This window comes from Fundulus heteroclitus, chromosome 10, assembly GCF_011125445.2.
Source record: "Fundulus heteroclitus isolate FHET01 chromosome 10, MU-UCD_Fhet_4.1, whole genome shotgun sequence".
Taxonomy (NCBI): Eukaryota; Metazoa; Chordata; class Actinopteri; order Cyprinodontiformes; family Fundulidae; genus Fundulus; species Fundulus heteroclitus.
This window is the reverse complement of record NC_046370.1, coordinates 2,469,745-2,541,833: the sequence shown is the minus strand read 5'-3', so window position 1 is coordinate 2,541,833 and position 72,089 is coordinate 2,469,745. Positions and strand designations below refer to the sequence as shown.

At 40.0% G+C, this 72,089-nt stretch overlaps 1 protein-coding gene and 1 long non-coding RNA gene across 2 annotated transcripts; one reads left to right on the top strand and one right to left on the bottom strand.

Moving 5' to 3' along the window:
* Positions 1–11,259: 11,259 nt before the first annotated feature.
* On the top strand, positions 11,260–13,452 carry LOC118564331. The gene is made up of 3 exons (XR_004931769.1): positions 11,260–11,452; positions 12,447–12,696; positions 13,347–13,452. It is a non-coding gene; the product is annotated as an uncharacterized LOC118564331 (long non-coding RNA).
* Positions 13,453–22,449: 8,997 nt separating this feature from the next.
* LOC105923179 (pancreatic secretory granule membrane major glycoprotein GP2) lies at positions 22,450–46,973 on the bottom strand. The gene is made up of 12 exons (XM_036142571.1): positions 46,844–46,973; positions 27,737–28,189; positions 27,583–27,600; positions 27,456–27,479; positions 27,152–27,175; positions 26,831–26,941; positions 24,374–24,558; positions 24,126–24,286; positions 23,484–23,735; positions 23,235–23,391; positions 23,034–23,139; positions 22,450–22,947 (listed from the first exon to the last, which is right to left on the bottom strand). The coding sequence occupies exons 1-12, from the start codon at positions 46,971–46,973 to the stop codon at positions 22,853–22,855; spliced, it is 1,716 nt and encodes a 571-aa protein (XP_035998464.1). The 3' UTR covers positions 22,450–22,852.
* Between the last annotated feature and the right edge of the window lie 25,116 nt (positions 46,974–72,089).

Below are 72,089 nucleotides of genomic sequence, written 5' to 3'. Positions count from 1 at the left end.
GAGCGTCAGAAGTCCCATCTGGTTCTCCAAGCAGCCCCGCACGCGTTTAACCTCCTCTATCCGTTTCTTGGGAGGGCTGAGCAGTGGAAAGGCCCTCAAACTTTCCTGGAGCTGAATCCAAAAACGCTCCACCGCGTCTCGTAAGGCGAGCTCACCATGAGAGCTCTGTGTGGGCGTCGGGTTCAACTTTGGCTGGGTCATGCTGTCAGGATTTGTTCTGATGAACCCGAACACCACCACACACAGAGCTGTGTTTTAAGGAGTTTTATTGAAGGCTTTGAGTAATGGAGATGGAGACCACAGACTGTACCAGACAGGAGCAGACGAGTGATGGAGGAGATGGCTGACGGTAGAGACACGGTGAAGCTGGAGCAGGCAGTTGGCTGAGCAAGGCGTCAGAGGTAGGGCTCTCAGGCTAGAAGGCGTGAGACTCAGGCAGGCAACAAGGAGTGAATGCAGATGACCCAGCGACGAGGAGCAGACTGAAGAGGGCTTATATAGGAGAGCTGGCAGGTGTATTGAGTCCGGACTTGATTATTGCAGCAGGTGAAACTGATCCAGCATGGAGTGAAGCAGGGCAGAGTGGATGGTGGAAGGATCTGGAACTGTCCATGGTGCAGAAGGGAGACCTGCACCCTGACACCAAGCTTTATACTACTGCCAACAAAAGGCCTTGCAATGGCTTAGATAACATGCAAATTCAACCGAAACAGGCCCACCCCTTTAGTAATGGGCGGTCGTGGAAGCCATTAAGCCAGCAGATTGAACCGAAACTGGTCCACTCCTCTGTAACAAGGAGTCGTTAGGGTTGTTATTGGCCTGGTTTAAAGGAACAACGTTTTGATCCCCCGTATGGGGGTGAGAATTGAGGTGATGATTGGCCGGAATTAATCCTATAGCTGGATTGTAAATTTTGAGTTGGAACCTAAGGCCTCCTCCTCTGTTTAAGGTTGTTTTTTTATCTCTTAACGTAGATTACTTCCTTCACACCCCTTTCAAACCATCTGTCTTCTTTGTCCAAAATGTGAACATTTTGGACAAAGAAGACACTCAAAAGAGTGTCCTTTGTCCTTTAGGTGTAGATGGACAGCAGAGTCTTGTCCTGAGGAGGTGGCTCTCCTGTGTTGAGCCATGCATCTGTGGAGAGGTTGTTTGGTTTCTCCAATATAAAGATCAGAACATTCCTCACTGCACTGAACTGCATACACCACTCCGCTCATCTTAGGTTTGTTTTCCAAAAACAGCCATTTAACCTTGAAAGGTGCCGTATTTAATTACACAATAGCGCCCGCAACAACAGGTGTCTGGTATCTTAACGTAACCTTTTAATCCACTACACAATAACATGAACAACATAGGAGGCTGAATAGGCTAAATTAACTTAACAAATCAGTTACTCCAACAAGTAACCAATCAGTAAGCAAGTTCACTAAGCTCCCGATCTCATTCCATATCTGTGAATCCATTGAATTCTTCATTGTCTGTGTGGCTTCTGAACAACTCCGCCAATTCCTGAGGAAGACAAAGAGCTGTGCCATCCTTTGCCCGGCTGTCATCAAACTGAAGTCCTTGCTTTGTCAGTCCATTCAAGGACTAGCTGGAAAGTTGCATGGCACATTCTTCCTGTTGCTGTGAAGCTGTGCTCTCCATCCACCATCCAATCTTCCCAGGCGGCGCAAGACTGCCTTAAAGCTCTGGTTCACTGAGACGTCAAGTGGCTTGAGTAATTTGGTTAAGCCTCCAGGGATGAAGGGTGGTATGGAGTTGCAGGATTTAATTTTATCTTTCAACTGTGGCGTAATGTCCACTCGCATACTGTCTATCACAAGTAGAGCTTTGCATGTTTAAAAAAGCCATCGGGGCGCTTAGTGTAATTCAATTCAATTAAATTTTATTTATATAGCGCCAATTCATGAAACATGTCATCTTAAGACACTTTACAAAGTCAAATTCAATCATATTATACAGACTAGGTCAGATTATAAAGATTGGTCAAAAATGTCCTATATAAGGGAACCAGTTGATTGCTTCAAAGTCCCGACAAGCAGCATTCACTTCTGGGGAAGCGTAGGGCCACAGGGAGAGTCGTCTGCATTGTCCATGGTTTTGCAGAAATCCCTCATACTGACCAAGCATGAAGCGACAGCGGAAAGAAAAACTCCCCATTAACAGAAAGGAAAACCTCCAGCAGAACCGGGCTCAGTGTGAAGAGTCATCTGCCTCGACCGACTGGGGGTTACAGAAGACAGAGCAGAGACACATCAAGACAGACAAAAAGCACAGAAGCACACATTGATCCAGTAATCTGTTCTACATTAGATGGTAATAGCGGGTGATAGGTCCCAATGTATGGAACCTATGGCATAATTGCTCCCTTCTGAACTGATTTTGACAAATGGTTGACGGGTTTGGTCTACTACAAACAATACACAAATGGAGCTTAAGCGGAATTTTAGTCTGAAGAAACTCTATTGCCTACCTCCATCCAATCAGAGACTTATCCGCCTTTGTCGCAAGCCTATCAGCTGCTGTTCATTCTGATGACACATGACTGCGTCCCCAGGTTCACTAACCAATCACATCATGAAGTTTGCAGACGACACAACGGTGGTGGTCCTGATCAGAGACGATAACGACCAGGACTACAGAGAGGAGGTGGAGCAGCTGGTGGCAGAGACAACAGCCTGATCCTGAACGTGGAGAAGAAGAAGGAGATCATCATCAACTTGAGGAAGAACCAGCCGCACCACGCTCCACTGCTCATCAGCAGCTCAGCTGTTGAGGTGGTCAGCAGCATCAAGTTCCTGGGGGTGCACATCACGGACAACCTCACCTGGTCTGTGAACACCACGTCACTGGTGAAGAAGGCACAGAAGTGATTGTACTTCCTGAGGAAGATGAGGACAGCCCACCTGGGTTGTCACACAACCCAGGGTTACAAAGTGTAGCACTTTGTAAGCCAGACATTCAACATTTCTTGATCCATCCACCCTTTCTCATTCACTGCCACAACAACTGTGGGGGGAGTTTGTCTTTTCAATTCAATTTTAATACAATTTCCACAACATGCCAGGACCACTGTAAAGTGTGATTTGTCATGACCAGTTGTCACTATATTCACAATTCTTTGTCTTTTCTCACTAACTCCAAACTTTCTTTGTGCTGCTCGATTACTGTTTTCAGCTGCATATTTTACTACCTGCAGTTTGTAATCTGCAGAATAGAATTTTCTTTTCTGGGGCATTTTGATTATGGTCAGACTTTCTTAGTTGTCAGTTAACAGTTAATGTGTCAGTTAAATTTTAAATGGTATAGACCAGGAACATAGTCACCAACATAGTCACCCTGCGCTCGGTAGCCCCCAAGGACAATATTTGGTGCCCTCAAAAAAAATAGCACAACCCTCAGGTGAGCTGCAATGAAAATGCTATTTTATGCAACTGTTCTTCCTTTTTCAATCATACTTGTGTTCAGATAGATTTAAAATGACAAAATCATTAAAAACACATTTATATTACATAAAGTTAAGGTGAGCTCTAATTCTTCTAGTTCAAAGATCAGTACAGGTAGCCTGTCGTATCACACAGTACCAGTGAAGTAGTTCTCAGTTTGAAAAAGGTTGGTGACCCCTTGTATAGACGCAGGGTACAGTTGTCACATGTCTAGAGTGCCTTTTTACGGCTATAGACAGTAATGTTTACTCCTGGGTTCATGTTGGTCTGTATGATTTACCATTTAAATTTGATATATATGTCACTACGGACTGTACTAAGTCGCAGGATCGGCCAAACTATGAAAAAATGTATGACTTATAGTCTGAAAAATACAGTAGTTCCAAATTAACTGCTGTTTTGTGTAAGCAACAGCAGTGGTCCATCTGCTGGGTTTGGAGTCAGAGTTATTAGGTGATCCCAACATGAGCCCCTTTTCCGTTAAAAGGCCCAGGATTTAAAGCCTGTGCTGTTGGGTTTTCATGTACCTGTTTGGGGTCATTTATGTAAAACAACCCAATGACATATGGGACATTGTGATGAAAAACAGCAGTACCACTCCAGTCCAGCGGGTGGCAGCAACAAGACAAATTATTCTCTAGTTATCCCACTTGATTCACTGCCTATGTATACCTGCCTCACTCATTCACTCCCTGCTAGAACGCCTCTTCCTGTCTCGCTGCCTGCATTTGTTTTCCCCAATCTTTTTGTCGCTCAGCAGGCTGGTCTTGTGTTCTCGCCCTGCCCATGCTTGTAGGTTTCTCTAGTGCTTGTTTGCACCGCCTGGTTCAGGTTTTTCCTGGTGAATCTGTCTCTCAATCTGCCCACAGTGGGGACACAGCGGCTGCTTCTGGGGAAGTTTGTCTCTGTCTGCATCACCTGGGCTCTGTTTCAGAAAGAATGGTCTATCTACCCTGAGTAGAAAGCTGCTACTCTGAGTAGTTCTGCCTCATGCTGTCATAGTAAGCATTTTCGGTTTCAGAACAGATGATATCAATCAAGTAACTAAACAATGTCCAAACAACCCTGAGTTGAGCACGAACATGAAAGAAGGCCTCATTAATGGCGCGCAGATAACACAATTCACCATGGCAACCGCAGGAAATAAGAAGCCTTGAAGTGCACATTTCCTGTGGGTGGAATTAGAAATCTTTAATAAAGGCATATGGATATGCTGGTGAAGACTATCAGTTATCCAGGTCATGATCATTCCAAAAAACAAAAAAAAGAGCAACTGGACTTTTTTCCAAAGTTTGAAGACGTTTCGTTCCCTTCCAGAAAGCTTTCTTATTTCAAATGTCTGGAATAGTGAGGAGTTCCAAGCTTTATATTATTGCCCAAAAGGATGTTGTTATGGCTTAGATAAAATACAAATTAAACCAAAACTGGTCCACCCCTTATCAATGGGGAATTTGCAGGCCAACAATGACCCTAACGATCCCCATTGTGTCTCACCTCGCCCTGTTGAACACCTGGACTTTTTTTGAATAAGTACGTCACCTAGCCTATCAGATCTATCCGTCCCATTGTGTATGAACTCTGCCTTTTTCACTAACCAGATTCCAGTCTCAGCCCATCTGTCACTTCCGGCGTGGCAGTCAGCTGTTAGCTGATAAATAATGCATGTGAGGTAATGTTAGCAACACCCTAATTTCTATTACGAAGGTAAAATAAGTAATAGTAATATCTGTCATGGTTTAAGTTGTCTGGCTTCTTTCTTGCTTTCTAGTTCACCCAGCTCTCCCTCCCACAGCCATTAGTCACACCTGTTGGTAATCAGTCAGATGCATTTCACCTCCTAGTCTCCCTATTTAAGCCTCCCTCTGTCTCACTCTTGTGCCGGTCCGACTTCAGTCACCACCTCCCATGCCAATCCACGTTTGCCTTTGAAGATTTGTTCCTCTCGAGTTAAGGTTAGTCTAGCCAGTCATTCTAAGGACTGTTACCCTCTGTGTTTCCCTGGAGAAATTTCTGCTCTGTGTCTTGGTGTCTCTTCAGAACTGCTAACCTGACTAGCCGCCCAGGAGATGCGCTGCTCTGAACCACACTGTCTCCTGAGAACTGCTACTCGCACCTCTGTGCTTCCTGGCCACTTTGGTCGTTATGGACTCTAGCTCTGGGCCGTCAGCTCCTATCGTCACCTACACCTCTGATCCTCTGCAACCCTGACCCTCCGGACTTCATCATCCACCATCCAGTACCTCTTGTTAATAAACTCTTTAAAAACCTTCAGTCCCGTGTGCGCATCCTGAGTACACCGGTAAACAAACATGACAATATCATCATTATTGTCATTGAAACATACATTACAACAAAATTTGTTCTCTGCTTTTAACCCATCACCCTTGGGGAGCAGTGGGCTGCCATGTGCAGCGCCTGGGGAGCAATCGGGGGTTAAGGGTCTTGCTCAGGGACCCAGAGTGCAGGTGCTGGGGATTGAACCAGGTACTTGCATCCTTCTCTCAGTGCAAGCATGCTGCTCTAACCACTAGGCCAACACTCCCTATACACTGAGACGCAGCTTGGTAGGCAATTTGGGGTTAAATGCCTTGCCCAGGGGGCACATCAACATGTGGTAAGGGGCAGCTGGAATCAAACCCACAACCTTCTGATTGCCAGACGACTACTCAAGCCACAGTTGCCCCTACTGTATACACAGTATATTGTATATTGTGTATAGTCCTTCTGAAAATGCTGTTTTACAATTTTCTCTGAAAATACTGAACAGCTTTCAGCAAATCACACACACAGTTGTACTTTCCTTGTAATCTCAAATTGAGGTCATTAAGATGTGCTGTGATGTCAACCAGAAAAGCTATTTTATCCATCTTCTTTTTATCTTCCAGAAACTACAAGAATGCCTAGGCCTTTTGACTTTGTTGTTGTGACAGAAACGTTTTTGATTTCATGTCCTAAGCTGCCAAACATGTACCAGCACTCGTCCTTTGCTTAGCCATGTAACATTGCAGTACATAAGTAATTCATTGGCCTCTGCATTCACGTCTGTTAAAAATTCATGAAGAGAAGGTGCTGATGAGATGAAGAAGCATTGAGAAAGTTTTACATTTTTTAGTTAATTGTATTGATTACTGCTCCATATTCCTCTGAGAGGGATGATAACAAGTCTGGATTTTCCCCTTTTAGTCGAGTAATTGCGCCTGTTTCTCGTCCTATAATTGATGGTGGTGATCAGTGGTTATAGATGCAACATTTTTCAGATTGATCCCTCTTTCAGTTAACATTTGTTTAATTGCTGAATAAAAGTCCTCTCCTCTGGCGTGTGTTTTTAGAGGCACTATCCCCAAAACGCCTTCCAAAAAGGACCAGGAGTGCCTTCTTCTTTGTCTTTGTCTGGCATTTAAGATGTAATAAGGTGCATTACTGCCACCAGCTGGCTTGAAGTGTGGATCAAGTCTCACTCACATAGTTACCCAGGACGCCTGTTCAATAGTCAGACATGGCAGTTGGCAGGAATAAAATCTATGTATCTCACTACTAGTACATGAGAAAATGCTTTGTGATCCAGAAAAAAATCATACTGGGGTCCGGATCTGGACCGGAGCAGGGGATCGGGGACTCCTGGTCTAGTTACTGGCAGCGTGTAGTCATTCCAGGTGAAGAGTACAGGTGTCCCCCCTCCTTCAAGCACAGTTGTCCACCTTGGATGACATCTGAGGGCAAAAGATGTCCACTGCAGGCGGTAGTGGTCCTCTTGATAAGATTTTTATGTCACAGGGCGTGCTAGGGTGGCGCAGTGATTAGGAGGAACTATGGTGTTCAACTTCACCATTGTTTGGAAGGATTCCTCCAAACAACGGCCTTTAGCTCTGCAGTACACTGCACTGTATGTGTTTGGCATGTTTAAAACAGTGCTCACTGGTGTATTTGTGCAGGTTTGTGTAGATAAATACTTTTTTTGAGAACGATCTTATGTGTGTGATAATATTTAAAAAAAACAGATATGGGAGAAATATTAATTTTCATAAAGAACTGGCTATAAGTTTAAAAGGCAGGACAGTGAGGAGCAGGCAAATAGCCAGACCAGAACATGACGTACAATAATATGTTCTTCCATGAGGTTTTGGGAGGGTTTAACAAAGCCTGAATGTTTTCTTTGAAACAAAGCTCTGGCTATGCTACTTTGATCATTTTTTCCCTTCCGGTCCTAAGATACTGCCAAATGCTCACAGTTTTTTTCTAAACAGGAAACCTACAGGTAAGAGACAGCCACACCTAACTCACCTGAGATCAATTTCCTGTGACTAAGGGCTAAATTTATTTGAAGGAGGTGTGTTGATTTCCTTTAAAGTGAAACTCTGTGTCAACTAGATTAACTAGCCCTGAAGTTTAAAACATGCATTTGTCCATAAACACTAGTAATAACAAAGCAAGTTTGCAATAAAGCTTGCCTAACCAGATGAGTGAGCGGTGCTTTATTGTGACAGCATATCATATCTTCATCTTTCTGGTTTGACTTTACACTTTCACACTGGCTGTGAAGCTACATTTTGTTTTGTGGAAAAAATGTCATGTTGAGACAATTCAATTAAATTGAGATTAACTGGTTTGCTTGTGCATTTAAGGATAGAATAATGTTGATTAGCTGGAATATTTGTCTTAGAATTTGAAGAATACAGAACTTTTCTAAGCAGTTTTGACCTTTTTGTTTGCATGCTGTACTTCATAGGTGTGCCAGTGTGGTTCCTTGGAAACTGTGCTGTTGCTGGGATCTTAGCTGGTTTGAGACATTTAACTCTCATCCTTCTGAATTAATCTCTGAGTTAGTCTCTGATTCACAACAGCTGACAGTAGATTTATTTTTAGAGGATTTTGTAATTCAGGTCAAATCTTATCTGTACCAATTTAAAAATTCTTAAAGTTTTTAAAAGTCAAAGTATAAAGTATTATAATGTCTAGCCATTCATATCCAATACAAATGTTTCAGAATCAACATTTCCAAATATATGAACGAAGGCTGCAGTATAAGTATTTAATTTCCCTTTTGGATTATCAAAGTATTTTTGAATTAAACTAAAGTGTTTCCTTACAAATAAAAATAAACCAATGTTGAGGAATGTGAGTTTCTTATCATCTATGTGCAGGAGTCAAGTCTGTAGCAACTGTTTTAATATGAACTAAAGTCTCTTGGGAATATTTCAGATACTTTTTTAAATATATGTTAAAAATTAAGGCAAATATGAAAGCAAAAGCAGTAATTTTGGAAACTTTGTCTCATACGATTGTAGGAAAAAGCATCAATCATTTTCAACAAAATGAAAGATTGCTCTTAACTTTTGAAAGTAAGCCATGTCTCCTTCTGTTTTTCTGTCTTTCTCAAGCTTTTTCTTCCAAGATGAAGGTTAATCAGCTGGGAGAAGCTTTTAAAGGTAAAATCCAGGAGCAAAGGTTCAGCTGACCAAGGAATGGATTCATATTGCAGTTAATCCTCAAAACAACAAAGCCTGCTTGGATTTTCTTTCTAATGCAAAACAATATTTAATCACAAGTGTTGGTAAAGCGAATCTCTTGTTTTTTCTTTCACTAACTTGAAGTGATTTGCACTAAGAGTGAACCAGGAAGTGTCTGTATTGTGCTTAGATTTTAGGATGGAGGACATTCTATGAAGGTAATCTTGTTCCAATAAGATTTGTGCATTGTAAGCATGAATTTGAAGTTGTAGAGGGAGTTAAATTCTAAGTTTTGTATTTGTAGATAAAAAAAAAAAAATTACAAGTACAAATTTTTTTTACACCTGTTCAAATAATTTCTTTTCCTCTACACAAATACAAATCAATAATTTACAACTGCACAAATCTGCTGCTGTGAGTCACAAATTCAATGTTACAAGTTACGCCTTCATTTTCACTTTTGACACAAATGTGGCGCTGGTAAAAATAATCTGTAACTTGTGGGTAGTACCCAGGACTTTAAAGCTGTCTGAAGTTATATTTGGTAAGTGCATGATGGATAATAACTGTAAAATAGTAACTTTTGTCGAGAGAAATTTATACTCATTTATTGTGACCATAGTAACCATAACATATATATATATATATATATATATATATATATATATATATATATATACCGACTGCCAAAAAATAAATAAATTAATCAATAAATAAATACACTAAACAGCCCAAGCAGCATATACATGTACATCTAATAAATACTGTTTTTCGAAAAGTAACTATAAAGAGTGCAGGAGCTAGGTTTAAAGTGTCTGCTGCAGACATAGTTTAGAGAATGCTACGGGTTTGAGAGTAATAACAGCAGCAACAAAAAAAAGGTACAGTTTTAGGTGACCACGACCGCAGCTGCTACCGCCGTCGGCTCGGAGCTTCGGCTCTGCGGCACATTCTATCGTCTTAAGGGAATCAGAGCTGGACTTACACTATTAGACCTTAGCTGCTTGGGCTGTTTAGTGTATTTATTTATTTATTTATTTTTGGCAGTCAGTATTTGACTGAAAGTTAAAAGGGACGCGAGTAGACCACAACGCCGACTGTTTTTAACGTGCGTTAATGGCGCTGATGTTTTTTTCCCTCGCTGCGGTAGTTCCAGTGACCCGCGCTCACTGTTTCCAAGCCTGATTATTTCATACGACTTTAATTTTTTTTTCTTCTATTTGCGGGTTGCTGTTATTTGGCTTTGTTTCTGAAAGTGAAGTCGCTTTTTGACTCTTAAATAAGTGACGATGCAGTGGATATAACCAGCTGAAATCCCTCCGCCTTATAATGCACACATTAGCCTATAGTCACCTCTGTGATGCGATAAACTCAAAACAAATCTACCTTCATTTTACATGGATTTAGATCTGTGATTAACCACAGAAACAAATTTTATAACCAAATCATTTGCAGTTGTATGTTGGAGTTTATCTCCTTTGTTTATCATAGCTGAAAGCTAAAACATTTCTTTTTTTTTTCTTCTTTTTTTTTAACTAATGGAGACTTCAGAAAGAACAAAAAGGAGGAAAATATTGGCAAAAGTGGAGGAACATTTGCTTATGCTTGAAAAGGAGTCTATGGCTTTGTTGGCAGTTAATTCGGAGAACATGGATTCCATGGACACTTTTGATGATGCTTGCGATGACAATTTATCAAGTAATTCAGAAAGAACACAAAGGCAAATATTGGCAAAAGGGGAGGAAAATTTGCTTATGCTCGAAAAGGAGTTGACTGATTTGATGGCAGTTAATTCTGAGAACATAGATTCCATGGACACTTTCTACGATGCTTGCAATGAGAATTTATCAAGTAATCATGAAGAAGAAAATTCCACTGACGTTTTTTATGACTGTAACATTCCATCATTTGATCATATCAATGAAAATTGGGATTCATATGATATGCCAGATAGTGAGAGTATAGATCTTACAATGATGGACAGACGCTGATCTCCTCTTCTCGTGGCAATAACTGTTTTTCTGTTGGGGGAAATGTTGTTATTGTGCAAAACATATTGTCACATTCCGGAACCGTTAAAGTACTGTGTAATTCCTTTGAAAACGCCCAACCATTTTTCACCTATTTAATGGACTCCTCACTTATTGGAATTCTTTTTGTCTTCAATTTATCTGAACACCTACAGCTACTACCTGTGGAGGACTTAAAAACAAAAGTGGTTCTGTTACCACACAAGACTGGATATGTGGCATTGCCACTCCTGCACTAGTGTGCTACCTATTTGTTTTTTTTTTGTTTGTTTTTTTATTTGTTGTTATGCATGTATTTCTATTGATGTGTATTTTTTTTCTTTAAGCATGTTGCCTTTTGCAATTGTTGATTTTAAAAATGGTGGAGGATTGGCAGTGATTCCGACCAAATGGTTTATCGGGCCTGAGGAGGATGAATGCTACTGGCCACCAGCAAGAGTTAACATTGCAAAGGCGGTCACAGAGCAACATGACCCACACTTTGACTGGGCAACCTACAAGTTGAATGTCAAGAGGAAAGCAGGTAGGGTAATCATCTTTCTTAATTAATGTATGGTATGATCCGACAAGAAGAGCTCACATTGATTTAGTTACAATTTGTTCTCTGAAATAAAAGTAATTGTAATTCTTTCTTTTGTATCTCTCGGACAGCAACATACGAGGTAGCTCGTATAAAATTAGTTGAGTTTGAGCAGAACACAGATGTCCCGACAGAGTCTGAGGTTGTGGCGTGTAAGGACACCGATTGGAACTCATTTTGCACTGATTCCTGGCACTCGTTGCACAATTTAAAGAGCGCTGATAGAGAAAAACTTGCGCCCGGAACTTTATATTGCGGATCAAGAGTGGCAAGTAATTGTTTGAAGCCAGGTTTTTCGGCTGCAGACGTATCAATCACTATGAAGCATTTTACTGCATGCATGATGTCCTTATGCCGCTTGGACGCTTTTTCATTTTATCACAAAGAAGGGAGCCCAGCTTAGCTGCTATACCTGCTTTGCTTTGGAAGAAGTTCCAGAAGATTGAATGGGCTCGCGCTGCTGCGCGTGTGAGCGGCTTACGTGATGAAACAAGTTGGTTGCGTTACCAGACTTTGTTTTTACCGGTTCCTTGCAAGTTTTACAAATCACTGTGGTTTATTTCTGTCAGACTGGCGAACTACTAAAACCCCGTTTTGGGACCGTTTCCTCCACCACTCCTTGCTGCGACATATTCCCCCGCTCTGTGTTGTGGTTTGAGAGAGCGGCGCTTTGTGACGGCCTGCCTGGGTCCGAGATTACGATTGGTCGAGAGGAAGCAGTGACTGTAGCATCAACTAATATGATAGGCTGAAAGGAAGGAAGGAAAACTCTCTATCGAACTTTTATCGACCCTATTTTTTTTTTATCGCTCCACACGTCTATTGATCGATATATATTGTTATTGAATTATCGTCCAGCCGTAGTCTGTGCTGACATCTTCTTTGCCTATATTCAACTGGTCTACAATGACACTTTTATGGTTGTACTCCTCCTTAGGTCAGCCATGTCACCACCCGAAACCCCGCAAATGCAAATAAGGGACAACATTCTTGTTCGCATCCTGACAGTCCTTGAGGAACTCAAAGAAGACAATCGAGTCACTAGAAGGATGCTACAAACCTTGGCACAGCGTGGCAACAGTGGCGACACCCTTTCTTTCATCCCAGATGGTTTCCCTCTAAAGACAGTTAGGGAGGTCGAAGTGATGGAGGAAAAACTGTCTGACCCAAGCTTCATGTCTGAACTGGTATGTATGTAAAGTTTAGGCTAGTGAAATTTCATTCAGTTTTATTGGGGGGCTGGCAGTAGATCTGATCTGAGCTGCAACAAATCATCAATAAATTGAACAGTAATCAATAATTCAATTAATTGGCAACTATAGTTTTCTTAAAGCAAAAAAGTCCTAATTCTATGATTTAAGCTTCATAAATAAGAATATATCGGTCTTCTTTGTTCATTCATGGCCATAAACCGAGTATCTCTTTGTTTTGTGGACAGAACAAGAGATTTGGGAAGCACTGACATATTTCAAAATGTTTTAACATTTTATTATTATAGCAACCAATCGATTAATTGTTGAAATAATCAACAATTATACATTAATCTATATCGATAGATTAATCAACAATGAAAATAATCTAGATCCAGAGTCTGTGTTTTTGTTAGGTTTACTCCAGTGGCTATAAAAATGATTTAACTGGGGGTGTGCTCGTGGCGTAGCTGGTAGCGCGACCCATGTTTGGAGGCCTTTGGTCTGACCTGCGGTCCTTTGCTGCATGTCTCTCCCCTTCCTCCACCCTTTTCCTGTCAGTCTACTGTCAATAAAAGTGAGCCATTAAAAGCTGCAAAAAATTTTTTAAAATGATTTTACTTTGTACTGACTTTGTTCCCCCTTAGGTCACAGCAGTGGCAGACATTGGAGGGAGCACTGTGGATGAGGCCACACGACGCATGATGGTCTTCATCATGGACCATGACCTGTCAAGGCAGTATAACTTTGTGGACTTTAAAGTTGTTTGAAGTCATATTTGGTAAGTGCATGATGGATAATAACTGTAATATATTAACTTTTGTCGAGAGAAATTTATACTCATTTATTGTGACCATAACATATATTTCCTGCAGGAGCTTTAAAGAAGAACACCTTAACCAGCCAGATCACCAGGAATGATGTGGAGAGGGCAGTTTTGAAATGGCTGATCGGATTAAGGAACAGGGGAGGCAATAGACAGGCCAGACAGGTCCCTCCTTCACCCTCCTTCTCCCACTAGATCCACTTCTTGCTCAGCGGAAGAAAATTTGTTATGGGACCTTTTTTTTTTCTGTTCCATTTTTTTTCTTGATTGTAGTGACTACTTGTCAATGAAAAAACTTAAAAGTTGTCATGTTTGGCTTTATATGTTTTGCCCACATGCAGAATACACTCAGGAATACAGGTAGATAGAAAAAGGGTTTATTGAAGTCAAAACTCGAGAGCGGATTGTTCAGCAGGATGGAGCTCGGACTGGGACCAGGAGGACGGGAAGCCGGTTTGATCTAAAAGACAAGAGGATCTGTTATCTTTGGCAGAGGTAACCGGGAGGATGCTGCTGGACGTGGACGTAAGCTTACCACACGGTGGAGGACCCAGGCCGGGGAGGTGGCAATGAGAACTGGGTGTGGAGCTGATGATGAAACCACAGGTGTCCGGAGAAAACGGCGAGTGGATGCGGAAGCGGGTCCGAGCAGCACCGTAAATTCCAGGAATCCAGATCAGCGGGAGGAACCAGTTGCTTGCCCGAAGATGGCTGGGCTCTAGAGTTGTTGTCCAGGAGGAAACGACAGGAAACCACGAGGTGAGCAAAAGGAGAGGTGACCGATGGATCTTGACAGTTGTCAACACGAGAGGGGATCGTCCGGATGCAAAGGTGGAACCTGGGAGACACAAAGGTAGGAACTCGCATATAAGGATATCAAGGCTAGAGATCCGAAGCTGGCTTTCATACCACGACGGTAACACTCTGGCATCCTCCCGCTGTCTGAGCACGGTTCTTATAGTGCTGTCTGGTGCTGCTCAACAGCCCGCAGGTGTGTGGGCTCCGCCCACCCATCAACCACGAACACCTGTGGAGAAAACTAGCAGAACCATCACCAGGCTGCACAGCCCTGCTGACAGGGTTCTGACAAAAGTAAACAAACAAAAGATAAATTTAAATCAAATAGTCACTTGATGAATAGTGGGTTTCTGGTTTTACGCAGTACAAAAAATTCTCAAAATACATCAAAATGCAGTTCTGTGAGTTTATTCCAGGTTTCTTCGGGAAAAAATAAACATGGTACAAACTGAAAAACTACTTGCCACCTCTCCTGCCCTGGTTTCCTGAAAGGACTGGTAGACTGACAGACTGCAGCACTGAAAGACTGGTAAAATATCATAAACCCACCCACTTTCCTCCTGAGCTACCTGGAGTCCATGTATTTATACACCAAATAAACTAAATAATCTGAGTTCTAAAACAAAAATAAGAAAATAGCTCCTACATTGATGTATAACACTTTCATAACTGGTTATAATGGTTATTATCTGTATCATCTGATTTAATCTGTAAAATACTATTATTGCTTTTCATTTAATAAAAAAAGCTTGATTAATGGCATCGCATTTTTATTTTATATAATGGATAGAGGCAACTCACAGTTGATTGCATCAAAGTCTTGACAAGCAGCATTCACAAATAATAATACAAAAATAAAACAAAATAAGAACCCACTCCAAAATTAAATAGCCTGTAATAATAAAGGCTAGCCTGGGTACAATGTTGGACATAAGGACCCATAATCAGCCCAGGGTCCAGTGTGGGTCCCATGTGGGAGAAAACTGGGTTGCCCATGTGAAACCCACAATGGGCCACCATGGAACCCCCATTCAAAAATAGCTGGGCAGCCCAGCTGGGGCCCACTCACCAGCCCGCATCCAACCCGCATGGGCCCCTCATGGGTGTGTTGGCAGGGAGACTTAGAAAAGATAGACAATGCAGCTTATCTAACTATTGGTTAGATTGGATCTCAGTTGTCTTATGAATAAGAATCTCCATCTATAGGCTATTCAATAAGGGAGATTGTAACTCTTGTTTAGTAAAAATGTAATCAAAAATTTCCATCATGGAGAGAGAAAACACTGAGGAACTCCCGTGAAAGCCGCTATAGATGCTTTTCTAGCCCAGACACGGAACAGTTTATCTTTTTAATTAGCATCTTTTGTATGACAAATATGAAATATTTGAGGCACTCTATCCCCGTGGCAGTATTTGTATTTATTTGTGAGTAAAGATAAATCAATTAAATCAATGAAAAAATCTTCATTTCTCTGTTAGCTTCAAAAATATGTACTGTTCACTAAAATCAAGAAACATATAGACAGTAATCCTATAGTGAAGGTAGGTTTTGCTTGAGGGGGTTTGCTTGATGAGAAAAATAAACTTTACTTCTATATTTTTGGTTTACAGCATGTGATTTGCTTTTATGTTTCATGTTTCTCTAGTAAAACACACAATAATGTAATAAAGCTCATGTGTCTACAATAAACTATCATGTTGCAACGTTAAACTGTCCTTTTTTTATCCAAAAGACATCTCTACGCTTCATTATTTTATTCTTCAGGCTTCCATTATGTTATATCGATGCTTTTATTTTGAAATATTTTCCTGCACTTCTGGGCCATCCGTGAAACGGTCTTTATCTTTTAATCCGAAGGAGAAAATGGAAAATGAATTGGCGAAATCCAAAAACGGGCCGTTTCTAAATTGTAGTGACAGAAAAGAAAAACATGGCTTTGTTTATGACAGTGACAGCTGCGTCCTTCGAAGGCATATGCGTGAAGGGTACTTAAAAGGCAACAAGGCAGTATGTATTTCCGGTTGGTACAGACTGACAGAGCAGGCAGCGCCCCCTGCTGTCCAATCAAGGATACTACCCACAAGTTACAGATCATTTTTACCGGCGCCACGTTTGTGTCAAAAGTGAAAATGAAGGCGTAACTTGTAACATAGAATTTGTGACTCACAGCAGCAGATTTGTGCAGTTGTAAATTATCGATTTGTATTTGTGTAGAGGAAAAAAAATAATTTGAACAGGTGTAAAAAAACATTTGTACATGTAATTTTTTTTTTTTATTCTACAAATACAAAACTTATAATTTAACTCCCTCTACAACTTCAAATTCACGCTTACAATGCACAAATCTTATTGGAACAAGATTACCTTCATACATTCTTCCTTATTTTAATCAAAGTACAATCATGAACGTGTGGAAAACTGCTTAGCTTCAGAGGAAAAACACTTTTGAAGATCACATAGATAGTCATTGTTCCTGTTCGCTCACTGCTTTGAAGTGTGAATGTTTATCTTTGAACAGGCATGCAAATACTTCTGAGCCTGTTACCAGACAAAGTGTTAACTAGGTAGGTAGGTAGGTAGGTAGGTAGATGGAAGGATGGATGGTCATCTGGCCCCACCAGATGTCGCTGTGGAGCTCTGTGTTCACAATAATCAGTGGGACACGATCCTCCTTTATAGAGTAATATTGTAAAACAGACCTATTCCTTTACCAATAAAATTCTGTTAGATGTATAGATACAAATGTTTCTAAGTCTGCCCGAAAACTGACAAGCTCTGTAGACTAAATCCTCTTGAGGCGCATTGTGGACCAACATTTGTTAATAAAAACATCTGAAATCGCAGTGTGCATGCCAACACGCTCTCAGTAGATAGCTGCAGGGCACAAATCCTCCCGTCCCCAAGCTCGGATCGTCCAATCAAAATTCTTGAATTACACACATTACGTTTACATTCTGCCGGATAGTGTGCGACTATCTAGGCAAGGAAAGGCTAATTTATTTGTATCGCACATTTCAGTACAATGAAGGACAATGCTAAGTGCTTTACATAATTTACATAAAACATTGGAAAATAAAAACAGAATAAAAATAAGTAAAAAGAGACAGTTGGAATAAAATGTAGGAAAAATTAAACAAAATAAAACATAGGAAATGTAAACTAAATGCAAATATTAATCTAGTGTTGGTTGTCCTTGCTAGATAATTTAAGGATTTATGTGAATCTTTTCTGTTCAATAAATTAACATTATGAGTGAGCCTTTATTTATAATTGTATGCATAAAATTTAATTACATTTTGTGATGGTTTCTTTTAAGTGTTTGGCCCACATGCAGAACACACTCAGGAAGCAGGAGAACGGTTTAAGAGGTTTATTCAGGCTTGGGCAGTACAGAGTGGAGCACACCTTGTGCTTTGGTGCTGCGGGTACCGGGATCGTATATATATATATATATATATATATATATATATATATATATATATATATATATATATATATATATATATATAAATAAAAAAGTAAATTGAAGATAAAAAAATATATTTAAAAAGGCTGTGCACCTCACAAAACATGGTACACATGGGTTTAATCAAAATCACAGATTCAAACGCAGGATGACTGCCAGAGGATCATTAAGTGGGCACAGTTTTAAGTTTACCTAAATGTGTCAATATCGGACCCCAGACAGAGAAGAATTTGTAATTGGATCCCCTTAGAGTATATTTTATTTTCTCTAATTGTATGAAGTGTGTCAGGTCACTAAACCACAAAGACACCTTGGGTGGATTTTTGAAATTTCAATGCAATAAAATTCTTCTACGTGCAAGCAGCGTTGTAAAAGCAATTATGTTTCTATGGCCTTCCCTTAGTGTTATCTCTTCTATCTATGGCACCAAATATGGCCATAGCTACGCTGGGTTGAAGATTAGAATTCAATGCTTCTGACAATGTTTTAAAGATGGTGGACCAGTAGGTTGCCACGGCTGGGCATGACCAGAATGTGTTAAGTCAGCCGGAGTGTTTCGACACCTGTCACATCTTGCATCTGTGTTAGGATATATTTTAGCTAGTCTTGCTTTGGAATAGTGAATGCGATGTAGGACCTTAAATTGTATAATGTTTAGCTTGGCACAGAAAGTGCTGTTGTTTACTCTTAGTAATGCGTTCCCCCAAGTGTCCTTTTCCAAGTGCTCCCCCAGCTCATCCACCAGTCTGCTCTGATCTTATCCAGAGTAATGTTTTTAAAAGAGGATATACTATCACAGATTCTGGAGACCAGTCTTTTAGAATTAGCACCGAAAAGTTATACAGCTGGCTGCCAGCTCTCCACTGCGACTGCGGATGAGAGTGAGCTCTCCCGAGCAGCGACAGGACAATCATGCAGCCGGTGGTGGTTTAGCTTCAGTTAGTCAACCAGATTTTACAAACACACCTTTCTTACATTTGACGGTATTTAGAAAAAATGGTTTAAAAGTTTTTGCTGGTTTTGAACTGGTCCAGCTCAAAATCTATTCTAGAATTTTTAACCTGGTCTACATTGTACATTAGATGGTAATATGAATATCTTTCAAGCCCCGTTTGTAATCTGTGAAACCTTTATTTATCTTTGTAGAAATTCATAAAGGGGTAAAATAAGTATTTTTACATCCAAACCATATTCCTTTTTTATTATTCAAAAAGGATGGTATCGTTCCAATATCAATGTCATTTGCTGCATTTAGTATCACATTATGTAGTTTAGAAAAATATTTTTTAATGAGTTTTTATATGCTGTTTTTAAGATTTTGAAAAACTAACCCTCTATTACTGATAAGTTAGAGCTTTTACATTGTTTGCTGAAATGATCACCTAACTGGAGGACTTTGAAGAGGTCTGCCTGCACTAAATCAAACTTGCTTTGCAGACATTGGAAACTGTAAAATGTCATGTTGTGTGTCAAGGTCATATATGTTGTTAGTCCCTATTCAATCCAAGTTTGACATTTTTTTATTGCTTTTGTTTGGATTCTTTAAATACATATGCATATGCAAGGAGAACTGGTTGAAATTGTCTCTTCTAATGTGAATGGGATTTTGAACTCTAAAATGAGGAGTACAACGTTGATAAAATTAAAATGCTAAAAAGCAATGATTGCCTTTCTTCAGGATAACCACTTGACTCAAAACAAAAAATGCAGGAATTCAAATTTGCATTCTCCTCTTCCTACAAAACAGGCTTCGGGAGGAATTCACTATGCTCATTTTGAAATGTTTCTGGTTAAAAAACACATATCACAATTGGAAGATGATGAGCGAAGATTTAATGAAATTGACACAAAAACAGAGGGACTGAAATAGCTTTTGTAGATGTTTATATTCCACCTGTACATAATTAGGTTGTATACAAAGGAATGTTGATTAAATGGTGAACTCCTGAGGTTTTGTAATCTGTAGAGAAGATTTTTTTTAGACTAAATTCTAAACTGCATGGTAAAGCAAATCAAGAAACTACATTAATCAAGAAAGTAAACTGGTCAGTGACAGAATTTGGAATCATTGATATTTGGAGGGAATTACACCCCAAAAGGAGAGATTACACACACTACTCATGTGCATGTATTTTTTTATTCAAGAATAGATAAAAAATAATTAGACAGGAATGGAACCCATCTCAGCTGCATTGAGGGCTAAGTGTGATGATCTCAGCACTGGTGTCAGTCCAAGTCACTACTCAGCACACCTGTCCACTCTGGGTTTCCTGCAATTATCCTTCATGTATCCCACCTGCATCTGTTCCTATATAACTTGCTTACCGACCTGACACCAGTGCCAGAGTGTCTCGCGTCAAAGCCCGATTCCTCCAGCCTGTGAAATATCTGCCTGTTAAACTGTTACCAGTCCTGATCCGTTTTTTCCCTCTGACTCCGAGCTAGCCTGACCCTCGTCTGTTTCTGTCTGCCGATTTTTGACTGACCTTTGGTTTTGGACCCTGGACCTGTCTTCGATTAGATTCTCTGCCTTGGCCCCTCTGTACCGCCGCTCCGACCGTCTGTGGACCTCGTCTCTGGAAGGATCAAGGAGGACCGCCCGTCTGGAGACCCGGCCGCTCAACGGCCCAGAGCCCGCAGACTCCCTCAGCAGCCGGACCTCCTCCTTCGAATCTGTTGCCGCCAAACCCCGCCATCAGGTTAGTGATCTGGCCGTCCTCTCCTTAACCTCTCATTACCCGCCGATCACTAACCTGTTGCCTCTGTCCAGGAACTCACGGCCACGCCGCAGGCTCCGTGTCCCGAAAACGCAGAAACCACTTCCTGCTTTCAATAAATAAACTTGCCGCCACAGTCCTGTTTCCGACTGAATCTTGAGTCCAGTTCTCGTACGTTACACTAAGGCCTTCGCACATCCGTCGTACTCCCTACCCCTGCGCCATCAGAGCACATCCCAAGCTCAGGTTTGTTTTTTGTTTTTAAAGTTCTCTGTTTGGAGTAAAATAAATGTTGCCTCCACAACCCACTCTGTGGAAAATTTGTGTAATCAGATAAAAAGACACTTTTCTGACACTATTGGCTGCACAATTTGTTATTTGTACTGAAAAAGCCATCAAATTAAACACAAATGTTTAGCAATGTTAGGGGGCTCTCATGCGCACTTGCAATGAATTCTCCTTTATAACAAAAAAGCACTACAATCAGATGCAAATTATTTGCAGGAAATGTCAAATATTGTGCTGTTTATGCGAATAAGCATTTTGGTCTAAGTAATGTTTAAGGGTAAGAGGAGCACGCAATGATTGGAAGACCTGATATATAGTACTTAATTTTGAATCTGCTGCTTAAATGGATCGGATTGGATTTTTTTATGTCTCCTCTCTGGATGTTTAGCACTAGGAATTGCTTTCTTAGTGCCAAAGAGAGCCCAACAGATTTACTCTCACAAGAGGAGCATTACTGCTTTTGCTATAGTGATCCACTTGATACGTACACAAAAAGATTCGTTAGACATTAAAATGGGATTATTCTAAATTCAGTGGACACAGAAACAGAAAGGTAAAAGAGAAAGAAAGAGAGAGAGAAAAGTTGGGTAAAACATTAAAGGGGTGAGAATGTGACAAAAACAGTAGATGAAAAAGAGAATACAAGATTTTGACAATATGCTGGTGAAGATTCTCAGTTATCCAGGTTATGGTCATTCCAAAAAAGTTGAAAAACAAAACAACTTTCCAGTTGTTTCGTTTTTTAAAACAGCTGGATTTGACAAGATTTTGACTTGCCCTAAGTCTACTTCTATAGCTACAGAAAGACATAGAAAAAACAACTAAACATGTAACACACTAGGATAGCATCATCCTCCATCCCAGAGAAGAGCAGAGGAGAGTTCCACACACATACATTCTATACTGTAAGGACCAGAAGCCCCCAGACCTGGGAGGTGATCCCCATCACCAGGATGGAGGAGAGTAGACCGCCCGAGCAATAAGCTGACACCAGTGCCGAGCACCGCCCCAACCTAGGCAAACCTGGGCAAACCTGGTCGATATTCAAATCAATTGATCCAGCAACCAGAGCTGTGTGCCAAGACCCGCTGGTCATTTCAATCCCACATGGAAGCTGCAAGGAAGGCTGCATCTGCTTCCCGATCAGACTCATCCTGACCCAGCTCACACCACCACAGCAGAAACCACAAATCCTCTATACAGCCAACAAGAACATCTGTCTACCAGGATGGGAGATATCAGGGAGAACACAGGCCAGCCGGCATTGAAATCACCGCTTCAACAGCCCAGGACAGAGCAAACTAAATGCAGCAGGCTGTGTTTCCCCCTCAATGCCCACTCCAAGGTGGGACAACAGGGCCCAATTAAGAGCAACTCATGTTCCGTGTATTTGGGAAACTAAGAGGGAATGAGTTATCTGTCATCTCACAATCCCTGACCACCTGTCCTTCAAAGTGTGTTAAAGTTGGTTTTCAAAGGATTTTATTCATACATGTTTAAGAAACTGTTTAACTGCTGAGGTTAAAAGCTGTCCCTTACAAAACTTTTTAGATCCTTACCTGGGAAAAATATAATAAAAGACTTGTTATACATACATTATACAGTTTATTGAGTCTTTTAGCAACAGCAAACAGGATGAAAAGAAAGAGACAGATGAATTCAAATTTTTATTTTATTCCCTTTTATAATTGATCACATACATCTCCCACAAGCAAAACATCCTTAAACACAGTTTATACTAAAGGAAAAGAAAATAATCAAATTCATCCAGTTTGATAATTCCTGTGAACATTAATTAGCTCTATATGTAACCTTAACACCCACATAACAGTTCATATTTCCCTTCCGCTAATATTACCAACAACTAATTATAATAAAAGAGTTATGATGGAACAAATACTAATTGTTATATAAATCCCACAAATCATCTGAAGCCCAGCAGTGCTGCAGATGTGAAGCACAATTGTTTTTGTTTTCACCTAAATCTCACATCTAAGCAACATAAATCACAAGTAACTAAATTTTGTTAGATTTTTAATCATGAATCTTCTTTGATCTCAATTTGCCCAAATTCTGGTCATCAGCAAACTGACAATCAAGGTAACAATTGATGTCAGATGGTCTGAAGCACCATTTCTGTAGATCAGTGCACCTGTAAAAAGACAATATATATAATTTGTTAACCGATTGCAATATGATCTTTGTGTTTACAAAGCAATGAAAGTGACAGAAGTTTACCAGTGGTCTGTTTAGCCCCAAAGGCTAGTGGTCCAAGGGACAGACTTCCTGAGTCATGGTAAGATACGTCTCTCCGGCGGCGGTTTTGGTGTCCAGGAGAGCAATCCTGTAAAAAAGTAAAACATCAGCATTACAGGCTTTTAAAGGCGCACAACTTCCTTGTGCATGATTAAACCGGACCAGGCCCACAATGGTACTTACAGCTGTGCAGTTGTTTGTCAAAAGACACAAGTGAACATTGCAGTGCAGGTAGATCTCTGTGTAGTTGGTAAAAGTGAACATCCTGAAGGAGAAACGTGCTGCAGTGGAGACACCGTTCTTAATCACCTCTACGGTTCCATCTGCTGGATTGGGGCACCTGTGAAGCAGAAACCATGCAGGAGTTAAAATTTGAAGCAGGCAGTGATGTAACAAGATAGAGTTATAAAGATGACAGATGGTCTAATTTACTGTGAATCGATGAGATCCCAGCGGACGGGGTAGTCTGCATCATTGACTGGCGTGGCCCAACAAGATTCCAGAACTGTGGACAACTGCCGCTGATCCACTCCCTCTGTTCTCACTTCCACATAAAGCATGTTATTAATTTCAAGGCCTATGTTTTCATTAGTGCTGAAGGGCGTGAGGAAGGCCTCATCTTCATAGGGGGTCATTCTCATACGATATGATCCGGTGCCAAAAGGAAGTTTCTTGTCCACAATGCTGCAGAATAAACATTCAGTGTGACCACATAGATGTATGCATTTGATTGGTTGATTAAGCTTCTCTAGTTTATTGAGTAGAGCATAGGTCTTCTATCCTGGTCCACTATCCTGCATGTTTTAGGCGTTTCCCTGCCTCCACACACCTTACTTAAGTAAGTCTGTGATTAACAGGCCTCTGCAGCCTCTGATGGCTGCTGAAGATGTAAAGCTATCATTGTGTGCTGGAGCAGGGACATCCAAGCTGCATGCAGGACAGTGGGTCCTGAGGACCAGGGTTGAAAACCTTGGGACTAGATAATACATCATCAATAACTGGTTGAGACATAGAAGCAGAACTAAGCAAAACTAAACATCTTGTAAAAGGAAGCAGAAAAAACAGGTTCTTCACCTCTCCAAAGAACTGATGCCCACAGACATTGACAGGGCTTGTTCCAGAGGGTAAACACAGCAGAAACGCAGATTAAGGTTTCTCTGACGACTGATCACACCTCCATGAGTGTCCACATCACCCTGAATGCTGTTCTCATACATAAAGTGACTTCCATTGCTCTAAACAGCAAAATAAAATAGAATGTATCAGTTGACTGTTGCAACAGAATAAGCCTGAAACAAGATGTTTTAACTTCCTAACTATACCCTCAGAGTTGTCCCACACAGATGGTCATCGTTGTCAAAGTGGAACACGAGTCGTCCATCCTGGATCGTCCCGGTGCAAGATTCATCTCGGAGGTGGAGAGCACTGGAGTGAAAGCCTGCTTCAAACAGCTGGCAGCGAGAGATCGACATGATGCCTGAACTGCTGCTGCATGTGATGTTTGAGTCTGTTCACCAGAGACAGGAACATAATTTAGGGAGACAGCAGAGAGAGGAATATATTGTAACTTAGAACCAGTTATCATTCTCCTGCTATGCCGATGATCTACAAATATACTTGTCTCTGAAGCCAGGTTACAGTAATGCTCTCCATTTTCTACTGGATTGCGTTACTGCTGTCAAAATGAACAAAAGTTTATTTGTACAGCACATTTCACTAACAAGACATTTTAAAGTGCTGTACATGAACAGAACATAGGAAAAGAGAAAAAATATACAGAGGAAAGTAAATTGCATTGAAATAGTAGCAGTAGGTCAAGAGAAGTTGGGCTGCAAACTTAACATAATATGGATAAGTCTGACCTAGCTACAACAGTTTGAATTAAACATTAACCTTTAAAGCCAACTCTATAAACAAAATGGATTTTAACCTTGATTTAAAGGAGCCCCGGGTTTCAGCACTTTTAGTCTTCTGAGAGGTTGTTTCAGCTCAGTGGAACATAAGAACTAAATGCTGCTTATCCGTGTTTGGTTCTGGTTCTGGGTATGCAGAGTAGACCAGAACCAGAAGACCTTAGTGGTTTGGATGGTTGATGCACTGATAACAAGTCTATGATATATTTTGGTGCTAGGCCATTCAGTGATTTATAAACTAGCAGAAGTATTTTAAATGTGGTTCTCTGAGATACAGGAAGCCAGTGGAAGAACTTTAGAACTGAGGTGATGAGAAACCTAATGTGAAATATGTGAAACTGCTAAACCCTTAGGGTAAGTTTGGTGAGGATTTTTACATTTAAAAATCAAATTGACAGGACAAACTTTTTTAACAGTGTCTTTGGCCAAAGTTGGACCTTTTTTTTAAAAAAAGCCCTGACCTGGTGAAGGTTAATCATGCTCCACTAGCTCTAGATCTGACTGTTGTATTGCTCTCTTTGTTGGCATCTCCAAGTCTTCAGCTTGTCCAGAATCCAATGAAAACCTCCCAAACTGCATACATCACTCATGTTTTATTTTCTTTGCTTCCTGCCCTAGTGTTAAGTTTTGTATCTCTGCTTGCTTCTGGATCCACTTGTCTCCCCTCTGCATCCCAGGGTGAGGTTCTTGACCGTGATGACTCGACCTGCAAGTATTCACCCTGATTCGCTGTTATCCTGCTATGGTTCTGGTCCTCAAGTATTAACCCTGTCCTGCTGCTAACCCAGCTATTACTCTGCCTTCAAGAACTTACTCTCGCCAAGCTGTGGATTCTCTGCCGTGCTGAAGGGCCTGCTGCTGTGCTCTGACTAGTGCTCTGCCGAGCCAAGGACTCAGCTACCTGTCTCTGATTCCTAGGACTCTCTCTCTCGCTCCGGGCCGTCAGCTCCAGCCATCATCTGCACCCCTGTTACTGCGCAGTCCTGCCTCGCTGGTTTCATCACCCATCATCCCATTATCCTTACAATTAAACTCTCAAGTTGAGTTCCGTGTGTGTGGTTCTGGGTTCATCCGTAGACAAATCCTGACATTGTCTGTATTTTTAATCCTGTGCGAATGCGCTATGTCAGGTATTTGTAAAGTAATAATTCCCCTGCAAATTACCTACTATATTTTGCTGCACTCGGGTGTTCTGTGATAATACTAATCCAATGCAAATCAGCGTCTCTGTGATTTTGACAGAAATGGGCGGGATCCGATGCGTGAATAGGCAGTTCATGTTTCCTGTGGGCATTTACTGTTGCAATTCGATTTTTTTCTGTCAGGTAAATTGTCAGGGAGAATGTAATCAGACAGAAATTAGCCGGCTCACATTTGTAATGCAACAGTGCGAGGCTGAATAGTGTGATAGACAGGAAAAGAGGTTCTGTTGGAAAAATAACAAGCCCAAATGAACAACCGCATATCCAAAAACAAGCCCTAAACCTGAGAATTTTTACAAGCGACTTTAAAAAAGAGAGCCCAAAGTCTCTTATAAGTAGAGTTGGCAGCACTGCTTCTGTTAAACAGCTTCTCAGATTTAATATATGCAGCAGCAATGTCCATTAATTTCATCAAATCTCAAGCTTCGGTTATCCCATGAAAATGTGCCACTTAAAAAGCTGATTTAGGGGGTTAATTTGTTTATTATATGAGGTCCCTGGGTAAAATGAATCTATCTGAATAGGGCTTAAGTCATTGTTGATGGAGAAGACACATTGTTCATAGGGAATGTTACTTCCATCCTGGGTGACAAATGAGAATGATTTTTTGTTAATTTTGAAATAAATTTCATAGTTATTACTCCTTTAAAGTCGTCACCCTTACCATAGCTCTTAGTGTTTGGTCTATGATGGTCTTCATCACAGAAACAGCCATATACACCATCTTTCTTCCCACAGCGCTCATACTCAGCACAGTGCAGTTGTTCACAGGGGTCTGTCTCAGCAGAATAAAATAAATCAGAAACATTACAGAAAATGTGAAAACATGAACATTGCACATGACCAATCAAATATTTTATCTTTAACCTTTTTTTTGGACTGACCAATCGAAAAACTGGGATTTGTAAATTGACTGAATTAAAAAAATGGACCGCCAGTCTGGTATGTTTAATTCCAAAAAAGACCGATTAAACGTTCATCTTACCTGTAACCGGGGTTATCGCTTCATCTATAAAACACACAGATATTGAATATAAAGTTAATGTAACAGATGTTAATTTAAAAAACCTATTAGATTTTTGAGTTAATGAACAGGTAGAAAGATAGACTGATCGATGAGCAGCCAGACAGATTAAACTCTCAACTTGCCTGCATTCTGAGTTAGCACTTCACCAATAAATACATACAGAAATCATTCAATATAATTTTAATAATTTATAATTTTTACAAATATAATAATAATATAAATCTAATCTTAGGTAAGTAGGAAGATTACACTTTCCACTTACTTGCATTTGGAGTTGTCACTCCACCTATAAAAACACAGAAATCATAGAATATAAAATTAATAAAACTAATGACAGTACATAAGGCCTGTTTAAATTTTGGATAGATAGATTTTAACTTTCAGCTTACCTGTAACTGTAACTTCATCTATAACAACACAGAGATGTTATTCAAGATAAAAATGTATATATGATGTTTGCGTAACTTTGAATTTATAAAGGTATTCACCTTTAAATTTGTATAAGAATAACATTTATATATAACAATTATTATATGACAATACCTGCACAATATGCCAGATGGCATGCAGATGGCTTTTCAAGTTTATAGACATAATATCCATAGCATCGTTTGATCTGGATAGTGTGCGTGGGAAATACACAGCAGGAACTAGACCATGCGTTACACACAGTGCGAGTTACGATTTCATTAAACTGCACTGGATGAGTCCCGTTTAGCCACAAAGGAGCATGGGTTCCACACCGGTGTTCTTTTACACATCGCTCTGGAATCTGAGCGTTGCTTTGCCCCAAATAAAAGCGATACCAGCCATTCCAGGCAATGTACTGGTCACAATGTGTGATAGAAGTGTCTGTATTATTTATTGAACGCCATGTATCATTCAGTATACTGTAGCTGACACAGGGATCGAGACATTGAGCAATTCCATCGGTGATGATGCATTCTGTGTCTGAGGGACAACACTGACAGCCAGCACAAGCCGGAGTTGCCGTTGCTTCAAATGTAACATGTAGGACAAAAAAGAAGGTAAAATAATAAGCTTAACCACAGCATAAACCTCAACCAATAAATCAATAAATATAAAATGCATTTAAATGATATCAATACATACAACAAACCTTAGATAGATAGATAGATAGATAGATAGATAGATAGATAGATAGATAGATAGATAGATAGATAGATAGATAGATAGATAGATAGATAGATAGATAGATAGATAGATAGATAGATAGATAGATAGATAGATAGATAGATAGATAGACTTTCATCTCACCAGCATTCTGAGTTGCTAGTCCACCTATAAAAACACAGAAATAATTTTACATAAAATTAATAATCCATCGTTTGTCTGGTTTAGGAAAATGCTGTGAGTTGCCAGAGTGGCTGCCAGAGTATATTTTCAAGTCTATGGCACCATCCATCCATAATAATTTTTAAAGGTAAAGCAGACTCCAGCAGCATTTAAAATCTGAGGAGTTTAAATGCTGCTGGACTCTACAGCCAGAGGCTGTAAAGGGGGAGAAAAGTTAGGACAGCTCCAAGAGCCCCAGACCGTCAGGGGCCACAAAAAAAATATAATTTACATATATTAATGTGAGCTTTTGGGATGATTTGGATTTTTTGTCATTCTTGGCAGTACCCCTACAGAAGCAAACATTTTACTGTTAATATGTTAGACAGGATAGCATCCTGAATCAACAATTGATTACCAGCCAGGTTTGACGTGCGGGTATCAATTATTAAAACCTTGACTTTGTTTTTATTTATAAAAAACTCATTTAAGATTGACTTCAGTGGCTGTTTACCTGTAAACCACAGAAGCAGTACAGGTATTATGATTTGACCTGCCATTCTTCAAAAGTTAAACGTCCAACCTGCTAAAAGATTATAATAAAAAACAGACTTTTAGGATATGTGAATGTAACATAAAGCATATTTGATGCAATGTGTTGCAACAAAAATAGTATAGAGCATTTTATCTAATAGGGAAAATAACATCTTTTACCTTTTCTGTGTGCCTCTCTTCTGTGTTAACACCCTGAATGACAGTACAAGGCTGCAACATGCTTTATACTGTGACATCTGGCACAGAGCCAATATTCTGTCCTTTCAACTTATGTTCTAGAGAATAAAAAAACACCGTTGCTTCCTCATATTTTAGCACAGTAATTTTTGGATCATCTCATAGGTTTCAGGTTTAAACATTGCCATTATTTTTTCTAGATCATATTTAGTGTTTTATTTGGGGTGTCTGCAACGTTGACAGAGTTTGTGTTAGTTTTAGAAGATTTTGTGTTACGTAGTTTTAGTTCTGTCAAATGATGGTGTGTTGTCCAGAGTGTATCACACACTGTGGCAGCTTGGGATAGGCTAAAACACCCACTGAATACTTCATCTTCTAAATCACCATCAAATGTGGCTCCTTCTGCATTCTTCTTGGCAGAGATCTCTACAGTTGAAAGCTGAAGCCGACGTCCAATTCAGTGCTTTTCAGATCACCACTGGTGTTTTCACATATTACAACTTTTCCTCATGTTTTAGCCCTTTGTACTGTAGATATCTAGCTTCCCCTGCACTTGTTTGGGATTGCAACATCAATCAATCCTACCATTTCAGGAGCTTTTAACTATCAGTTTTACAAGCTCCAATTTTGCACTAAAGCTTTTCGGTTCATAGATTAATTTTCACAAAGTATTTTAGAATTTGCATCTTAAACCCAATTATGGATTAAGCAAAACATTATGACCATTTGCCTATTGGTGTGTTCGTTCCCCTGTTGCTGCCCAAGGGTTGGACTCCATTAGGCATCCCAAGTTCTGTTGTGTTTGCCTACCACCAAGATGCCTGGCTTTGTTTATGTTTTACATTTTTACAGATTATTTACTATAGCATCTTCGTTAAAATCAATTCATGATTCCAGATTGTGTTTATTGTTTGATCATTTAACTTGTGCATTTTATGTTGGTGAATTTACCTTACCTGTTTCAGGAGGAAGTGTTCCCTTACTTCTTTTAATTATAGCCATAGACATTATATAAGTAGACAGTATCAGTGGGACTTTAATCTCAGAATATACTTTATATTCGTAATAATTTTTTTTTTGTAATATTGCGAGTTTATTTTTGTATCCCTTTGGCTTAATTCTCCTGACTTTATTCTAGTAAAGAATACAATAATTAAAAAAAAAATCTAACCTGGCACTATTACTCTAGAACTAAAATAGTTCTGCAAACTGTGACTATTCTGGAAATGTTCCCCCTTAATTCTAGTAATATCACAATTCTCTCATAACATTACCGCTTTTGTCTATTTTTACTGTATTCTCCTATGACTTTTCTCTCATATTAGAAATTTTATCTCTTTAATACTTTATATTTCTCTCTCTCTCTCTCTCTCTCTCTCTCTCTCTCTCTATATATATATATATATATATATATATATATATATATATATATATATATATATATATATATATATATATATATATATATATATATATATATATATATATTAGGGCTGGGCAAGTTAACGCGTTAATTTCGCGTTAACTCATTAGACTATTAACGGCGATATTTTCTTTAACGCGCGTTAACGCATGTTGCTCACATGCTTTTATTTTGTGAAGGTCTGTCCAACTTCCGTTTGTGTGTGCCGCACTTCCGTTTCAGCGCTTCCCTCGGCCAAATAACATTAGTTTGACTGAAATGATCAACTGTCGCGGCAACAGTGTCAAAACTTGCAGAGCAATCGAAGTGGCAGGTCAGGGCCACAGCTTCAAACTATTCATGAGTGAGTGGATGATACAAAGAAGTGGCCTCATATAACGTACGAGGACATTTTAACCTGTTTTGTGTCGTTACTTGGTGCGGACGGCTCTGCTGTGCGACTTTACCGAAGCGAACCTCCGCAGTGAAAGAGTTGGATCGGTGTTAATAAATATCAACATGGATGACCTGGTATTCATGGAGGCTGATGTCCGTTCAAGCTAAAACTAGTCCGACGTTCACACTGCTGGATTCTGACTGCATCAACCGGCTCTACGAGACCTCAGAGCGCTCTGATGCTGCGGCTCCAGGGAAAGCCTTCAGTCATGCAGCGGCGACTTATGGAAGGTAGGCTGATGAATTATCTGATTCAGAAACATAGTGGCCGTTGGCTCGTTGTGATTAGATTGCTGGTCAGTTAATTTTGTAATGTTTGGGATTTATGAGAGGATATCAAAACATTAGCTTACCTGTCTCCTCTCCTCTTGACGTCTCCTGGTTTTGTTTTTTTATGGAACTTCGCAGCCCAGACACTTTTCTGGCGTCATGTGGTCTTATGTTGGTCTTTTGTCCACAAAATGAAAAAAACATACGGTCGCTTCGGTGGTTTCTTCAGATTTTAAGCTGTTACCAGAGGCGAAGGGATTCCTCATTCTTCGGCTGAGGGTGAATGAAGTAGGGCGCCTCGTATTCACAGCTTTTGTACACGGTCGATGATTAAAACACTCCTGCTCCACGTAAACCTTTCTTTTACACCCGTTACTATGACAACCTCTAACCACACAAATGATCCCGGTCTTCCTTGAAGTCATAATGACGAGTAATTTGAGACGAAGTAGCCGCATGAGCCACTTCTCAGATAGCTAAACACTGACAGGAAGTGAGCGGGCGGAAGTCTCGCCCAAACAAACGTCAACTCGCTGCCTCCATGTTTCCGTCAAAAATAAGGTGGATATGCACGCGAGAAAGCAACAACAAAAAACCGCGTGTCAACGTCAAATAAACGCAAGCATATCGAGTTCGCAAGCATTTCAGTTTAAAGTTCTTCCAGCATCGAATATGACAGAAACAAGTTAGTTGTAACCACTGCCAAGTTAAACTTTGCTTATTGAACATAAAATGGTAATGCTGCTCCCTGCTGTTACCTCAGAAATGGCCTGTTTTTGGTAGATTTTTTTCCCCATAAAGAGAATTCCCTGTCAGTGGCAATAAGCTTTAATTTATTATTATTGCTATTTTTTGTTTTACATGTTTAAGTTGAGCTTTACACTAAATATGTGATACTGATAAGTGCTACAAATGTTACAACACTTTTGTTCATATGGCAGCAGAACATTAAAATAAAAGTGCTCTATACACTACTTTTGAATTCATTCTTGGAGTTTGTAAATACAATGCGATTAATCGTGATTAATCGCGATTAATCAGGGCGATTAATCGCGATTAATCGCGATTAATCCTGCGACAGACTGGCGACCTGTCCAGGGTGTACCCCGCCTCTCGCCCAGTGAACGCTGGAGATAGGCACCAGCAACCCCCGCAACCCCATGAGGGATAAAGCGGTTTGGAAAATGGATGGATGGATGCAGTCAGGGGAGTCAAGTGAGGCCGGGCCTCACTTGTCATCATGGAAAGAAAGAAAAATTTATAGTGATAACGTAATATCAGTGACATGCAGTCAGGGGAGGCAAGTGAGGCCGGGCCTCACTTGTCATCATGGAAAGAAAGAAAAATATATAATGATAACATAATATAAAACATAATATAAATTGTGATTCACAATTAGTATCCAATTCCCTCCTTTTTGATTATATTTTCTTTAAAATCGCAGACTTTTCGCTATTTGCCATGTAAATCCTGGGAGGCGCTTGATAGCGAAGCCTGTGAGGCCGCAGCGAGCTTGGCCTCCCCTGGGATTGCGCAATCCCATGTTAACTGCGCTGGCTTCCATTCTGTGAATTCATCTTCCTTTCTCTAGATCATAAATGCAATTGTTCAAACAGTTATGAACTCATTTTCCATAATTTAATGTATGTGGATTACGAATTGTGTTTTGTTCATCAAACTGTGTGCAGGTAACATGTTTTCGTGCTGCTGCGCGATCATGAACAGCAGAGAAGTGGTTGTAGGTAAGGCCGACAGTTCCTTGGCCTCTAGGCAGGGGGCGCTCAAGGAGAACCGCTCCTGATCCCAAAACAGTAGAGTCACAGCAAGTTATGGATGTATTTTTAGCGAGTTATGCTAAACAAGTAAAGCACTAAAAAGACGCTAAACATACAGCCGGAACAGGACTGGTCAAGGAAGGCTTTCCTCCCTGGCAGTGAGCTCCACTGAGACTGAGAGACTTTTAAACTGAAGAAGATAAAGACAACTTTTACTGGAAAGTGACCGATATTTTTGTTCAGAAAGAGCGCCGCATGGACTTTGTTTATAAGTAGAGGTAAGACAGCGCTAATTATTCATGTTTTGTTTTTGTAATGAAAATGTGCGTAATGTGGGTTATAGTTTTTGAATGTGTCACAAATGCAGAAATCCATCATAACCAAGGCTCTCAACTCTCATGCATTTACCGTGTGATACACGCATTTCACTAACTTCACACGCTCACACGCAACACATGGCATTTCACACGCAAACATGGCATTTCTCACACATAAAAATCACAAAGCCCATCTGGCCTGCGGACGACAAAACTCCGCCTTCTGCTGAGCTGTTTCGGTTTCTTTCGCAACTTGTGGCCATCAGTAATCCCTGCTGCAGTTCGTGTTAACAGAGCAGCAGGAAGAGTAATCAGAGTTATGAATAATTTTAGTCTTAACCAGTGGTGAAAGTGAGCCAGTGTTATGCTCAAAAGTGCATGCCTGCCGAGATATGCATCCCCTGTCGCGGGAGTGCGCCTCACTCTGTACAAATCAGTGTTGTAGTACTCGAGTCCGAGACTCGAACTCGAGTCCGAGTCATTAGCTAAATTTAGAGACTCGTGACTTGACTTGGACTTGAGCACTGATGACTCAAACTTGGACTCGGACTCCTACATTCAGATCATTCTGACTCGGAAAAAGACTCAACCTTTTTTTATATCATTAGGCAGGGCAGTCAAAAGTAGCCGGTCAACGGCGGCAAATCGCCGTCTATAGCAGCTCTTGCCGCCGGCTACTTTTCCCCGATTATACATCCCAAAAATCACCTTAGCATCTGTCTCCACTGAGAGCAACATTAACGAGTGATTGGGTTCCTTGTTCCAACCGAGATGCTACTTTTCCGACCAAAACACAGACCAGTGTTATGCCGAAAAGTACAATAAACCCGTGAGAGCCGACGTGAGTTTTGAAACTGCAAAGCTTTTTAAGCGAAGATCAAACGTGCACAGCACACAGCACTGCGTTCATAGACCAGTGTGATGCATTCACGACCGTCAGAAAGCTACGGTGCATTCAGGAGCATGGGACATTTCAAACTTACAAGGAAAGAGGCATAAAACGGAATAGAACTTACCTCATACAGTAATGTATTTATCCAGAAACAGTGCGGGCTTTCTTACAATACTGAATGCTCTATAATTGTATTTCTGATATTTTTTGATTATGCACATCTGTTAGCTTTTTATTCTGAAAAATCTATAATATTACATATAATATAATATTACAGCAGCAAATTATCAAAGTTTTTCAGGGGATGCATTTTGTGTTTGTCTCTAGAATCCTCGCCGATGATATGATATCATGTGTGTGATGAGTGCAAGTGAAATTAAACTGAGATAAGAGATTTCAAAAGAGCAATATGACTGAAAAACATGTAAATTCAATTTCAAATTCCAACCCTGTATTTTTATCATAAAAATTCGACTTGGTTCGTGAAGAAATGTTACGACCGTTTTTAGAACAGAACTGTGAATAATAATAATAAGATGACTAGACCTCACCTAATCTGATCTGTTTTATGTGGTGCTAGTAATTGAAATTAAACTAATTTTATGCAAATGGAGATTACCTTACCTTGTTAAAACATGATAACATCATGTGAAAAAATAATGTTTTGAGAATAATAATAAAAAAAACAAAGGTTGTTTTTGAAGAATTGATCTTCTTTTTTTTGTCTTTTATTCAATTTATAACATGCACTCTGACTCTATTCTTTAAATAATCACCTGTCTTGAAAGCTTTCAAAATACATCAGGGAGACTCTATTTTTCAAAATTCTCCCCTCCGGGGCTCGGGCACCGGCATAAGGCAAGGCAAGGCAAATTTATTTATATAGCACAATTCAGTACAAAGACAATGCAAAGTGCTTTACATGATTAAAATATAGCAAAATAAAACAGAATAAGAGCAAGTAGGAATAAAATATAGAAAGAAAATAGAACAAAAAAGTGGTGATTCAGTTAACTAGGACAGTTGAAGGCAATTTTAAACAAATGTGTTTTTAATCTTGATTTAAAAGAACTCAGGCTTTCCGCACTTTTACAGTTTTCTGGAAGTTTGTTCCAGATAATTGGAGCATAGGAACTAAATGCTGCTTCTCCGTGTTTAGTTCTGGTTCTAGGTATGCAGAGTAGGCTGGAGCCAGAAGACCTTAATGGTCTGGAGGGTTTATATACTGATAACAAGTCTGTGATGTATTTAGGAGCTAAGCCATTTAAGGATTTATAGACTAACAGAAGTATTTTAAAGTCTATTCTCTGAGATATAGGGAGCCAGTGTAAGGACTTTAGAACTGGGGTTATGTGCTCTACTTTCTTAGTCTTAGTGAGGACGCGGGCAGCAGCGTTCTGGATCAGCTGCAGCTGTCTGATCCACTTTTTAGGCAGACCTGTAAAAACACCGTTGCAGTAATCAATTCGACTAAAAATAAACGCATGGATTAGTTTTTCTAGATCCTGCTGAGACATCAGTCCTTTAATCCTAGAAATGTTCTTCAAGTGATAGAAAGCCGACCTTGTAACTGTCTTTAGATGCTTTTGAAGGTTCAGGTCTGAGTCCATCACTACACCCAGGTTGCGGGCCTGATTAGTGGTTTTTAGCTGAAGCGACTGAAGCTGTGTGCTAACTTTTGATCTTTCCTCTATTGGTCCAAATATTATTACTTCAGTTTTGTTTTTATTCAATTGGAGAAAATTTTGGCACATCCACGTATTGATTTCTTCTAGGCATTTACTCAGTGCCTGAACTGGTTCATAGTCACCTGGTGACATGGTGATGTAGAGCTGTGTGTCGTCTGCATAGTTATGGTAGCTGATGTTGTTATTTTTTATTATCTGGGCTAGAGGGAGCATGTAGATATTGAAGAGGAGGGGACCCAGAATGGACCCTTGGGGAACCCCAAATGGGATTTTTGTCATCTCTGATGTAAAGTTACCTACTGATACAAAAAAGTCCCTGTCCTTTAAGTAGGATTTAAACCAGTTGAGTGCTGTACCAGAGAGGCCGACCCAGTTTTCCAGGCGTTCTAACAGAATGGAGTGATCAACAGTATCAAATGCTGCACTCAGGTCCAACAGAACCAGCACGGTGGTTCTTCCACAGTCTGTATTTATATGGATGTCATTGAACACCTTGATCAGGGCGGTCTCTGTACTGTGGTGAGCACGGAAACCTGACTGGAAAACGTCAAATCGGCTGGTCGTTGTTAAGAAGGTGTTTAATTGTTGAAATACAGCTTTTTCAATAATCTTACTGATAAAGGGGAGGTTTGAGATGGGCCTGTAGTTCTGGAGTAGAAGTTTGTCTAAATTATTCTTTTTCAGCAGTGGTTTGATAATTGCTGTTTTTAGGGACTGGGGGAAAACACCTGACAGGAGGGACGTGTTTATTATCTGAGTCAAATCAGACATTATGACAGGTAAAACTTTCTTAAAGAAAGCTGTGGGGAGAACATCAAGACAGCATGAAGAGGAACTTAGCTGCTGAATGATCTGCTCTAAGCTTTTGTAGTTTATTTGGCTGAATTGGGACATTTTGTCAGGATAAGTTCCAGCTGAGTACCGCTTTGGTTCTGGAGCTGGTGTGGATGTACAAACTGATCCTCTAATTTTTAGGATTTTCTCAGTAAAGAAGTTAGCAAATTCGTTGCAGGCCCTGGTGGAGTGGAGTTCTGAAGCCACGGACACAGGAGGATTTGTTAATCTGTCGACTGTGGCAAATAAGACACGAGCATTATTAATGTTTTTCTTAATGATCTCAGAGAAGAAAGATTCTCTTGCATTTTTCAGTTGTAAGTTATATCTGTTAAGTCTCTCTTTATAGATGTCATAGTGAACCAGGAGTCTATACTTTCTCCACCTGCGTTCAGCTTTGCGACATTCCCTTTTTTCACTTCTAACTGATGGAGCATTTCTCCAAGGAGATTTTTTCTTCCCGTAAAAAACCTTCACTTTAACTGGAGCAATGCAGTCAATGATGTCTGAGACTTTAGAATGAAAGTTATCTACTAGCTCATCTACTGAGTTGCAGCCCAAGGTTGAGGTAGCAGAGTAAGCTTGAATAAAATTTTCTGTGGCATTGTCCTTAAAGGTGCGTTTTCTTACGATGTCCCTTTGGCTAAATGAGTCACTGGTAATGATACATTCAAAGGTAACGGAGAAGTGATCGGATAAGGCAACATCAGTTACATTGACCTGTGAAATGTTTAGACCTTTAGTGATGATTAAGTCTAAAATATGCCCCTGCTTGTGTGTTGGCTGTTTAACATGCTGAGTTAAACCAAAGTTTCTAAGTGTGTCACACAGTTCTTTTGCACTTCTGTCTTCAGGGTTGTCAACGTGAAAGTTGAAGTCTCCAACAATAATTAAAAAGTCATAATCAACACATATCACAGACAAGAGGTCACTGAAATCATTAAAAAAGTTTGATGTGGACTTAGGAGGCCTGTAAACATTCAGAAACATAGTTCGTACCGGGCTCTTTACCTGGAGAGCCAAATGTTCAAAAGAGTCAAATTTTCCCAAAAACACCTTTTTACACTTTAGTGAATCATTAAACAATGTTGCTACTCCTCCACCTTTCCTTTGCTGTCTGCTCTCACAAAGAAAATTGTAGTTTGGAGGAGTCGACTCCAGCAGAATGGCTGCTTCATTAGATTCATGTAACCATGTTTCTGTTAAAAACATAACATCAAGATTATTGTCAATAATGAAGTCATTAATTAAAAGGGATTTTCCTGACAGAGATCTAATGTTTAATAAACCCAGTTTATATGATTTGGTGGTTGATGGTGTCTTTGTGGCAGGTTGCATCTGACAGTTTATGACTTTTAAGTACGACTGATTATTCCTGTCTGTTTTCCTTTTGCTTTTCTTATTTCTGCCACGTATCATAACAGATATTCCATGTTCTCCGTCAGGAGGCCCAGGCTTATGCTGGTGGCGGTCTTGACTGATAAACGTACAGCCAGGGCCTGCTGCATATCACAAGGACGTTATGCGAAGGTCTTCAGGACAGGCATGTTCTGTGATATGTAGAGGAGGAGGAGGATCTGGACCTCTGCGTCCTTTGGAAGATGCTGATTTAGTCACAGAACTGTGGTTTTCAGAATTAGTATGTGGAGAGGATGTCAACCGTAGACCAATCTTAAGGACTTTGTTCATGGTGTGAGAAAAATCCAGGAAAGGAACCTCTGGGCTTTGTGGAGAAGAAGGCGAGGCGGGTGTAGTCTGGATCGGTGTTCGTGACGATGGATTTTCTTGGTCCTCTCTTTGTCCTGCTGAGATCTGGGATGAATTCTCCTGTAGCTCTGATGTAGCCTCTTTCTGTGTCATCTTTCTGGCCATCTTTATCTTGGCTTGTTCGGGCTGCACTGGGCTTATCATTTGTTTAGGCACTGGATGTTCTTTGTTTTGGGACAAAGCTGATGCTGTATGGTTTACAGAATAGAAGATGTTTGAAATCAGTCGTTTTGCACCTGACCTATTTAGAGAGAAGCCATCTCTGTTGAACAGATGTCTTCTTTCCCAGAAGATGTTAAAGTTGTCTATAAAGATTACAGTTGTTTCTTTGCATGTTTTTTCCAGCCATTTGTTTAGCATCAGAATTCGGGAAAAAATCTCGTCTCCACAAGCCACGGGCGGGAAAGGGCACCTTGACATTTTTGCCATGAACTAAGTTCAACAGACGAATGTAATCCTCTTTCAATACTTCTGATTTTCTTATCCGGGTGATGTCGCCCAGGGCTTCAGCTTGTATTATGAGTTTTTCCAAGGTCGGGCGCTCTTTCAAGATCCTTGGAAGGATGTCTAATAAATCAGACACCAGGCCATAGTTCGAATTGTTATAAATTAACACCTCTGTGTTTTTCTTGTTACAGAAATGTTTAATCCCACATACAGACCCACTGCATAAAATCAGGGTCCTTGGCCCCGTGGCATGTCTTTTCTCTGATGTATTAGAGCGAAAGTCGTTGACGTACCTCTGAGTGTTGTCATGATTCTCCTGGGTCACATTTTGGAGCGGAGCGAATCTGTTTCGTAAAGGAATTCCAGCATTTCCAGCAGGTTTACTCCTATCATTTGTTGTGGGAACAGCCCGCTGTTGTTTCACTTGTCCTGGGACATCTCTCTGTAGTCTCGGCCAGTTTTCTTTGTCTAGGCGTGGGGTTCGTTGATCCTTTGGTCTTGCACCCTGAGTGATCCAGGGATTCTCATTTTCCTCAGGGATCTGTTTGTTCAGAGAGTTGCTGGGCTGGTGGTCCCCGTTTGGAGTCGCAGGCAGGGTTGTTTCATTTCCATACGCGCCGTTTACATCATAATTCAGTTCGAGTCGGCATATCTTCTGTTCTATAACGGCGATCTTTTGTAGAAGCGTGTCAAGGTCCACTGTGGTGAAGGTAGGCATCTTTGCAAAATCAAAATCAAAAATAAATAAAAAGAAAATAAATAAAAATAACTAAATCCAACTTTCCGTGGTTTTGGCAAAGAGATAAAAAGGAGATAAAAAGTAAAACGCAGGAAAATGCAAGCAAGCAGGGAGCAGAGAAAAAAGCGTTCGAGCAGGCAGAGAGACGGAGCTCAGTGCACCCTCCTACCTGATAGTGTGTGGCCTGCTCCTGTAAAAAAGTTTGACTGCCCTGATTAGGCTATAATTTTAATATGTCATTAGAATATTATTTGGTGTATGATTTTAATATCTAAATTATTAGTGCAATGGAATGTTACTGCTTCATGTCATACATCACACGTCACGGGATGTTCCTACAACAAACGTTAATTTTTACTGCGGCATGCCTGATCAATAGTGACTCGACTCAGACTTGACTCGGATGAGTAGTGGACTTGACTCGGACTCGACTCTGATTTTTTTTAAATGACTTGGACTTGACTCGGACTTGAACACTGGAGACTCGAACCTGGACTCGGACTCGAGGCATAGTGACTTGACTACAACACTGGTACAAATGAATATCGATGGAAAACAAATTAAAATATGACCAACGGAGCGACTTGTTCTTATATTAATTATATAAAAACGTTTAAATGTACTTCTAGTGTGAAAAAAACTGTGTGTATTTGGCAGATTCGTTTACAAAAGTACGGGTGTTATGAACAACATTAAATCCAAAGTTTTTATCCGAGGTACGGCTGATTTATTTGTTGTGGTCTCTTGTCATTCACACACAACAATAAACCGTGAAAGCCGACGTGAGTTTTGAAACTGCAAAGCTTTTTCTTAAGCGGAAGATCAAACGTGCAGACACAGCGTTCATAGACCAGTGGGATGCATTCGTGAGCGTCAGAAAGCTATGGTGCATTCAGGAGCATGGGACATTTCAAACTTACAAGGAAAGAGGCATAGAACGGAATAGAACTTAACTCATACAATAATGTATTTATCCAGAAACAGTTCAATTCAATTTTTCAATTCAATTTTATTTATATAGCACCAAATCATGAAACATGTCATCTCAAGGCACTTTACAAAGTCAAGTTCAATCATATTATACAGATTGGGTCAGATTATACAGATTGGTCAAAAATGTCCTATATAAGGAAACCAGTTGATTGCATCAAAGTCCCGACAAGCAGCATTCACTCCTGGGGAAGCGTAGAGCCACAGGAAGAGTCATCTGCATTGTCCATGGCTTTGCTGCAATCCCTCATACTGAGCAAGCATGAAGCGACAGTGGGAAGAAAAACCACCCATTAGCGGGAAGGAAAAACTTCCGGCAGAAGCGGGCTCAGTATGAACGGTCATCGGGCTCGACCGACTGGGGGTTACAGAAGACAGAGCAGAGACACAACAAGAGAGACAAAAAAGCACAGAAGCACACATTGATCCAGTAATCTGTTCTACATTAGATGAGCCGTCTTCTCTGGATGATGTCACAGTTAACAGAACGCCAGACCAGGTGTACCTACTATGAAGATAAAAGAGAGAGAACAGAAAGTTAAAGCAGAAATGACAACACATAATGCATAGTTGAAGAACAGTAGAACTCAATAGAGTGAGAAAATTAGATCCTGATATGCTCCAGTAGCCTAAGCCTATAGCAGTAAAACTATAAAGGTAGCTGAGAGTAACATGAGCCACTCTAGTTATAATTTTTGTCAAAAAGAAAAGTTTTAAGCCTAGTCTTAAAAGTAGACAGGGTGTCTGCCTCACGGACCAAAACTGGGAGTTGGTTCCACAGGAGAGGAGCCTGATAGCTAAAGGATCTGCCTCCCATTCTACTTTTAGAGACTCTAGGAACCACCAGCAGACTTGCAGTCTGAGAGCGAAGTGCTCTGTTAGGAACATACGGGGTAATCAGAGCTCTGATATATGATGGAGCTTGATTATTAAGGGCTTTATACGTTAGAAGAAGAATTTAAATTCTATTCTTCATTTAACAGGAAGCCAATGAAGGGAAGCTAAAATTGGAGAAATATGATCCCTCTTGTTGATTTTCATCAGAACTCTTGCTGCAGCATTTAGGATCAGCTGAAGGCTTTGAACTGCATTTTGTGGACTTCCTGATAGTAAAGAATTACAATAGTCCAGCCTTGAAGTAACAAATGCATTGACCAGTTTTTCAGCATCACTCCTGGACATAATGTTTCTAATTTTGGCGATATTCCGGAGGTGAAAAAAGGAAACTCTGGAAACCTGTTTAATATGGGATTTAAATGACATGTCTTGGTCAAAAATAACACCAAGATTTTTTACTTTATTACCAGAGGCCAGGGTAATGCCACCCAGATTAAGTGATTGGTTAAGAAGTTTATTTTTTGAGGACTCTGGCCCAAAGATTGCAACTTCGGTCTTGTCAGAATTTAGATGCAGGAAATTTAAAGTTATCCAGCAGTGTGGGCTTTCTTACAATACTGAATGCTCTATAATTGTATTTCTGTTATGTTTTGATTCCGCACATCTGCTAGCTTTTTATTCTGAAAAATCTATAATATTACAGCAGCAAATTACCAAAGTTTTTCAAAAGCCTGTTTAAAAGCTCCAAATGGGGCTTCAAATCATAGAGCGACAATTGCGCTGTCATTGTTTTACAGGGCAGAATTTGCATTTGTTGACCCTTGTCCTTTAATTACAGATGGATATACAGGAATACAGTCATACAAGTGTCAACTCCTCTGAGATAGCAGGGGATGCGTTTCTTGGCAACGGGGCTGCCAAAAAAACGCATCCCCCTATGTTTTTAATCTAAAAATTGTCCCACACACCTGAAATTCACACTAGTAGTTCAGAACATATGCGTAAACACGTAGAAAATGTTACATCAACTACAAGTGTATATTTCTATGAAACAGCAGGGGATGCATTTTTTGGCAACGGGCTGGTTATAAACTGTAACAGTCTAGAACTGCATTGAGCCGAAAAGAGGGAGACATCAGCAGCTGGATCGTGCGTAAAGACGCAGCGGGAACCTCTGTGTGCTTCAGTGTTGCTGCTGAGGGGAAAATGTTGACCATAAAGGCTTGATGAAACTCAGCCTGATTCACCAATCAGGTTAGAGAACTACAATGATAAACAAACCCATAGATGAATGTGTAACAGTGTAATAATTCGGTGAATAACTTAAAACTACTTCATTTAATTCAGTATTATTTGAACAATTGTGTGTTTTTTATGTTTTAATCCATTAACTGAACAATAAAGTATTAATACGTCTTTTTCTCTTTTTAACAAAAGTAATACATGTCTACTTCAATGTCTGGTGGGATAAAAATGAGATGGAGTTGAGATTCCACCGGCTCTTCCAGGGTCCAGTTTAGCCTCGTGAGACCATCCTGATCTCGCGAGCTTTCAAGGTTTCACTCGCAGATCAGTCTGGCTACTTTCCGTTGAAGAAAATTTGGAGCCGTTCACCAAACGAACGTCCAATCAGCGTTGGCTTTGAGGCGGGTTGAGGTGTGACGCAACGAGAAGCGCGACCGTTCAGTCTACAGAACATGGCGGCTTCAGCCGATGAAACTAGCGTTAGCGTGCAGTGTTTAGGCGAGGCGGTGACTGACGGAGCAGGGTGGGTGTTGAAGAAGACAAGTTTGGCGCGGACGACTCGCGGACGGGGGACGGGGGCAGGGGGGGTGGCGTTTGAAGAACACAACTTTTGCGCGGACCGCTCGCGGACCGTGGGGTGGGTGGCGGCTGAAGAAGACAACTTTTGCGCGGACGGCTCGCCGACCGGGGGGGGGGGGGGTTGGGGGAGTATCCACGTATCTTCAGGAAAGAGGAAAGATCAAAAGTTAGCACACAGCTTCAGTCGCTTCAGCTAAAAACCACCAATCAGGCCCGAAATCTGGGAGTAGTGATGGACTCAGACCTGAACCTTCAAAAGCATCTAAAGACAATTACAAGGTCAGCTTTCTATCACCTGAGGAACATTTCTAGGATTAAAGGACTGATGTCTCAGCAGGATCTGGAAAAACTAATCCATGCGTTTATATTTAGTAGAATAGATTACTGCAACGGTGTTTTCACAGGTTTGCCTAAAAAGTGGATCAGACAGCTGCAGCTGATCCAGAACGCTGCTGCCCGCGTCCTCACTAAGACTAAGAAAGTAGAGCACATAACCCCAGTTCTAAAGTCCTTACACTGGCTCCCTGTATCTCAGAGAATAGACTTTAAAATCCTTCTGTTAGTCTATAAATCCCTAAATGGCTTAGCACCTAAATACATCACAGACTTGTTATCGGTGTATCAACCCTCCAGACCACTCGGGTCTTCTGGTTCCAGCCTACTCTGCATACCTAGAACCAGAACTAAACATGGAGAAGCAGCATTTAGTTCCTATGCTCCGCTTATCTGGAACAAACTTCCAGAAAACTGTAAAAGTGCGGAAAGCCTGAGTTCTTTTAAATCAAGATTAAAAACACATCTGTTTAAAATTGCCTTTGACTGTTCTAGTTAAACAGTTTTACTGTTTTTAATGTTCTTTTTTGTTACTACATTCTATCCCTACTTGCTTTTATTCTATTTTCTATCTACATTTTATTATTTTGCTATATCTTAATCATGTAAAGCACTTTTTATTGTCTTGTACTGAATTGTGCTATATAAATAAATTTGCCTTGCCTTGCCTTGCCTTCACTGAAAGAAGAGCAAAACACTGCTCTGGAGACTTTTCTCAGAGGAAAATATGTTTTTGCTCTTCTCCCGACTGGTTTCGGCAAGAGCTTGTGGTTGTGTTTTTGTCGTCGCTGTTAGTACGTCATATGCTTCGTTGATCTGATTGGTTTATTTGGCCCGTCTTTCACCAACATAGGCCAATCAGCTAACCAGTATTTTCGCCCCTTCCCAAAATTACTTCAACGGAAGGTTTCCAGATGGATATGCGGAGCAAATCCATCTGGCTTCGTCAGGTTAGGTCCAGTTAGCCCCGCCCCCAAACAAGCCTCGCCCCAAAAATTAGCATAATCTTACTCTTAAAGTACTTCTTGATTCTGAGATCATACAAGTTGCTAAATGTTAGAAAGTTCACATATTATTATGACCCGAGGAAAAAAAATTTATGAAAAAGTGGATTTTTAAGGCTTTTTAGCTCAAGGCTCATAAAAAAATGTTGCAAGACCGATGACGTAATATGTGGGTAGGCGTTGATCTGTTGACATGGTAACAAGATACTTCCTGGTTGCAAACTCGCTTTCGCAAAGACAAATAGACGGATTAAACATGGCTAAAAGGTGTGTGGCTTATGGTTGGTCATATACCAACAAGGATAATGTCTCTTTACACACATTTCCAAACCCAAAAAGTCCCGGTGTGTGAAATTCAGCTCCCCTGTGAAAATCTGTTCCCCTCTGTGTCGGGAGCTGCAGCCAGACGGCGCTTCTGATCTATTTCTCGGTAAAACAACTCATATAATCATGTCAAGATTGTAACATTCAGTTTAATCGGCAGCTGTTGTTTACAAAATTGTAAAATAAAAATAAATAAACGCTGTCTTCAGGCAGCTGAAATGTCCATTCTCTCCTCTTCACTCATCGCGCAGTGAAGCGGAGAAATCTCGCCGTCATCACAGCAGCCTTATGTGAAGCGACATGATCTCCATATAGACCAGTTCATTGTTATTGTTTTGATGCGGGTTTTTCGCGCATGGGCGCCGGATTGGTAGGCAAAAGGCGAACACAAAGGCGGACGCAAACAGCGAAACTGACGAGTTCTCCACGTATTTTTCTTCTTTAGATAACGTATCACAAGATCGTTTTAAGAGTAAGTTGATGGTTGATGGTATCAGGTTGCCAGATCCACACAGCAAAAGCCTGAAGGGACGGAGCGAGTCTGTGAAATGCTGGCCAAGTGCTCTGTACCGCGACACAGCTGCCTTATAAACACGCAGGCCAGTACAGATGAGAGAGCACGAAAGCCCCTGAAACCACTGGACGGCTGCAATTATTTTATATCGGGAAAAAGGCTCCAGCAAATGCCCACGGCGCCATGAGGGATTAAGCGGGTCAGAAAATGGATGGATGGATGTTCAGACATGTTTGTGCAACAGCACAAAGCAGAGAGGAAGACCCGCCCGGTAGGTTAAAAAAAAAACATTGTTCGGATTATTTTGGTGTTTTTGTCTTTTTAAAATGGGTGGGGGTGTCGGCGACATTGCAGCGTAAACACAGAAGTACTAGCGCCCGTGAACGGGGGTGTAATAGAGCGGCTGCTGCTGCTCCAGACAGCCGGAGAAGCTACAGCTACAGCAGCTACAGCAGCAACAGCGGCTTCTCCGGCCCGTGTAGCGATCGCCACCTCCCCTCCGCCGCTATTTAAATAGAACAATGACTAGAGCAGAATTAAGTTGTATTTACCGGAGATGAAGTGTAGACTGCAAATTCTGTCTGGGTATGATGGCTCCCCCAGTCCATTGGGATCGTCTGCCTGCGCTCTTTTCATTGAAAATATCCATTTCTTTCTTTGTATTTCTACCTTCCTCCTTCGGTAAACGACAGAAACGTACATCCAACGATTTGGAATGCCTCTCTGTGCCACCGGGAGCACAACAAGTCGTAGGCATTGTTTAGATTCCAAAAATAAACTAACTAAAAGTACGCTCTAAATCACCCATTTTGTCATGTAGTAGACGAGAGCCGCTCTGCTTTTTGCCTACCCGCGGACCCGGATGTAGCGCTGACGTCACGCGTGAACTGGTCTATACTACCAACGGCGCAAAAGATAAATGCGCGTCCGCTCTCAGAGCGCTCACGTCCGGATTATTTAGTAAAATTCCGGGAACACATAATGCTGAAATGAATGCTGAGGTTTGTGCTGAATGTACATCTTTTTTATGTGCTGTGTGTTTTGGCGGATTTCAGCCGTCATAAACGATGCCAGGCAATCGAGCTTCAACAAGTTGTTTCCGTGTTTACATCTGAACTAGCAGCCAGAACCGCGATTATAAGTCCCGCTTCCAATTATACACCAGCAACCCATTTTGTTTATTCTCCTAAAATGTGTAGACAGACTTACCTGAATTGAAACAGACGCTAGCGCTGTCTTTCGTGTTACACTCATCACTTTCTGAATCGCCATTCGAACTTCTGGTGTTGTAGGCTACTCCATTGTACTTTGTAGCGTAGCCGGTGCAACGCCCACACATTACGTCATCGACCCAAATTGTGGATTTTTAGCCTAGCGATCGCCGAGGGACAATTTTGAGTCCTTAAAAAAATCTTTAATGGCGCAATCACGATCTTAATGCCACATTTTTTGAAAATATGGTCACTAATGCATGTATTTCCAAGTTGGTCGATCTCAAAATCAATAAGTACTTTAACTTTTGATAAAAGTTGAGAGGTATGATCATAACTCATAAACTGTTGCCAATCAAATGACTAATAATTTAGTATTATTTTTTCATCAAAGAATCAATATTTTTTCCATGTCTCTTGGTGAATTGATTTGGCTCAATCAGGTTCGGGGTTCAAACCCTTTCTGCATGGAGTTTGCATGTTCGCCCTGTGCATGTGTGGGTTCTCTCTGGGTACTCTGGCTTCCTCCTACAGTCCAAAATGACTGTCAGGTTAATTGGTTTCTCTAAATTGTGTGTGTGTGTGTGTGTGTGTGTGTGTGTGTGTGTGTGTGTGTGTGTGTGTGTGTGTGTGTGTGTGTGTGTGTGTGTGTGTGTGGAACGTCTCTCGTTGTAAGGATCTCGCTTTATGTCCCATTCAAGATGTTCTTTGCACAACAGCAGTTTTCAATGTTGGGTGTCATTGCAGCTTTGATGTTCCTCAGAGAAAACCTTCATTCATTGATATCACCTTCAAGCTGTTACCCTTTTATCATTACAGGCCCCCAGCCATCCTGACCAGATCCAAAATGCCCCCATAATTTAATTTAATTGAATTAATCTTTTCTGTATGTAAGAGGATAAGCATTAATAATGATCCTGATCTAAAAGCCCTCTAGATTAATAGTTAGCTAAACTCAGTTTTATGTGTTTTCCCCTCAGGATGTTTTAACAACTGGTTAAAAAGAAACTATTGAGTTATTTGTGTTCTAGTTGAGAGATATTAAATCTCCATAAATATTGTAGGTAAACAGTTGTACGCTGGTGCTTTAATCCCCAGTTACCCAAGTTATTTAGTAGAAGGAGTAATTATGCTAATTTTGCATTATTATTACATTATTGATTTATTACAACTTTTGATTTCTTTCTGGTCCTTTTACCATGTGTATTTACTGTTAGTAATACTTTCATATATATATATAACTTCCGAATCTCAATTGGCCAAGGGTGAAACTTTAAAGCAATGATTTTCTCTTTTCGTTTTTTTTGAACTTCTAGCGCTTTTCTATAAATTATAAGAGTTTTTCCCCATAAGCACATTGAGAAGGCTGTCCAAAACAAAGCAAGATTAGAATTATAATTGAAATGAAATAAAGCGAGAAAGCTCGCTTTATTTCTTTTCTTTTTTCTTTTCTTTTTTGCTGATATACTTTTCGTGCCCCCAGGCCAGAACACACTGACCCAGCCTCACCATAAACATTCAGATGTTTACTTCATGGTCAGATTTGTTTATCATATCTATTGTCCTGTTTCAGATTAAACTGTCCCTCTGAGGTTCGCCTCAGCTCAGCATAACTGGATAACATCTGATGATTTTGTAACTGATGACGTGTTTAATGTGGCCTTCTGATATTTTGACGCTTCTCAAAATTCCCCTATAGCTGCATTCAAATTCTAAGTAAAAAATAAAGAAATAAATGAATAGAAAACCTTTTGAAAAGAAATTCATATTTAGTTCCATACAGTTTTGTTCAAAGCCAAAGAACAGTGTTTTACATCTATTTAAATCAAAGATCATGTATATCTAAACTTCTTTCAAATGGACTGGTTTGTGATGAATCATTATTGTTACAAGCAATAAGATTTCAGTAATTTTATATTACTTTAGGGCTAAAAAACAAATGATAGGATCTCTGCCTAATTTTGTAAAACAGTAAACTCAACAAGCTTTATGTACGGCTTATTACCAGTTCCAATTTTCTAACAAAGCTGAAATATTTTCGTTCAAGCCATGTTAATCTCTCCGTGCATCAATTTAACTTGGGCCAGATATTTAATGTGGGAAAAAAACAACTTTATTTTATTGAAGTCTCTCTTTTCCTTTCTTTAGCTTTTAGTTAACATAGTTGCATAGCTGCAGGACACCAGGTTCTGCAAAAGAACCTGGTGTCCTGCAGCTTTTTCCCTGCTGCCATCAGACTGTTGAACTGCTGAAGTATAAAATGGACTGTGTACCACACTCACTGATTTGCACATTTGTATGTATCCATATCCAGCATTATAAATGCTGCCCAACTCTTAGTCTCCAATATCACTGCTGCACTCTATCCGGAAACTACTGCATAATTGTTTACATTGCAACTGTCTACTGTTAAATCACTGCTGCACTTTATTGAAAACTTACTGCATATTTGTTTACATTTCAACTGCCTACTGTTCACTGCTGCACTTTATCCGGAAGTCAATTGAAACTTATCCTGTAACTGACTGCAATTTATTACTGCATTTTTATCCTGTACTGAAATTCACTGCAAGGTATCCTGTGGAGTTACTGCAATCTTTCTGAGCTGTATGAAAACGAAATTTCGTTCTGTATGCACTCTGTGCATACAAAATGACAATAAAGAAAGTCTAAGTCTAAGTCTAGTTCATGCTTAAAATGCATTTGAATTAGGGTGCAGCAGTCTCCCAAAACAAATGAACATTTTCGAAACCATATTTATAATTTGAACTGAATTATTTCACACAGACGAACGTTTAGTTACATTCGATGCATACATACAGTGACATACAGTTACATACAATGACATTCAGATAGACAAACACATGCAGGTCTGTTCACTATCTTACACAGATCTGTGTTTACTCATATTTTTTTAAAACTTCTGTCAACTCCGAAAGATATTTTCAACGTGTTAAGTTCCCGCTTAGGTTAAAAAAAAGGGGAGAGCGTGTGCTGGCCACGACCCCCAACTGTGTCGTCCACACATGGTTTTACGCTTCCGCCCCGCAAGGATACAACTCTTTGTCTTGCAGACATCAGGACGGTGTCAAGATACCTCTAAAATCGGTGGTGTGGTGAGCTCAACCATATTCTCTATCATTCACAAATTAAGAGATAATTTGGAAATCAAAGGTATTACATAAAAAAGATAACATAAAGAGCTCTTTAATTGTGTGTTTAAATTGATTGTTTTCTCTTTATTAAACTGCATGTTTTGACTGATTGTTTTTTTTTTCTTAAAAAGATCAAGCATTCATGTATTAAATGAGTGAAATGATGATTATTTTAGAGCAGTCCAAGTGTCAGACAGGCTAAGGAGAAAATAGTTTGTGGAAAGAGGAAGTAGCGCTTGGAAGGAGACTGCAGCTGCTGGCTACAGGAAATCTGCCGAGAAGAAAAGAGGAAGTGGAATCAGATGCTTTGGTTCAATGACCTGCTGCCTGGGGTTGGAGAAAGAGGAGCGAAAACTTTTGACTCGGCCAGAGATCTGCATAGGGTGAAAAGGTTATGAGGTGATAAGGGACTGGGTGCAAGTGTTCGATGGAGGGAGGGGGGGTTGAGGTTTGCAACCTCCCAACGGCTCTCTCAGCATATAAAAGAAGGGTGATTTGGGTACTCGTGGCTCAGATTCTCATCTCAGAAGACATGCAGCGTGGAGCAGAAGAAGAAGACCCAAGACGGAAGGACGATCGTTGAGCCAAAGGAAGAACACAGCGCCCGTGTCTCTGAGAACCGCAGAGACTGAGTCAAGAAGAACTGCTGTGGTTTGACCTGGTCGATGAGCTGAACCTAGATGCCCCGAAGATGCGAGTTGCACCTGCGAGATGTCAGTTCTGCAGTTAGACCATCCTCACGAGCCAAGGAGAAGCACCTCAGGCACGGACATCAAGGCAGAGACTCAAGGCGTGAGTCTTTGTGAATGGGGCATCAACGGGACATTGGGTTTGCCATCAAGAGAAGGCACGTTGTTCGGCTGAACAACTCCTTATCCAGCAATCAAAGCCACTATAAGTTTCCATCTGAGGTTTGGGTCAGTTTGCTCCTCCAAATTTAAAATCCTCTCCTGAACATATTATTAAGCAGCCTTAGATAAGAGATAGGACGTTGATTAAATATTAATTTGTAATCTGTTAAATTGCTTAATGCTGTTTCTAATCCCCTGCTAAAGCGTACTAATTAAAGAAGCATATAAAATTTTGTTCGAAGTTGTGGACATTCAATTTTTGAGTCAACATTTTTCCGAGTTCTTCTATGATTGTAAAACAGACATGATGTATGGTTCTAGAAATATTTTGGAGGTCTTAAAAGGTTGCCTATAGCCCAAACTTTAAAACAACACCCTTAGGGACTTTTGAGTCTTTAAAAAATACTGATCGTGTAACAAGTGCTGATTTATAGGAGTAGGAGCCACCGTTAACTAGGGCGGTGGATGGGTTACAGGTGGATTCGGGCTACTAGGTTGCCTGACCTGTCCACTGCAGAAGAGTGTGGCCCTAGGACGAAGGTGGTTAGCCGGTCAGTCGTATCCTACTCATCTAGCTGAAAAGGTATCACAGGAATTCTAAACAGGGTAATACTCGTTAGATTCAGAGGTCTTTAGAACCCCAGCTAGTCTGAGCTTTAACCCAAAATAGGAAGGATGTGGGGAGCGGGGTTTTAGTTCAAAGCCACAAATCTTGACAATGGCTATCCATTTTTTTAAGTTATTCGTTGCTATTAGCAGTTCGTTTTATCCATAACGGAACGCTTCCCCGGTGCAATGGCCTTTTAGTTACGTTTCCGTTTCCTTTATTTTATTCATTTTATTCAATTTCCGCTTTTCTTTTCAGTTCTAGAAACTGTCCAAGGGCAAAAGTGCATCATGACACACAGTAACATTTTTACCTTAATCTTAACCTTATCCTCTTCTAAGTGCCTGTAATGGTAATTTAAGGGTTTATGAGATGACTGAGGGGTCTGTCATCTTCCCTAGTGTCTCTGGCTGAAAAACCACACTTCCAACTTTCTGTGCGCTGACCCATAGGCAGTCTAGCGGGTCTGATCTCGTGGTAAGGCGAACAGCTTTAAGGCACCCCAGTGTAAGGTCACTGGCATCAATACCAGTGTTTGTCATAGTCCAGGATAGGTGCAGGCCGGGTTTTCTCTCTCTTACCTTCTATGCAGGGTTGGACGGGCAGGTGCTTCACATCTGATTACCACCCTTCTTAAAGAGCTGGAACCAGGAGGAGGGCGTCAGTTCGTTAACGTTCATGCGTGGTACAGACCAAAACCTTTTCCAAGCCCTGACTCCTCGTGTTTTGCCTAATCTAATCCTGCTCTCTTTCCGTCCTCCTAAAAAGCCTGGATTCAAGCCCAAGACCCACATCTCCGTTGCTTATGCTGTAATGATTCTAAAGGTTGAGGACCCAGTATTCAGCCAGACAAGCGGAATGCCGATAAAAGATACTTATTTTGTTACTGCTGATGGGACAGGGACCAGAACAGGTGATGCAGTCCAGTTTCAAAAAAGGGGAAAACAAGAAACTTAATCCAAAAACCAGTCCAGAGTCAAAAACGTGAAAACAGATAATCAAGAGTGTCTAAAGCAGAATCCAAAAACAGTGTCCTACAAACAGATCCTGAGGACGGCAACAAATAAACTTATCAGAGGCACTAGGAGCAAACCAAGCTCTACTAGTCATGACCAGAATCAGGTATACAGGAAACAGAATGGCTCAGAAACGCTAGACATAAGACAGGAAAGAATCGACAAGTATCAAGACACTGGATCAGACTCACCAGTAACTATAGCAGACAAACTGGCACTGATGACTGACTGAACATGGATTATATAAAGCTGATACCAGGTTAAGCCAGTAAAAGACAATTGCAGGAGGGGTGGAGCAGAGCAGGTGTATAATGAGAATAATCAAACCAGCCATCAGTGCCAAGTTCCCAACAGAAAACAGAAGCAAGCCAGAAACCAAAACAATAACAGAAAAACATGGCACATAGAAAATAAAACTGATAACATACACAGAATCAAAATACCAAATAACCCCAGAGCCCACACTATGGCACAAAACAAACTAAGACAGATAAGTGGCCTGGCAGGTAAACCAAAACTGAACTAAAAGCTTACAGAACCCTGATAACATAAAACAACACACTCAAACCATAACAAAAACTCATATCATGACATTTACTCCCTGAACACTCCACCGAGACATTCCAAGCACACGTTCTGGATATCGTCAAGTCTCAGACCCACAACCTACGTAAGCCCTCCTACCTGAGCTCGCCCAGGTAGAAGGTGAGGTCCACCCTCAGACCACAACAACTGGAGAACACTACCCGGCTCTGCACCAACCTTCCTGGACACCACCCACCCGAACTCAGACCTCACCTTCAGCCCAGTAAGTTTCCGTGCTCTCCACAAACCATCATCATTCAAACCTTCACATTCTCGTTGCTCACCTCTCACCTTCCCTTCCTCAGCCCACAAAGATCCAGAGACCCAGCCAGCAGACCTCACCTCCACATTTATTATTTTTTAATAAAACCTTTAAACTGATTCCTGCCTCCGTACTTGCGCTCATTTCAGAGTCAATTAAGCTTAAACATGACAGTGTTAACAAGTCTGCATATTGTAAATGACATCTGGCTTGTTTTTTTTAAACTCGTGTAAATTTCGTGAGTCACAGGTTGCAGTTTGTTGGGCTTGTTTTTGACCGGGAAGTCTCTTATTTCAGCAAGAAACTAAGCAACTGTTTCAAGAGCTATAAATGGACCTGCTCTCGCTGCGCTACAGACAACGAGCCAGTGACTCTGGACACTATCCGTCTGCATACACACATTTCTCTCTCTCTTACCTCCTCCTCATCCCCCACCCCCTCCTAAATAGATATGAGCTAAAAATAGACTCACCCATGCTGCATTACACTGGGCTCAAAGTAAGCCAGGTCTCTATCCTTCCGCATGGAAAAGGAGCCAGGAACAGGATCTAGTAGATTTTTTTAAGGGTATTCGGATGGAGCCTAACAGTGCCTTTACCAGGGAATATTGCGGAAACAGAGGGAGCTAATTGAATATGTAAATAAGCGAAACTTTATCATCCCCATAGAGAAAGGAGAGATAGGAAATATATTGGTTTCATCACCCTGGCGGGTTAAAAGTGCAGCTCTAGTAACGTAATTTTATTGAGGACGAATAAATAATAGGAAAAAATATTGAATATTCATGAATTAAAAAGGGGAGAATATATATAAAAGAGGCGAGAAAGTGTTTTCTGTATTGCTTGATACAGATTTAGTAGCCTAAATGGTCATCTAGGAGTTTGCTTGTGTGAGGCTATCTTCTCGCTTTCGATTGCAGCAGCGCTTATCACTTTCCAGGCTGGTGTGTAAAACCACCAAGACACGCAGAGAAAAAGATGCATTGATCTGCAACAATACACTTCAGAGTCGTGTATTTGTACCGTGATCCAAGGACCAATTTACCTTTCAACACTATTCTCCTTTCAAAGCTGTGTGGACAGAGGCGCTGCTGTTAATTTATCCACCTTTTTTCTCCATGTTATTTGAGCTGTTTTGCGAAATATAAGCAGCCAATCTCAGTAAAATGCTTACAGGTGAGTGCGCATTGATATCAAATAGATAAAGTAGTAAAATGACGCAAGTAAACATAACATTTTTCTATTGCACCAGTCTTTATATCACTGCACCGGCTCCCTATTTGTCAAAGAAAATACATTAAAATGTTGTTTAGGGTCTCTGAAGCTATTAAGTTTCTACACCTGTCATCTCTAGAAATAACTGCCTGAAAAACTAAGATGTGCAAAAACTGTTGGATCTTTCAACTGGCTGTGCAGTATTGGCCGATACCATACCGATACCATCTGTTTGAAATTGATGTGTGTATATATATATGAAGAACTGCATACTACTTGGATGTAAAATAATTGCCATCATGGCTTTGTCAAGCTGCTACCTTTGTAAAAAAGGAAAAAGATTATTACAAAGTAAATCCAGTAGAACTAGTGAGTGTTGGGAGAGAGAAGGCTGCGTTCAAGTGACATACAAACATCAAAATCGTGTTGGCGCCCTATTTGTTGGTACTCACCGATACCGATACCACCATTTTAGAGCTGGATCGGGGCCCCTCGGTATCAGTGCAACACTACTCAAAATTAGTCAGTTGGCATTTCACATGATGATGTCTAATGTTATTATACGTATATATGTGATGCTATGTCTTTTTTATGTACATTATCACTGTTTTAATCTCTGCAATGCACCTTGATTAACCTGTTTTGGTTATTTAAGGTGCTGATAATTCTAAACAAATAAACTCGTCTCACTTTCTGCATAACTCCATTATTTCCCACGTAATCTTTGTTTTTGACTCTTTTCTATATTTTCTTAAATCAGACATATGATTTTATATGCCTTCCCCTTCACATTTAACACGTTTAAATAATTCAGTGGCACACACTGACAAGGCAGAGAATCCAATATTCAAGCCTGACACAGTGCTGTGTTTTAAAAGGTTTATTAAAATAATAAAGTCTTGGCATAGGCAAGCAAAAACTCAGCTGGAACTTGACAAAGCTGACAGCTGACTGCCATGCAGGAAGTAACAGACAGAATAGCTGAGAATGGAATCTGGTCCATGAAGAAAGCAGAGTTCCTACACAATGAGACTGACAGACAGATAAATCTGATGGGCTTGGTGACGTTTATTCAAAAACAGTCCAGGTGTTCAACAGGGCGAGGTGAGACAAGAAATCCAGGAAATTAGAAGCTTGATTTAAAAAAAACCTAACAAACAGGCAAGACAGGCAAAGAACTATGCACAGCCATGGAGCCTCTGACAATAAAGGTATGAGAACAAGTGAAAATGGCCTGGCTATTTGTGTTACTGCAGAGGAGATGCAGATGCAGGGTGTCACAGCAATTAGAAGAAGCAGTGAGTGAGACACTATCAGTCGGCTAGAATCGTAACATTCAGTTGTGGTTTGTATAAGGTGGAAGGTTTTGGTCTGAATTGCTCATTGTTGTTGCTTCACAGCCCCTCTTTTCCCCCTGTTCTCAGGTTTGTCTGAGAGCAACTCATTTTGGTGCAGTGTCTTTAAATGAAAAGGAGGCACTGCTCCCCTAATGGTCACTGGGGCTCCATCCAAATACCCATAATTATACCTCCTTGTTCCTCTTCCTTGATCTTTCATGGAATCAACAATAAGAAGTCTATCATGAGAAAGAAAGTAGCTTCAGACCGCTGTGTCGGTTTCAGACAGGCTTTAACTACAATGTCATAACGTAATGGAAACACACATGGATGTGGCTCAAAACCAGACGTACAGCCTGGCAAGAATGAACTACAAAGTGTGTGCTCTCTTCTCGCTGTACATTTTCATTAATTGCCATGAGGTGGGCTGTGCTTATACGTCATGTAATGGAAATAATTGTGGGATTCCTTATAGCTCCTTAGCAGCGGTAGGGGACGTTGCAAAGTTCTTAGGATAAGCTAACCACGAGAGCAAGCATACAGGATAATTTTTCTTCCTCCTTCCTTACTGACTGCAGTAACAGGACAGCACTTATCATAGCACCCGCTGACACACATGCCCTTTCGCTAAAACATCCTTACTGAATAAGGGTATTTGGATGGAGCCAGAGTGTTTCAGTCAACTCCGTCCGGTCATTTTTGTCATATGCTGGGGGACAGTGTAATGAATTGTGTGGGTTAATACACCCAGCAAACAAACATTTTGACCTGTGGTAATGCATGTGATTCTGGGAACACGATATTTGAGTCAGACACAGTGTTTGTGTTTCAAAATGTTTATTTTTAAATGGAAAAAGGTGACAGGAAATACAGGCAGGCAGGAATGACTGGAGACCCTAGAGTCAGGCTTAACTGGGTGATTGTAGCAGGAAGTTGCAGATGACAGTCTGAACCAGATAATGCAGACATGTAATGATTTGCTAGGGTTGAATCCAAAGTTTAGCCGAACACGGAGCTGATGCTAAAAAAGTATTTATTGACACAGATGATGGGTTCTCCAGGCTGACAAAAAAGGCAAAAGGCTGGGACAGACTCAAAAACAGGACAGATCATGTAGGGCAACAGACAGATAATTTAAACTGAGGCCTCAAGGCTCTTACCAGGAGGATGCGAACAGGGACAAGAAGAGATATTCCGGCAACTAATCGAAAACGAAGGCGGGCTTAAATAGGCAACAGAACAGGAGAGCAGGGCGGGACTAATTAACAAAAACAGGTGGAGGTGATAAAGGGAGCATAAGGCTGATAAACAAACACCTAAGGTAAGAAAAAAGACTAAACAGACACGGGCTGAAATAAAAACTAACAACAAAGGCCAAATAACAAAAACAGGCTAAACATAAATCCAAAACAAGAAACAGAAATAATCCTAAACTGAAAAAATAACCAGACCCACAACAGAACATTACAAGACATAGACACACTTGACCAGGGCCCTGTTAGAAAAATGTAAATGTATTATTTTATTTTTATCAAGCTACAGGCATTTGGTTTGTTTTAAGAGTTTGCTTTCAGGAAGGTTCTGTTGTTTTTAACCTTAGATAAGGGAGAGCAAATGATTTTCCTAGATAAAGAATGTCTCCTTTATCCAACTGTGCATGAAGCTGGTGATTTGATCATCACGCGCAATGAAACTTGCTCCCTTCTTTGTTTTCCAACCCCCATGTTGTAAACTCAAGACTGGGATTAGATCCTCCTGAACCCCCATGTGATGTGTGACAATAAAAGCAGAAAGACAGAGGCAGTCCGGGGCAGATGGAGCTGAGACTGTAATGAAAACGGCCTCGCGTTTCTGGCCCTCTGCCCTCTTTCTCTGTAAAGAGTAAAAATTTGTGTTTGTGTTGTTTTTTCTTTCCAGGATAAAAGGGTTATTTTAACTTAACTCTATCAGCTGGTGCCATGACCCGGATCCCAACATATCGACTCGCTGAAGAGAGGAGCAACGCGCTGAAAACCACTGGAGGTCTGAGCCAAGGACCTGTTTAAAGTCCCGGGAGGTAATTTCCTCGCTGGGCCAGCGTCATAGGTTAAGTCCTTTCCACAACGAGAGATTGACGGGATCCCGACCGTGGAGAAAGCCAAAAAAACCAAGTAAGTTTTTAAAGCGGCCGGTTAAAGTCCGTCATTCAGGGTTTAAGTCCCTTTTAGTAAGTTTTAAACGACCGTTAAAGTCCGTCGTTCAGGGTTTAAGTCCCTTGTTATGGGTGATTAAAAGTTCCCCAAAAAGTTAATCGAGAGTTTGAGTCTCTCGAAGCTGCCGGTTTGAGTCCGTCGTAGAAGCAGAAGTAAGGAAATCCAGGTTAAAGTCCTGAAAGGTAGATAAAAAAGGAAATCCAGGTTAAAGTACTGAAAGGTAGATTAAAAAAAAGGAATACCAGGTTAAAGTCCTAAAAGGTAGATAAAAAATTAGGGGTAACTCAGGTTTAAGTCCTGAAAGGTAGCTAAAAAAGAAGAAAAAAGAAAAAAAAGAAAAAGAGGATTAAGGTCCTGTAAATTATATAAACACAACGCAAAAGTAAAATAGGATGGGTTCAAGACAAAGTATAAAGGGAAATCCCAAAGGGGATGAAAAGTTTATGTATCAGATTGATCCAAGAAAAAGTATAATGTAGATGGTGTGTTGAAAGTGAATAAATGGGAAAACGTTGTGTGTCGGCTAGAAACAAGCGCTAGTGCAAAAACAGGAAAACAAAAACAGAAAAAAAGAGCTTGAAATTGCGCGCTGTTGGTTAAATTAAGCACAAAAAAGGCAGGTTTCACAAGCAAAAAATAAAGCAGACCGTCACACAACTGTAATGTCCGTGCGCCGTGAAGATAATGAAACGCAACCGCGCGGACAGACACAGCCCCGACCAGCAGGAGGGAGTGGGGTGGCCAAGGAAGCGGCGCGTCAAAGCCCGACTTTATCACCTATTTGGTCTCCTACAAGTGTAAGCTCTAAACAAAAAAGAACCCGCCAGAACACTACTTCAGTAACGCAAACCATGGTGGCCACTGAAGAAGACAGACCACCACTATATAAGCCTTTAAATGCTCCCAAGGATGTTTCAAATCTGTACCCAGACCTGGATGGACTGAGTAAATCAGATCATTCGTTGTCAACAGACCAGTCAAAAGGATTGTATCCTATGGTGCAGGTCGCAAATCCTAATGTAGCAGCTCAGCAGCCTCAAACAATCCCAGTTTTCCGTCCGTGGTCATTAGAGGAAACCAGAAAGACTGTAGAAGGTGTCATTTCTCCACAGAAATATGGACCCAAGGCATGGAGGGAATTTATAACTCATATGGTTTAAATGGAAATGAGTTCGGACAAGCCTTACAGTTGCCAGTGGGCAAACATTGGGAAAAAGTAAGGGCAAATTATACAGGCAGATCCCCACAAGGCGGAATATTTGAACATCAAGCGCAAATGGGGATCGAGCAAAGGCAGAAATGGACAGCTCTAGCAAAAGCAGCACGAGCAGTTTTCCACAGAAAAGCAGATTATGGACATTTGAGGTCCATAAAACAAAAAATAAGGAAAGATGTAGACGAGTTCAAAAAACATTTTGAAAAAGAATATAGGTTTCACAGCAGCATCCCTACTGCTGATGGAGATGAAACACCATATCTGCAACAGCTAAAAAAATGTTGATGGGAGGTTTCCAGCCATACATCTCTGCGTGGGTTAAAAAACATTTAGTTACACTGGCAACGCCTAATGTAACCACAGTCATGGAATATGCGCGTCAAAAAAGAGAAACACAAAAAAAAGGGAGTTGGTGCGTCTGGAGGGGGGGGCACACATTTTCTGGGCAGATCCTATGTGTGATTCAGAAGAAATATTTGCTTTCCAAGCCACCGGACCCTTCAACGGTGTCGAGGAGGTTTCCAAGGAGGCAGGGGCGGTCCTAGCGACCGAGGTGGCTTTCAGCCCAAATAAAAACAAAATTAAAAAATAAATAAATAAATAGATGGAGGATGCAGGAATAATTAGATAAAAGGGTTATTTTAACTTAACTCTATCAGCCCTGTTTCAGAAAGCTGGGTTTGTGGATATCCAGAGTAATTTCTGGGGTGAATTACTCTGTGAAACAACCCTGCTACTGAGCAGAGGTGTTTGGGCTAACTCTAAGTTTTACCTACATCTAAACTGAGATGTGCACAAGGAAGTGTTGGAAAAGGCGTGTCCTTTTCTGGAGGAGCCTGTATACTGGAGCACAAACACTCCACAGAAATCTGTAGGGAGAGGCTGATCAGACCATCATTTATATATTTTCAACTGTCTTTCGCCACTGTTAATAATTTATCCTAATATTCTCAGCCCATAAATTGCTCTTATAACACAAGGGGATGTTGTCAGTTTTGAACAATTTATCTTTGCTTCTCTTTCTTCTTGTGTCAGTGGGAGCTTTTTAATAACTTAGGTGGTGCAGAAAATCTTTCAGAGGTAACTGTGTGGTGCGCTGTCAGAAATGTTACTGCTGCACTCAGTTATAGTAGAGTTTAATGGCGTTCCATAGTCAGAGACCCACAAGATTAATAAAACAACTAAACAGAATGAAACAACCTATTATTTTTCAAAGTTCAAAGCCCTGGAAGCAGGAAAAACAGACTGGACCATTGTTAAAAAACTCTGAACAGGAAAACAACAGCAAAGCTCGAAACCTTGTTCGTGAATGGAACAGAATGGCTACTCAAGTAGATGAGGAAGAATGGACAACAGTTTTGAATGGGAAAGAAAGAGGTAGAGGTTGAGTAGGAGAAAAAAGGAGGATAGGAGTTTGTTTGACAGTCATTATTTTGTACAAACAATATATTGTATTAGAAAATAACTTCAGTGAGCTGCAACATATTTATGCTGTCAAGGTGCCCACTGGTCGACCTATCACAGACAATAGATGACCTTGTTATGGCAGCCACATTGTTTATTTCTTGCAAATCTATAGCTGCAGGTGATGAAAGATTGCAAATGCGCGAACACACTGACTGTGAAACTACATTTTGTTTAATGAAGAAAGGTTAGGTTTTAGAGAGTTCATCAGAATGGAATGAACTGTTTCTCTTGTGCATTTTAGGATCAAGTGATGTTGATTAGCTGGGATATTAGTCTTATAATTGAAGCATACAGAACTTTTCTATGCTGTATTTACCTTTTGTATACATTGTGTACGTCTTAGGTGTTCCAGTGTGATTGCATGGTAACTGTGCTATTGCAGGGATTCAAGCTGGTTTGAGGTTCTGCAAATCCCTTCAACTCTCATCCTTTTGAGTTAATCTAATCTTAACTCAGAAGGATAAATAACGCAGAACCTATTCTTCCCTGATGCCAATTTCTTGTTGCCTACAAGAACAGGTCCAGTCAGCTGGCAGTAGATTTATTTTGGCAACTTATTGCAATTAAGCTCCCATTTCCTCAGCACATTGAGTTTGAACTGAACTACAAGATGCGTAGAGTGATTAGAAAAGATCCTCTCTGCTGTTGTTCAAACGATTCTCCATGTGTGCCCATTAAATAAAACGGTGTTACACAAAAAGTATTTGGTTTGGCAGATTTACATAAGGTCAAGCAAATCAACCATTGTAACTTATCCATTACACATCTGAGAGACTGTTTTGCAGTTTGAATGGAGTACACTCCCTTGGGTTCCGTAAATACGCTCATCCAATCAACCATTTGTTCTTCAAACACTTCTCATCAAATCGTGGGAGACTGTTAAGATTTAAATGTACCCATTCCTGTCCATTTCCCACGGCCCGTCTCAGCCCGGTTCAAGATTTGGTAATAAAGGAGAAACAATTATCTGAGGGAAAGATTTAAAATATGCATATTTATTTCATTTGGAATTCCGAAGAGACAAAGAAAAACTTACAAGCTTAATTTCAGTATGTTACCGACGTCCTTCTCCACAGCCATTGTAAGCCCTTTGTCTGCCCTCATATCCACAAACACATCTTTTTAACATTCTGACCAGCCCCTCCCGATTAGTTTGGGTAGTATGGGCGACAGACATTTAGACTCCAAGTTCTATCTGTTCCCACACAAGGAGACTGAATAAACTAAGGCTGATTCAGCTCCCAGATATCCTATAAGAGGGTGAACCCAGATTAACTCAAGTACCATAAAATAGCTTTCAGACCTTAAAACAAACACCATGTGAAGCTGTGCATGTTCTTCCCTCAGAGGGGAAACCCCCACTTTCTTCCAAGACAGTTTAGGGATTAAAAGGTAACTCTTGTTTTCCATAAAAATGCTTAATTAATATAACAAGTAATCATATTTTTCCATAACACCACTATATATCAGTTAGGCAAAAGTTCTGGCTAGTTAGAAAAAGAGAGATTCAGACTGCAGGAACTGTTTCTCATACTCTGTTTCTCAGCTCTGCAGAAATCAATAAAGTTGTCTGAGCAATCCTCACCAATCTCCTTTATTTAACTGAAGCTACACAGTCAATAATTTTTCCATCAACATGAGTCAGATGGAAGAAGCTGTGAGCGATGACTCAGCAAATGAATGAGTTCATATTTCAGTTAATCCTCAACATAACAAAGCCATATTGAATTTTCTTCTATGAATGAACAATCCTTAAGCATGAATATTAATATAAAGTGATCCTCTTACTTTTAATTCTCAACTTGAAACCATTTGCAGTAACAGCAGCAGCAGTGTGTATTATTTGGCTAGGTTCATTGGTGGTGTACATTCTCCTACTTTAATTAAAGTACAATCATGAACACATGGAAGACATTTTAGCTACAGTGGAAAAACACTGTTGTAGATCACGTTGATGGTTGTTGTTCCTGTTGGTTCACTGCTTTGAACCGTAATGACATTTTGTCTTTGAACTCGCATGCCAACACTTCAAAGATTGTTCTCAGATAATAAAGTGGTAGTGACTGACAAGTGGATGGGTGGATGATTGACTGAATGGACCGACATACTTTATTTTCATGGCATACGCAGTCAGTCTATGTGTGTCCAGTAATCACTGCAGTTCTCAACTCTGGCTAACCGCGTCACTCCTTTTTAGAGTTATTTAATAGGTTGTCTGACAAAAGAAGTTATTTCTGAGCTGGTTTGTATATGTGTACACTCATTCTTCTTAATGAAAGGGGTGAGAAACGGCAGCTTTGTGGGTGTAAAGAGTCTTTTATGGTAACGAGTTCACTTACAATTCAATTCAATTTTATTTATATAGTGCCAATTCACAACACACATCATCTCAAGGCACTTTACAAAGTCAATTCAATCAAATCATACAGCAAGATTGGTTAACTAGTTTTCTATCTAAGGTAACCCAGCGGATTGCATCAAGTCAGAATCAGAATCAGAATCAAGTTTAATCGCCAAGTAGGTTTGCACATACAAGGAATTTGGCTTGGTATTTGACATGCAGCATTCATTCCTCCTGGATGAGCATGTGGCCACAGGGATCCATCACTGTGTGGTTTGGCTCATCCAAAAAACAAATACATACACAGTCAGCCAGTCAGGACATGTTAAATATATTTGATTAACTTGTAAGCATGTATGACCACCTCTTAAATCATTTTTTTACAATTAGTTTTTGCAGACAGGTTGTAATGCGGAAAGCCTGAGTTCCTTTAAATCGAGATTAAAAACACATTTGTTTAAAACTGCCTTTGAATGTTCAAGTTAAACTGTTTTACTGTTTTTAAATGTTCTTTTTTTTTGTTTCTACATTCTATCCCTACTTGCTTTTATTCCTATATTTTAATCATGTAAAGCACTTTGCATTGTCTCTGTACTGAATTGTGCTATATAAATAAATTTGCCTTGCCTTGCCTTGCCTTGCCTTGCCTAATACAAAGTAAAGTTGGTAAGACCTCAGCAATGATCATTGAGAAGCACCAGTCGGGAAAGAGTTTCAACATTATTTAAAAACTATTTGAAGTCCATTCAGAAGTGGAAAACCTACAAGATAGCTGCCAGTGTGCATCTGGATAGCCACCCTGAGGTCAGAGCTTGTGGTGGTGAAGTACCTCTGTACAGGTCTAATATGTTTAAAGCTAAACGTCATTGCTGTACAAAAAAACTAAACAAGCAAGACTTGTTTGTTTGAATGTGGAAACATGAGACTACCTAGCATCTGGATGAACCAAAATACTTCCTGATCAGTGCCCTTTGAAGAGAAAACAACATAAAGATGCTTTATGAAACACAAGCAGCTTATATCCATCCAGAGGCGCTTTAGTAGGGCAAAATAACATTATTATCATTGTGCTATAGTTGTAACTATAATATTAATATATATGGGCTATGATTGTATAATAATTGTAAGTATAAATATATACTATCTATATCTATCTATCTATCTCTCTCTCTCTCCCTCTCTCTCTCTCTCTCTCTCTCTCTCTCTCTCTCTCTCTCTCTCTATATATATATATATATATATATATATATATATATATATATATATATATATATATATATATATATATATGCTATGAATGTACAGACAATGGAAAGGTTCTGAATGTGCAAGGTTATAAATACAAAGGTAGTAGATTATCTATGTACTATAAGTATGACTATAAATATGAGTATGTGCATGTAGAGGCTAGAAATGTACTATAACTGTACTATAAATGTACTATAAATGTAAGTATAAATATATATAGGCTATGAGTTTACAAACTATAAACAGGTTATGAATATTAAAGGTTATAAACAGACTACAGAGAATAATAAGTATATGAGGGGTATTATAAACAGGAGTAGATTACCAATACAGTAGGTGTACAGTATTAACAGTAGTAGTAGTGAGCTAACAGGTAAAAGTACAGGTAGGTAGTTGTAAGCGGTGGTTGTGGTCATTGTGGTAATAACCATGACCTGGATAACTGAGAATCTTCACCAGCATAAGTGATGATTCAATCTATGTGTTATTGTTGTGTGTATGAGAATATAGTCCGTTGTTGTTCGTTCAGATGTTGGTGTGGGGGCCGAGTTCAGGAGTGGGATAGCTGTAGGGAATAAGCTGTTCCGGTACCTGGTTGTCTTGGTCCGGAGTATCCTGTAGCATCTCCCTAAGGGCAAAAGAGTGAATAGCCCGACTTTATCACCTATTTGGTCTCCTACAAGTGTAAGCTCTAAACAAAAAAGAACCCGCCAGAACACTACTTCAGTAACGCAAACCATGGTGGCCACTGAAGAAGACAGACCACCACTATATAAGCCTTTAAATGCTCCCAAGGATGTTTCAAATCTGTACCCAGACCTGGATGGACTGAGTAAATCAGATCATTCGTTGTCAACAGACCAGTCAAAAGGATTGTATCCTATGGTGCAGGTCGCAAATCCTAATGTAGCAGCTCAGCAGCCTCAAACAATCCCAGTTTTCCGTCCGTGGTCATTAGAGGAAACCAGAAAGACTGTAGAAGGTGTCATTTCTCCACAGAAATATGGACCCAAGGCATGGAGGGAATTTATAACTCATATGGTTTAAATGGAAATGAGTTCGGACAAGCCTTACAGTTGCCAGTGGGCAAACATTGGGAAAAAGTAAGGGCAAATTATACAGGCAGATCCCCACAAGGCGGAATATTTGAACATCAAGCGCAAATGGGGATCGAGCAAAGGCAGAAATGGACAGCTCTAGCAAAAGCAGCACGAGCAGTTTTCCACAGAAAAGCAGATTATGGACATTTGAGGTCCATAAAACAAAAAATAAGGAAAGATGTAGACGAGTTCAAAAAACATTTTGAAAAAGAATATAGGTTTCACAGCAGCATCCCTACTGCTGATGGAGATGAAACACCATATCTGCAACAGCTAAAAAAATGTTGATGGGAGGTTTCCAGCCATACATCTCTGCGTGGGTTAAAAAACATTTAGTTACACTGGCAACGCCTAATGTAACCACAGTCATGGAATATGCGCGTCAAAAAAGAGAAACACAAAAAAAAGGGAGTTGGTGCGTCTGGAGGGGGGGGCACACATTTTCTGGGCAGATCCTATGTGTGATTCAGAAGAAATATTTGCTTTCCAAGCCACCGGACCCTTCAACGGTGTCGAGGAGGTTTCCAAGGAGGCAGGGGCGGTCCTAGCGACCGAGGTGGCTTTCAGCCCAAATAAAAACAAAATTAAAAAATAAATAAATAAATAGATGGAGGATGCAGGAATAATTAGATAAAAGGGTTATTTTAACTTAACTCTATCAGCCCTGTTTCAGAAAGCTGGGTTTGTGGATATCCAGAGTAATTTCTGGGGTGAATTACTCTGTGAAACAACCCTGCTACTGAGCAGAGGTGTTTGGGCTAACTCTAAGTTTTACCTACATCTAAACTGAGATGTGCACAAGGAAGTGTTGGAAAAGGCGTGTCCTTTTCTGGAGGAGCCTGTATACTGGAGCACAAACACTCCACAGAAATCTGTAGGGAGAGGCTGATCAGACCATCATTTATATATTTTCAACTGTCTTTCGCCACTGTTAATAATTTATCCTAATATTCTCAGCCCATAAATTGCTCTTATAACACAAGGGGATGTTGTCAGTTTTGAACAATTTATCTTTGCTTCTCTTTCTTCTTGTGTCAGTGGGAGCTTTTTAATAACTTAGGTGGTGCAGAAAATCTTTCAGAGGTAACTGTGTGGTGCGCTGTCAGAAATGTTACTGCTGCACTCAGTTATAGTAGAGTTTAATGGCGTTCCATAGTCAGAGACCCACAAGATTAATAAAACAACTAAACAGAATGAAACAACCTATTATTTTTCAAAGTTCAAAGCCCTGGAAGCAGGAAAAACAGACTGGACCATTGTTAAAAAACTCTGAACAGGAAAACAACAGCAAAGCTCGAAACCTTGTTCGTGAATGGAACAGAATGGCTACTCAAGTAGATGAGGAAGAATGGACAACAGTTTTGAATGGGAAAGAAAGAGGTAGAGGTTGAGTAGGAGAAAAAAGGAGGATAGGAGTTTGTTTGACAGTCATTATTTTGTACAAACAATATATTGTATTAGAAAATAACTTCAGTGAGCTGCAACATATTTATGCTGTCAAGGTGCCCACTGGTCGACCTATCACAGACAATAGATGACCTTGTTATGGCAGCCACATTGTTTATTTCTTGCAAATCTATAGCTGCAGGTGATGAAAGATTGCAAATGCGCGAACACACTGACTGTGAAACTACATTTTGTTTAATGAAGAAAGGTTAGGTTTTAGAGAGTTCATCAGAATGGAATGAACTGTTTCTCTTGTGCATTTTAGGATCAAGTGATGTTGATTAGCTGGGATATTAGTCTTATAATTGAAGCATACAGAACTTTTCTATGCTGTATTTACCTTTTGTATACATTGTGTACGTCTTAGGTGTTCCAGTGTGATTGCATGGTAACTGTGCTATTGCAGGGATTCAAGCTGGTTTGAGGTTCTGCAAATCCCTTCAACTCTCATCCTTTTGAGTTAATCTAATCTTAACTCAGAAGGATAAATAACGCAGAACCTATTCTTCCCTGATGCCAATTTCTTGTTGCCTACAAGAACAGGTCCAGTCAGCTGGCAGTAGATTTATTTTGGCAACTTATTGCAATTAAGCTCCCATTTCCTCAGCACATTGAGTTTGAACTGAACTACAAGATGCGTAGAGTGATTAGAAAAGATCCTCTCTGCTGTTGTTCAAACGATTCTCCATGTGTGCCCATTAAATAAAACGGTGTTACACAAAAAGTATTTGGTTTGGCAGATTTACATAAGGTCAAGCAAATCAACCATTGTAACTTATCCATTACACATCTGAGAGACTGTTTTGCAGTTTGAATGGAGTACACTCCCTTGGGTTCCTTCAAACACTTCTCATCAAATCGTGGGAGACTGTTAAGATTTAAATGTACCCATTCCTGTCCATTTCCCACGGCCCGTCTCAGCCCGGTTCAAGATTTGGTAATAAAGGAGAAACAATTATCTGAGGGAAAGATTTAAAATATGCATATTTATTTCATTTGGAATTCCGAAGAGACAAAGAAAAACTTACAAGCTTAATTTCAGTATGTTACCGACGTCCTTCTCCACAGCCATTGTAAGCCCTTTGTCTGCCCTCATATCCACAAACACATCTTTTTAACATTCTGACCAGCCCCTCCCGATTAGTTTGGGTAGTATGGGGGACAGACATTTAGACTCCAAGTTCTATCTGTTCCCACACAAGGAGACTGAATAAACTAAGGCTGATTCAGCTCCCAGATATCCTATAAGAGGGTGAACCCAGATTAACTCAAGTACCATAAAATAGCTTTCAGACCTTAAAACAAACACCATGTGAAGCTGTGCATGTTCTTCCCTCAGAGGGGAAACCCCCACTTTCTTCCAAGACAGTTTAGGGATTAAAAGGTAACTCTTGTTTTCCATAAAAATGCTTAATTAATATAACAAGTAATCATATTTTTCCATAACACCACTATATATCAGTTAGGCAAAAGTTCTGGCTAGTTAGAAAAAGAGAGATTCAGACTGCAGGAACTGTTTCTCATACTCTGTTTCTCAGCTCTGCAGAAATCAATAAAGTTGTCTGAGCAATCCTCACCAATCTCCTTTATTTAACTGAAGCTACACAGTCAATAATTTTTCCATCAACATGAGTCAGATGGAAGAAGCTGTGAGCGATGACTCAGCAAATGAATGAGTTCATATTTCAGTTAATCCTCAACATAACAAAGCCATATTGAATTTTCTTCTATGAATGAACAATCCTTAAGCATGAATATTAATATAAAGTGATCCTCTTACTTTTAATTCTCAACTTGAAACCATTTGCAGTAACAGCAGCAGCAGTGTGTATTATTTGGCTAGGTTCATTGGTGGTGTACATTCTCCTACTTTAATTAAAGTACAATCATGAACACATGGAAGACATTTTAGCTACAGTGGAAAAACACTGTTGTAGATCACGTTGATGGTTGTTGTTCCTGTTGGTTCACTGCTTTGAACCGTAATGACATTTTGTCTTTGAACTCGCATGCCAACACTTCAAAGATTGTTCTCAGATAATAAAGTGGTAGTGACTGACAAGTGGATGGGTGGATGATTGACTGAATGGACCGACATACTTTATTTTCATGGCATACGCAGTCAGTCTATGTGTGTCCAGTAATCACTGCAGTTCTCAACTCTGGCTAACCGCGTCACTCCTTTTTAGAGTTATTTAATAGGTTGTCTGACAAAAGAAGTTATTTCTGAGCTGGTTTGTATATGTGTACACTCATTCTTCTTAATGAAAGGGGTGAGAAACGGCAGCTTTGTGGGTGTAAAGAGTCTTTTATGGTAACGAGTTCACTTACAATTCAATTCAATTTTATTTATATAGTGCCAATTCACAACACACATCATCTCAAGGCACTTTACAAAGTCAATTCAATCAAATCATACAGCAAGATTGGTTAACTAGTTTTCTATCTAAGGTAACCCAGCGGATTGCATCAAGTCAGAATCAGAATCAGAATCAAGTTTAATCGCCAAGTAGGTTTGCACATACAAGGAATTTGGCTTGGTATTTGACATGCAGCATTCATTCCTCCTGGATGAGCATGTGGCCACAGGGATCCATCACTGTGTGGTTTGGCTCATCCAAAAACAAATACATACACAGACAGCCAGTCAGGACATGTTAAATATATTTGATTAACTTGTAAGCATGTATGACCACCTCTTAAATCATTTTTTTACAATTAGTTTTTGCAGACAGGTTGTAATGCGGAAAGCCTGAGTTCCTTTAAATCGAGATTAAAAACACATTTGTTTAAAACTGCCTTTGAATGTTCAAGTTAAACTGTTTTACTGTTTTTAAATGTTCTTTTTTTTTTGTTTCTACATTCTATCCCTACTTGCTTTTATTCCTATATTTTAATCATGTAAAGCACTTTGCATTGTCTCTGTACTGAATTGTGCTATATAAATAAATTTGCCTTGCCTTGCCTTGCCTTGCCTAATACAAAGTAAAGTTGGTAAGACCTCAGCAATGATCATTGAGAAGCACCAGTCGGGAAAGAGTTTCAACATTATTTAAAAACTATTTGAAGTCCATTCAGAAGTGGAAAACCTACAAGATAGCTGCCAGTGTGCATCTGGATAGCCACCCTGAGGTCAGAGCTTGTGGTGGTGAAGTACCTCTGTACAGGTCTAATATGTTTAAAGCTAAACGTCATTGCTGTACAAAAAAACTAAACAAGCAAGACTTGTTTGTTTGAATGTGGAAACATGAGACTACCTAGCATCTGGATGAACCAAAATACTTCCTGATCAGTGCCCTTTGAAGAGAAAACAACATAAAGATGCTTTATGAAACACAAGCAGCTTATATCCATCCAGAGGCGCTTTAGTAGGGCAAAATAACATTATTATCATTGTGCTATAGTTGTAACTATAATATTAATATATATGGGGCTATGATTGTATAATAATTGTAAGTATAAATATATACTATCTATATCTATCTATCTATCTCTCTCTCTCTCTCTCGCTCTCTCTCTCTCTCATCCTCTATCTCTCTCTCTCCTCTCTCTCTCTGTCTCTCTCTCTCTCTCTCTATATATATATATATATATATATATATATATATATATATTATATATATATATATATATATATATATATATATATATATATATGCTATGAATGTACAGACAATGGAAAGGTTCTGAATGTGCAAGGTTATAAATACAAAGGTAGTAGATTATCTATGTACTATAAGTATGACTATAAATATGAGTATGTGCATGTAGAGGCTAGAAATGTACTATAACTGTACTATAAATGTACTATAAATGTAAGTATAAATATATACAGGCTATGAGTTTACAAACTATAAACAGGTTATGAATATTAAAGGTTATAAACAGACTACAGAGAATAATAAGTATATGAGGGGTATTATAAACAGGAGTAGATTACCAATACAGTAGGTGTACAGTATTAACAGTAGTAGTAGTGAGCTGACAGGTAAAAGTACAGGTAGGTAGTTGTAAGCGGTGGGTGAGCAATTTCAGGGAAGGAGGGCCTCTGGATTTCGAGGTCCCTGGAGGGTCAGCAAGAGATCCACCACGGACCCAGCTTCCCCGAGTCAATGAGAAAACTCTTAGTCAGAATACCTAAAAATTCAGAATTTCTACTTTCAATGTCATAATTAGGAAACCCATTGTCAAAACTGTGATTGCAATGTTTCAGCTTTTTTTTTTTATGTCAGGTAGTGTAAACAGTCTTTCCTACAGTTACCATCAAATGACAGGAAATATTCTGCTATTTTACATCAAAATTATTCTCATGAGAGATTTATGGGATTGTACTGTTCTTTTTATCCAATACACATAAATATTCTGGATGTTTATTTTTGTGAATTACAAGCATGTCAAAATTGAGTCTCTTGTCATGGTTTTCATTCTTTTTAGTTGTATATTATCATCTATCATGTTCAAAACTATAAAACTATCACCAAGGAGAAGATTAAAACCTGAATTGCTTGGATTTGTAAATTGGCGACTGGAATAATGCAAGATGAATTCAATTAGAGCTCCCGGATTTTTCCATCTGAGTTCTAGAGAGAGACAAAGAAGTTGAAATATTAAAGCACAATAGAGGAGACCTTATTGAGAAATCTCTTTAAACTCACAATGAGACAAAACTGAGACTTTCTCTACTAGAGATATGTTTGAGCCATGGAAGAAACAGGCTTCAGTATCACTATGGTCTCGTTTAGGTTTTATTATTGTCTAAGAGAAATAAACTATACTTTTGAGATCTCCCTTTCTTTTCCTCTGGGATAAACTTCACATCAGATTATATTTTTGACCAAAACACCATAAATCACCATTCAAAGAAAAGTGGGCTCATTAAGACTCGTGAAGTAAAAAGGAAAAGAAACGTTGCTTCTGAATCTAATAGCCTGTGTAGAATAGCCTTGGTTGATCCTAATACTGTCTGAACTACATTTACACAGTTTATAGCTCAAAGAAGAAAAGGTGCCTCCTTGTTGTTTTCCTAGGGGAGAACAATTCTTCTGTCATTATACCAATGCCTCCTTTCTGGCCACAAGGGTCACAGGCGTTTCTTGCGTACAAGTTTGCACTTGGCTTTGAAGGGTATTAAATATACAGGCAAAACTAAATAATGGACTTGTGTCTATACTTGTCCTGTTAGATCTCAGTGCTGCATTTGACACAGT

What these genes read in the sequence shown, in the direction of transcription:
- LOC105923179 (XM_036142571.1), bottom strand. Translation starts at nt 46,973, where the DNA reads ATGTGTGGGCGTTGCACCGGCTACGCTACAAAGTACAATGGAGTAGCC. An exon ending in TGACAAACAACTGCACAGCT is followed by an intron (nt 23,140 to 23,234) that starts GTAAGTACCATT and finishes ACTTTTTTACAG; the next exon opens with GATTGCTCTCCTGGACACCA. An exon ending in TGGGGCTAAACAGACCACTG is followed by an intron (nt 22,948 to 23,033) that starts GTAAACTTCTGT and finishes GTCTTTTTACAG; the next exon opens with GTGCACTGATCTACAGAAAT.